At 54.6% G+C, this 66536-nt stretch overlaps 3 protein-coding genes across 10 annotated transcripts in view; all 3 read right to left on the bottom strand.

Annotated features, from left to right (window-relative positions):
- Nucleotides 1–5840: 5840 nt before the first annotated feature.
- Nucleotides 5841–44022, bottom strand: CNTFR (ciliary neurotrophic factor receptor). 4 transcript variants are annotated; one of them, XM_032396815.1, is made up of 10 exons: nucleotides 43482–43638; nucleotides 35508–35617; nucleotides 23667–23754; nucleotides 19214–19447; nucleotides 12392–12509; nucleotides 12052–12218; nucleotides 10507–10670; nucleotides 7065–7245; nucleotides 6483–6648; nucleotides 5841–6392 (listed from the first exon to the last, which is right to left on the bottom strand). In XM_032396815.1, coding segments are annotated over exons 3-10 (1116 nt in total). In that variant the 5' UTR covers nucleotides 23752–23754; nucleotides 35508–35617; nucleotides 43482–43638; the 3' UTR covers nucleotides 5841–6391. The 4 variants fall into 4 exon arrangements, with proteins under 4 accessions (XP_032252706.1, XP_032252708.1, XP_032252707.1 ...); XM_032396817.1 differs by lacking the exon at nucleotides 43482–43638 and adding an exon at nucleotides 44002–44022 and having other exon boundaries at nucleotides 5842–6392; nucleotides 23667–23751; XM_032396816.1 differs by lacking the exon at nucleotides 43482–43638 and adding an exon at nucleotides 43900–43963 and having other exon boundaries at nucleotides 5842–6392; nucleotides 23667–23751.
- A 17978-nt stretch (nucleotides 44023–62000) lies between these two features.
- On the bottom strand, nucleotides 62001–64792 carry RPP25L (ribonuclease P/MRP subunit p25 like). 5 transcript variants are annotated; one of them, XM_032396900.1, is made up of 2 exons: nucleotides 64717–64792; nucleotides 62001–63334 (listed from the first exon to the last, which is right to left on the bottom strand). In XM_032396900.1, exon 2 carries the CDS (start codon nucleotides 63298–63300, stop codon nucleotides 62809–62811), a length of 492 nt encoding a protein of 163 aa, XP_032252791.1. In that variant the 5' UTR covers nucleotides 63301–63334; nucleotides 64717–64792; the 3' UTR covers nucleotides 62001–62808. The 5 variants fall into 5 exon arrangements, with proteins under 5 accessions (XP_032252791.1, XP_032252795.1, XP_032252792.1 ...); XM_032396904.1 differs by having other exon boundaries at nucleotides 62001–63317; nucleotides 64717–64768; XM_032396901.1 differs by having other exon boundaries at nucleotides 64688–64764.
- Nucleotides 64793–66276: 1484 nt separating this feature from the next.
- The window catches only part of DCTN3 (dynactin subunit 3), a 6370-nt gene continuing 6110 nt past the window's right edge, over nucleotides 66277–66536 (bottom strand). Inside the window, exon 7 of the mRNA XM_032396899.1 lies at nucleotides 66277–66536. This exon is cut by the window's right edge and continues 58 nt beyond it. Coding sequence (XP_032252790.1) covers nucleotides 66505–66536 — 32 coding nt within the window. The 3' untranslated portion in view covers nucleotides 66277–66504.

Raw genomic sequence — 66536 nt, 5'->3', positions numbered from 1 at the left:
ATAGGCTGTTCATTTTCTGTCTGGATATTCAGTTCTTCCTTAATTGCAGGGAAAGTTTTTCTGTAGGTCATACCTTAGTATCTTTTTCTGTTCCATCTTTGGAACCTCTACGTTAGGGCAGCCAACAATCAGGCTTATGGTAGCTTGCCTTTGTCCTATTAACTTCACTCTAATTGCTTTAATATCTTCAAATTTCTCATGTTTACTTTCAGGATCTCAAAGCCTTTCCTACAAATTACTTTGATTTTCAGCCATATCTATTCTGTGTTGTTACTGGTAGTCTGTTGTATCTGTAATGGTATTGTTTTGGTCCTTTACTATTTTTCCTTAGTTCTATAATCTCCCTTTTCATTTCATTGTTGTTTTATCATCTTGTCTTTGAGTTCTTGTTCTCTGGATTTCATACTATTGTTAAGGCCTTCTATAACAGGAAGAACTTGCCAGGAATTTTTTATTCCTTTGGTTTTCTTCTAGATTGGGTTCTTCCTTTATTTTTCGCATCCTGTCTTCCTTGTTCCTTTCCTGCCCCTCCCTCCCTTCCCACTTTCCTTCCTTCCTACCTATATTGAGGCTGTGATCCGAACGCCTAAGGGCCATGCCATTATCTTTCCACTTACAACTATCTACCATGGCTCACAGTTAGGATACCTCTCCTTGCTCTGGAGTGTGGGACCTTGAGCCCCTTCCCACCTGGACCAATTTATCCACCCCTGGGAGCTCTGGTTTGAAAGCTGGCTATTGCTTTCAAACTCACCCACCCCATTTCTGTGCCCTGAGGGTGGTTTGGCTGGGGCTACCTATTGACTTTGATGGGGCCAAGGTGCTGTCTCTCCTCTTGATGCCCTTAGAGGTGGGGCATATCCCATCCTATAGACTTAGACTTGTTCCCCCAACCTCACGCCTGTACTCTGGAAGTTGCCAAGCCATGGCAGCTCTTCTTGCCTCTCCTGAGGTCTCACGGAGGAACACAGGGGTTTTACTTACAAAGGCTTTTCCCGAGACCTTTCCTAAGGCTACCTACTCACACAACAATCCATGTTCCTCAGATTAGAGGATGTTAGTGAAAATGGTGGGTATTTTGACTCATCTTTTCTCAATGCTCCTTTTGGGCATGGGGCACCATTATCCTCTGTTACTTTCCTCGGGTACCACATTTTAAGGTTTATAAAAAGAATTTGCGAGTTTGGTTGGACTTGAGTTTGTAGCAGCATTTTTGTTTTGGTTTGGGCGTTTGTTCCTTTTGTTAGTCGGGGGTAGGATGGAGTAGAGTGATTACGTGACGGCTTCACTTTGCCTCCTAACCCAGAGATCCCACCCTTGCCTTGTCCATACTTCTCCCCTCAGACCCCTCCTTTGGGCAAGAACCTAGCAGCCCCTAGCACTTTCAAATCCCTGGAGTGAAATAGGGGCCCACAGGACTAGGCCTTAGTACAAAGTGGGTGTTCAGCCCACGGTAGAGGAGCGAAAAGGGGGCAGCATCAGAGGGACCTCAGTACTTGACAAGAGAGCATCCAGGCAGGGCATGGTGTGTGAACCAAGGCATGGAAGTAGGGCAGACAGGAACAATGACTGGGGAATGGGGGAGGGGGCGGGGGCGGGCAGGGGTGGTATCTAGCTGGAGGAATGCCAGCTGAAGGGGGCAGGAGGAGAGAGGCTGGAGAGTAGGGAAGGCAGGGCCTAGGCATGCAGTCTGGTCTGGGGGCTGCCCCCGTGTGTGACCAAAGCACTTAGCTCTTGGACTCTCAGGGAATATTATAGAAAGCCAGGGTAGGTACAAGTAGCCTAGTTCCTGTCTCTCCTCATCTCAGCCCCTCTCAAGGAAACGTCTCTGCCCCACTTACATTGCCTCCCTGTCCTTGTGTCCCAAGGATGCCTTTGCTCTCTTCCCAAAGCCACAGGTAAGGCCTCAGCCATGGCCACACTAGACACCATCACAAGCTACATGCTAACATACCACAGACGTGCCCCTGGTCACCTAGTCACACGAAACCCTAACTGTGGTTGTATACCACAAACTGGCAGATGATGGCCCAGTGACACATGATACTGAACATACACTTTGCACACAGCTCCGCACTGTCTGGCTCCCCTCTGGGGCCTTTGCCTCTGATTCTCCTGAGAGCTTGCTCTGCCCCCTGGTGGCCACTCCCGTAGCCACTGCCCTTCTGGAAGGACCCTATTATCCACTCCCTTACGGGCCTGGTTCCTGCCCAAAGAAGCTTCCAGCCTTAAACAGCCTCTCCCCTCAGACTGGCACTGTCAAACCAGGCCCCTTCAGATCCACTCGCCCACAGATCGACTTTCCCATCAGACCAGCACTGTTAGGCAAGGCCTTCTCAAATAGGGTTACCAAGAGTCCCAGTTTGCCTGGGACTGAGGGATTGCCCAGGACTTGAGATACTCAGTGCTAAAACTGACAGTCCCAGGCAAACTAGGAGTAGTTGATGATCCTGTTCTCAGACCTGTGTGCCTTCAGAGTGGTCTTTCTTCAGACTGGACCCTTCAGAAGCTCTCTCGATTAATCTACCCCCTCTCAGACTGGCCCTTCCAACTGAGATCTCTATAGTAGCATGTCCCAGACCAGCCTCCCCTCAGACTAACCCTTTCACACTGGCTCACTCACCTTCAGGTTAGCCCTTCCCCATTAGAGTACCCCTGTCAGAAAAGTTCTCCAGCCTCTCCTCATGCTGGCTCCATCAGACTCCCCTCCTCAGACCTCCTTCCTCTCTGCCCTCCTCTGAGGAGAGGGAAGGGTGTGAGGATTACACCCCAATCTTTTCTGCCCCCCAAGCACTCCATTCTTTCCATGTAAGATGAACTTCCCCAGAGTCCAGTCTAGGGAGTTAATGAGCTCACCCAGTGGCTCTGGGGAAGTCACGGGGCCAGAGGCTGCCCCAGGATTCCTGCCTACTGTCTCCCGATCACCTTCCTCTCTCCTGGCTGGCTGCTGGAAGATGTGGGGTGTGTCAGCTATCAGTTGCCTGCCCTGGAGCAGGAATGAAGGGCAGGCAGGTGGCCGAGAGGGGGCAGCAGAAGCCAGGACAGGCCCTAGCTCAGGCCAAAGAGGCACTGTGGCCACAGGCTGGGGTCTGGACCAGGGCAGGAACACAAAGAGGGAGGCAAAGAGAGCGAAGGGCTGACAGAGTCAGGAAAGAGGAACAGAGACACAGAGATGGGGTGGAGATCCATGAAGAGCCAGAGAGACACAGAGAGACTGAGATGGGGGTAGACACACAGAGACAGGGAGGAAGACAGAAAAGGGAAGACTGAGAGACAGGGAGGAGACAGAGAGAGACAAACAGGGATGGAGACAGACAGGAGTTAGAGACATACACGGGAAAGGAGACAGGATAGAGACATAAGAGAAACACAGAACAGGAACCAGGACAAAGACAAGTTCAGGGATAGGAAGGGGACAGAGACTGATGGAAATGGGTTCAGTGAGAAGAGGATGGGGGCAGAGACAAGTCAGCCTTATAAGAATGGGGCATATAAGAAGGTCCCCATCTCCAGTGCCCCTTGGGGGAGCAAAGAGAACTAGTGAGCTGAAAGGCTGAGCCACCATACACATTGGGCCTGGGATCCAAGCCTCCCCTGGCAGCCCCCCTCAGCAGTTTTCATTCTCTGGGATCTGATTTAGCTTTAAGAATTGATGTCTATACTTACCCCAGCTCCCCAGAACCACCATGGGAAATAATGACGCGGAGGGACAATACTTGGAGGCAGCAGCAGACAGCACTCTAAGACCCTCCAAAGCGAGCAGCCTCTGTGAGGTTGAGGGCCAAGACTCCCAAAGAGGAATGACCACCCCCAGGCCCAGGCCCGTCAGAGGCAAGGACACTGGCCCTCCAGCCACCTTGGCACTTAGGACAGGGCTGGGTCTCTCTCTCTTGAGGTTGGGGGCAGGGAGATGCGGCAGGCCTCTCTGTTGGCCTCTGAGGCACCAGCAGGCCCCCTCCCCTCTTTCTCCTCCCCAGACCCCACATAATTGCTTTCCCATGTTGCTAATGGAGGCCAGATTGCTGATGCCCAAGCCCTGGGTGGGCGGTGGGTGGGTCAGGGCTGACCAAGGCTCTCAAGGCAGCAAAGCAGCACAGGCTGGAGACCTCTGAGCTTTAGCCCCACTACCACAAAGACAGGGAAGGGGGAGGCTCAGACCCACCCCAGGAATACAATGTCCTTGGCAAGAGTTGGTGCCACCTGCTCCGTCCACCCCTGCTGAACCTGGAATACAGGTTCAGGCTCAAGCCACATCTCACAGAAACCAGACAAACAGGCAAATCAGGGGTCCAGGGTCCAGAGGTAGGTCCACAGCCACTTCTCCGTATGTCCAATCTTGGGAGCCTCTTCCTGGAATGAGGAGTCATGCATTCCCCTAGCTGGGGCTACTCAGCTTGAAAAGCCACAGGCCCCTCTACCCTGATATCAGGCCTTTTGTTTTCCATGAGATCTCCCACCTGGAACACCCCCTCTCCTCCTGTAATGCCTGGCCTGGAAGAGAGCCAGCCACCTTCCCTCTGAGCCCCTCACCCAGCCCCAAGCCCTGTCCAGGCCTAACTCATCAGTGCTTGAGGCAACATGGATCCCTCCCCCCAGGGGCACAATCCCAGGCAGGCCTGGTGTGACCAGCAAGGAATGTCCATTTTCTGACCCTGGTCTGAAGAAAAGGGTTTGAGTTGGGGTGTGTGTGTGTGTGTGATCACGGGATGAGTGGCTTAGTGTAGGTGTGGCCCTCGGCACCTGCTGTGGGGAGTGTTCGCCAAGTCAGTGTATTCGTGCCTCTGACTTCATCTCTCTCTCATCCCAGCCACTCAGAGCAAGGCCAAGCCTGGCTCCCCAGGTTGGGGTTCTGGTCTAATCCTTTGCTCCCTCCCCCAGGCCAGAGGTACCTGCCCCAACGTGGCATCCTCAGCTAAGGAGCTGCAGTGTCCCCCCACTGTGGTAGAAGGTGCAGTGGCTTCTACAAGGGGGCTGGACCTGAGCAGGCGTGGGGCAGCCACAAGCCCCTCCTCTGAGGAGAAACCAAAGGGACCTTGGAATCCCAGTTTGAGGACTGGAAGGGTGTGGGCAGGGTACAGAACTAGACCAAAGACTGGGTACTCTGGAAAACCAAAGCCTGCTCTTCTCCTGCTCACACTGAGTCTCGACTGTAATCTAACCCTGGGGGTAAATCTTGTTTCACATTTCCAGTCCTGCAACACAGGCCCAATCCCTAGTCATGTACCAAGTGGCCTCCTTCACGCAGCCTCCCGCCCTGCCCAGGCCCAGTACGCTCTGCACTCTGAGCCTTGTAGCCTAGCTGAGCCCCAGGCCTGACCTCCTGGAGCCCCTGAACTGTGTCTGAACTGCATGACGGGGATGACAACCCCCCGTACCCCAAATATGAAGTCTGGCCTCCTCACCTTCTTGCATCTCTGCCCCTATGGGTAAAGCCTAGGCTTTCCTGGAAGGCAGCTCTGGAGATGACTCTTGACAGGCCTACCCCTGTCAGGATTCAACAGCCTCCAGGACTGACTGGACATCCCCATGTGGGACCTGCCTCACTGGGACCCCTCATTCCCCACAGCTCTGCCCCTGGCCTCCAGAGAGCCTTCTCCTCCAAAGAAGCAGACAGCCCCACCCCCAGACACATCTGCCTGAGAGCTATACTGCGTCTCCCCATCTATATGGAGAGAGTTGTCTCTCTCCAACTAGAATTTCTTCCCTCTTCCAGGGATAGAAGGGGAGGGATCCTTGGAAGAAGGATACCCTCCCAAAGTGGGTCTGTTCCAAGGACTCATGAAATGGTGACGTTTAATGAGAACCCCCCACCCTCCCACCCGTGTATATACATCTATAAAAAATTCAAATACAGCAAGTTACCATTGAGTCAGACTAGAAGGGACTGACAGGGCATTAAATACTGTGGGGTGGGAGCAGGGAAAGGGGAGGGTCATACAAAATGGGGACAGGTGGGAGAGTGAAGTGTGGGCGCTGGGGGGAGGGGGATGGCTGGGCCCCCCAGCATCAGGAGCTTATAATCTGATGGTGGCAGCAGAGACCCTGGGACAGACAGGAGGCTGGGGCAGGAGAAATTACGGACGTGAGGGGCTCCCCTCAGACCCCCCAAGGGCTCCTGGGAGTGGCTGGCATTGGAGGGTCCAGCCCGAGGGGCCAGGTGGGGGTGGGGGGTCTTTGGTGGGTGGGTTAGCTGCAGGGTCCTCCTCTCCCGAGGGCAGGAGGAGAGCCAGCATGGTGTGGCAGGGCTGCCGGGGTCTCTACAAATTATGTTTGAAGAGAATGCAGAAGGTCCTCCCGCCCGTGTGCAAAATAGAAACTGGGATCTGCGGGCTCAGCTCCGGCCTCCTGGTCCTCTGCAGGTGCGCTGGCATGTCCTCACGGGGTGCCGGGCTCTAGGGAAACAGGGCAGGGGGCTGTAAGGGACGACGGCGGGTGGGGGTCCCCTTGGGCTCCCGTCGGCCACCCCGCCTCACTTGATTTACCAGATCAGGAGACTGTCGGCAGCGGCGGCAGCAGCCAGGGCCAGGGTTATGGGCACACTGATCAAGAAGGGTGCTGAGGGTCCTCCGCCGCTGCCCAGTTCCCCAGGGTCACAAATCTTCGTGGTGGGTGGAGGTGCCAGTGAGCTGGTGGTGCTGGTCGTGGTCTCTGGGGAACATGGGGGGGATCCCACTCAGGGCAGGGCCAGGGCTGCAGTCAACCCAGATCTGGGGGGTTCATGAGGCACACTGTTCCTGCTCCCTGTGTTAGACCAGTACTGCCTCCCCCATCAGACAGCCCCTGCTTCCTCTCTCAGACGTGTCCTGCCTCCCCCATCAGGCAGACACTGCTTCCCCATGGCTCAAAGATGACCCCTCCACCCCACGGCCCCTACCAAGAATGTCCAGACAGCAAGGACAAGGCACAGCGTCGTCAGGACAGACAGACAGGAGTGTGGCGGCCACAGACTGCCTGCGGCAGAGGCTCTAAGGCTCTGAGTCCTGGGAGGGGTGGGAAGGCGCAAGATAGAGCCAGGTAACAGCGCAGGCCCACTGAGAGAACGGTGGGGGGGGGGGGGGGCTCACCCGGGGCCTGGGCCTCAGTGGTGAGGTGTCGTGGCTCCTCAGTCCAGGGTGTGGCATGAGCGGCCACGCTCCAGTCACTCCACGTGCCAATCTCATTGTCTTTGGCCGCCACCTGGATGATGTACTCCTTCCCGGCATAGGCATCTGTGATGGTGTGCGCTGTGCCGTCTGACAGCTCCACCTGCAGCCAGACCGCGGGATGGGGTGGGGCCCGGGGGTCAGGAGAGTGAGCACCCCCAGAGGAACTGAGAACACTGCCGGGGAGAGAAGAGTGAAGACCCCCCCCCCCCCGGAGGAAAAGAGAGCTTCCTGGGGGGAGAGAGAGGATATTGAGAATATTCCTGAAGGAGGGTAAAGACACCTCGGGGAGGAGACCCCAAGGGAGGGAAGAGGATCCTGAAGGAGAGTAAGAAAATCTTTACGGAGACCGGAAGCACCCCCAGGGGAGCAGGAGGACTGTGCTCAGTGTCTCACTCTGCTGTCATCCCAGCTTCCTCACAGTGCCCAGCCTGAGCCCTGATCTCAGTCCCTCCCTGGAGGTGACAAGAGTAACAGGGTAAGAGAAGAGATGGTGATGTGCTCAGAAGGAAGGTTATAAACACAGACGTGGAGCTAGGCTGCCTCAGTCCAGGTTTTAGCTCCTTCCCCTCTCAGCCGGGTGACCAAGTTCCTTAACCTCCATATGCCTTGCTGTCCTGATCTGGAAAATGGCATTAATGATCTATCTCACAGGAGTATAATGAGGACTCAGGCACATGGGAAGCACCAAACACACTTCAGCCAGCTCTGTCATCATCAGAGCCTGGCTTCCCAGATGCCCAGTGCACCCACCAGCCTAGCCCCTGTTGAGCCTCCCACTCAGGAAGGCCTCAGTGTGGTTATCACCCTGCCTGAGGCAGAAGAGGGCGGGGGCGGGGGCAGCTCCCAAGCAGCAGGACAGCAGGACAGCAGGACAGCTGCTCCATTTCCTCCTGGAGGCATCGCCCCCCCACCCCCGCCCAGGCCAGCCCTATTCTGCTGGTCTCCCCCACCCTTCAGGCTGGCCTGCCTGTCCAGCGCCCCTCCCAGTCCCAGGCTGGGCTCTGGTTCATCTCAGCGGCACCCGCTGCCTCATTAAGCCTCCTCGTAAACAGGGGCAGCCGGCAGGGGCGGAGGAGGGGGCTGCTCTGGGCCACGTCTGGCTTCAGGGCTTTTTTGGTCCCTGTTCCAATCTTCCTTCCGGGAAAACCGGGTCTGAGCTACCTACCCGACAGGCTGTGAGTACATGCACGCATGTGTATGTGTATTCATGTGTGTGAAGATGGGTCTAAGTAGAGCAGGAAGCCCCTCCAATAACCTCCCCCCCTCCCACCCCTATCTGTGGCCCTGAGGCGGAGACAATGGTAAAGGTCAGGGTCAGGGTGAAAGTCATTTAGGGCCCAGACCTGGGCTCACTCAGTCCTACTCCCAGCCCTGGAAGATCAGTGGACCCCACAGACTCTCCTCCCCTGAAGTTGGGGCCTAGTTCCTCCTCTGGTCCCCTATACCCTTTTGTCCTCCAAAGACCCCCCCTGGCTGAGTAGAGAGGGAGAGAGCTATGGAGAGCAGATCAAATTACCACCTCATTGGTGGGCTTATGGTGGGCACCATACACCTCTAGAAAGGTGGCCCAGGAGCCCAGTGCTTTCCTGGCAGCCACATCTAGGCTTAGGCCCTTCTTGCTAGGTTGTCACTGATCCCTTAATCCACACCCTTAAGAGAATGGCTCCTCAATTGGCAGGAATTCTCTAGTAGCTGGCATCTGCCTAGCCTCAGAGTCCTCCATCCAGTCGGCCGTAGCACATCGACACGCCCTCCAGCCTCCCTGCTGAGTTAGGGCCAGAGCAGAAGATGCAGGGAACCCATGCTGGGTCCCAGTACTTGCCTCACCTTGTCCATGCTGAGACAGCCCCTGCCAGACCTCATGGTGCCCATTCTTGTCAATCCTGGCCTGTAGCTCTCATTTCCCCCTGAAAACCCAAGTGATGTTTTCCTCTGCTCTCCCCTCCATACCACCTCCCGATCAGACACCTGCTTCTCTCCAACATAAGATTCTATTCAGAGCAAAATTCAAGTTCAAAAGAGCCATAAGTTGAGCCAACTCCAATGTCAATGAGATATGGAACAGGGCAAGCATGTGCCACGGGTCATACATGTTCTTAGCACAGAGTCCACGTATTTTGCTCTACCCACGTCAGTGTGGGGCTCAGTTCTGCAGTGCGTGGTCTTGGCATGTTAGTCACATGCATGTGTGCAGCACGGTTCCTGCTGGGGACCACGTGTATGTGTGCACGTTCCCGTGTGTGTGGCGGGCCGTATGCCAGGTCCACCGTGAGGCGTGTGCGCCGCGATACGCGGTGCTGCTGCCTGCAGCTCGTTAGCAGGGGAGGGGGGCTTGTGAAACTAGACCCTGGTTATTAGCAATGCATTAGGCGCAGGCAGCTGGCCAGGCAGGAGGGACTCCGGATTCTGTCAGAGAACATGTGAGCAGCCTTTATGGGGGCCAGGCCTACAACCCGGACAGGCACCCTGGAATCAAATTACGCACTTTAAAGGCTAGCTGGAAGGGGGGCATGAGGAGATGGGGCTGGAGCCTGGTGGGTTGAGCCCTGGGTGCCAGTCTGGGCTAGCGTGTGGAGCACCCTCGAAGCCCCAGTCCTAGCCCACAGACCTCATGGGCCAGAAAGAGTGCCTACGACCCTATGGGCCCAGGGCTGTCAAAGGAGAGAGAACATTAAGTCAGCCCCAAATGCCTGGCTGCTCCTCAGAGCAACTGTAGCTTGATCAACATCGCAGACCACACCCTGACCCCATACCAGCCCTTATCCACTGCTTCGTTCCCAGACTAGGCTACCTTTCGACCTGTAACCTTGAGCGGACCCCTAAGCCACACCTGACTTTGGAGCCCTGACACTCATCATGGCCTGAACTCATACCCTGGAACAAGTCTGCCACCACTGCCTGATTCTGACCCCTTGAGCCGTTGAGACTATAAGTTCTTGAGGACCAGGATGTCCTGCCCCTTGGGGCCAGCGCAGGCCCGCAGCCTGGGCCAGAGTCTAAGAGGGAGATGCCTGATCAGGGCTAAGAGCCAGAGTGAAGGAAAGGGAAATCCTACCTGCCCTGCTTGCCATCTCCCTTCCAGGATTTCTCCCCATTACCCCGGGCCACAAAAACAGATGTGTTCCCATCACACTAATGGAGGCCACTGGGAACCCTTTAGGGCTCCGATCAGGATACCTTCCTCAGCCCCATCCATCCTTCCAAGCCCATCTGATCCCCTCTCCCTGAGGAAAGAAAGCCTCTCTGACTGCCCCCAGGCTTCACACTGGAACAGCGACCAGCTGATATGGGTGATATGGATACCTCCCACGCCACGAGGCTGATTCGGGCACTGGGGATCTGGGCAGGGCAGGGCACTCACATGCTGCCACTGGTCCAGGATGAGGGGTCGGTAGCGCAGAAAGAACTTGAGAGGAAAGGATTCAGGGTCGGGCCAGGTCGAAGGGGTCTGCCAAGTCACCTCTAGCCGGCGAGGGTTGCTGGGTACTGGTCGGGCTACCACATTTTCTGGAGGGTCAGGCTTCACTGTTAAGGAGACACAGCTTCATTACCTCACTAATCTCTGGGAACGACCCCACTATGTCAACCCCAGTCACCATGTCCACCATCTCGTATCACCAACCATTGTCCTAGTTGTCACGGTGGCCACCCCTCTTCTCTGCTGTCAATTCTGGCAACTACCATTAACAACCATCTCATTATTTCCACCTCTCACATCCCTGTCACCACCAAGGACTGTCACTAGTCACTGTCACCAGCTCATGATAGCGATATCCCAAATTTCATCCCATCATCCCAACCCCATGCTCGTAATGACCAGCATCCCAATTACCAAGTCTATATGATGGCTCCACCATTACCAGCATTACCTCCACTGTCACCGGGATCACCCCCTCCTGCACCAGCATCATATACTCCCCTCAAGCTTGGCTTTTCACCTCAACTCTTCCAGTTCCAAACTGAGATACGCTCTCCCCTGGAAGAGTCTGGGTTTGAAGCTGCTCTGTGGGTCAAGGTTAAAAGATAGTCCACAGGTGTGGCAGTTCTGGGTTGGAGGTAGGCTGAGGACATGATGGGAGTCTAAGGGCCCAGCTCCTGTAGAAACAGTCTGGGGGTCTCAGCCATGGTATAGAGGGCAAGCAGAGGGTCTGGCTGGGATGGGGTAAGAGCAGGCAAGGGGTCTGGCTGGGGTGGGGTAAGGGCAGACAAGGGGTCTGGCGGGGGGGGGGTAAGAGCAGACAAGGGGTCTGGCTGGGATGGGGTGGGGGAAGGCAAGGGGTCTGGCTTCTGGCTGGGATGGAATAAGAGCAGGCAAGGGGTCTGGCTTCTGGCTGGGATGGAGTAAGAGCAGGCAAGGGGTCTGGCTGGGATGGGGTGGGGGGAGGCAAGAGGTCTGGCTTCTGGCTGGGATGGGGTAAGAGCAGGCAAGGGGTCTGGCTGGGATGGGGCAGGCGAGGGCTCTGGCTGGGATGGGGCAGGGGCAGAGGGTCTGGCTGGGGTGGGGGTGGGGGTGAGGGCGGTATCTGTCCCAGTCCTGTCTCCTGTTCTGACACCTCATTCATCACAAGCCGTAAGGAAGCCATTAGCATAGGGGGGGTGGAGGCTGCAGCTGCACAAGGGTCTGGCCCAGCCTGCCCCCCTCCCCCTCCTGTATACTCTGGAAGCCAGAGAGACGATGGGGAAGAGCTGCTGGAAAGGTCTCTTGGCCCCTGCAGGTAAAGGACATTCACTCAAATGTTCACAGGCATATACATGCCATGAATACGTGTACACACGTGTACGCATGCCGCACGTACCCAGGCACACCCGTGACTGTCCCCACCAATGCTCATATACACCTCTGGCAAACACCCGCTGACACACTCCCCCTGGAGTATGCTGCAGGGACCACCCCCGCCCCACGCACCGATGGTGAACTCGTCGAAGGTGATAGCTGTGGCGTTGTGGCCCAGGGCATTGCTGACACTTATCGAGACTTTGTACTTGATGGTGGAGAACAGGTGCATGTAGCGGATGTGGCAGCGGTTCTTGAGGGCTGGGTCCTTCTCACAGACCATAATTTTGGAGCCGTGCCTGGGGAAGGGTGAGGCCCAGGCACTGTTACCAACATCAAGGGTCAGATGGGGCAGAGGTTGGGGGAAGGTCAAGCCCAAGGCTGGGCTAGGGTCTGGACGAGGGCACGGTGGGTGGCTGGAGGAGAGGTCAGAGGTCAGGGCTGGAACCGGGTCACAGGCAAGTCTACTCACAGCACGGTCACATTGAAGGTGTTGGGGATGTAGGTGGGGGTGGGCAGATGCCAGCTGCAGTAGAAGCCCTTGGGGTAAGTGTTGGAGCGGCAGCTGAGCACGGGCTCCCGCGGCGGCACTGGGGGGTGAGGACAGCACGGTCAGGGTATTCTTGGAGCCCCTAGTCCCCTGCACTAGTGTGGGGACAGGTGGGCCCCAGGACCCCAGCTCTCCCCCTTCAACCCATCAGCTATGCCAGAGGTTGGGGAGGGGTGGCTGTCAGCGAGGCTCTGAGGCTTCCCAGGCCGCAGAGAGCCAGATGTTTAATTAAAGAAAAACAAGGGCTCTATGAAGAGGGACCCCCCCCCACCTGCTCAACGGAGGCGGGAACTGCGGGGAACAGGGGGCTGCGGGCCTCAGCTCATCAATCACAGGATGGAGGTGATGTCTGGGGGAATCGGCCCCAGCCCCACATCTCCTGACACGTTGTGTCCATTCACAGAGAAAAACTGTGCAACAGAGGCTGCGGGGGCGGGGGGCAGGGGGTGTCTTGACTGGGTCCTCTGGTTGCTGGAATAATCAGGGTGCACTCCCTGGAGAAGAGTCATCCCAGGCTTCCCCCAGTAGAGACTAAGAAACATGAGGACGAGCCTGGCGGTCCACAGGAACACAGCACTGTATGCACATGCGTATCCGGGTGTAGGTGTCTGCATGCACGGGTATACGTGTCACACATGTCTCTGCGACATGAACGACCCACGATGGAATGTAGGTACATATACAGGAGTATCTAGCGCATGGCTCAGAACGTGTGTTCACGTATGACTGCATGTGTGTGCACATGCCTGTTGAGAGGAAGCTACTATTCCCTTGCTGTATACGTCACCCAAGCCCTAGCCCCCAGCTCCTCCATCACAGACCCTTTAAGAAGCCCTTTACTTGGTTAGCAGCAGCCTGCAATTCAGAATGCGGAGTCCCAGAGACGGACAGAGACCTGCCTGGGGTCACACAGCAAGCCAGAGCTGGGACGAAACCCCAGGATGGGGATACCACCTACATGACCACATTACACACTTGGGAAGTCCTTTCTGCTATCTAACCACACTTCTTGCTGCTGTGAGCACTTAGCCCAGCTGTCCCACCCTCAGGCATTGGGTAAGGCGTGAGGACAGCCGGCTCAGGTTCCTGGAAGGAGGCAGCTTCTGTGATCTGACCCAGGCAAGGAATGTCCGTCAGTGGCTCCAGGGACACTGACACCTCCCTCCTGTGTCCCCCCCTCCGCCCCACCCCCTGCCTGACAGGTGGACAGGAAATGGGAGGGGGGCAGTTCAATAAGCCAGGGACTGTGAAAGGGGAAGTACATGTCTATGCTTGTCGAGTGGCCATGGTGACACATGGGGAACTGTGGGCTTTCATCCACAGTGTACACGTAGTTGTGACTGACTCTGATTGCATGTACATGTCCAGTGTGTGGGAAGTATATGTGTCTCAGGGCCAAACCCCCAGGGCCCAATCTGGCTTTGCAGCAGGAGAGATGAGAGGGTCAGAGAGGCATCTGGGAAGCTTGGGTGTATGTAGCAGCTAGGGTGGGCTATGCTGTGGGCAAAGGTGGCTCTATGCCCCAGGCCTGCAGGGGAGAGCCAGAGCCCAGCTGAGCCCCCACAAGGGGCAACCTGCATTCTATCCACTGCTGTCTGCCTCCCCTGGGGAGCCTTCCTGGCCCTGTGTCCATCTTGTGTCTGTTCCATGTTCATCCTGTGTGCCTCTCATATCCCTTCCCTATCTGCCCAGGAACACAGAGGCATGGGGGTGGGGTGGGGGATGGCCAAGGACACAGGAAGTGCCTTGTGGGGGCCTGTAGGCCAGGCCAGAGTTGGCAGCCACCCCAGGAGAAAAGGACATTCCGAGGTCGGCTGAGAAGCCTCCACTCCCCCCTCCTGCCACCACCCCTCCCTTAACCCCAGCTTCAAAGGAGAAGGGTGCTGGGGGTGGGGTGGGTACTGAAGTCTGCAGAGTCAGCTCCTTGCTGCCTGGGACTCTTTGGAGGGCAGAGCGGGCCATGGCACTGGACTCACAGGCCCCCTCCACCAGCCAGCCTCCCCACTGACTAGTCCCCTCCATTTCCCCTGACCATCCTCCCCCCTGAGACCAGCCTCCCCCTCAAACCAGTTCCTCTCTCTGACTGGGCAGATCATGGGGGACCGGGGGGCCAGGCAGGGCTTTGTCTGTCATCTGGCTACTCCTGCCTGGCCTTGGGCCCTGAGTAGGGAAGGGCTTGGGTTTCCTGACAGGGACCAGGTTTCTCAGAGGGAAAAGGAGGAAAGAAAAACAAAGAAAGGAAGAAAAGGAGTGACTTGCTGCAGCTGGAGCCCAGCTGAGGGGCCGGGTGGGCGGAGGTGGGGGTGCTATGAGAGACCAAGTGTGAGGTTGTGGGACCGTGTGCGATCAGGCCTGTTGTGAGCATGCTGCAAGATGGGGAAGAAGCGGTTTTTAGGACATGGCAATTGTGAGGCTGTCGTTGTGAACTCTGAGAGGCTTCATGTGTGTGACTGCAACCCTGGGCAGTTGTGTAACCATGCAATTGGCTGTGTGTGACTGCACACTGCATTTGTGTGTGACTCTGGGCAGGCTGTTTGATTTCAAGACTGCCTGTGCGGGTATGGCCGAGGGGCGGTGGTACTCTCAGAACATGTGGAAGTCCGCCGTCGCGTCTGAAACACAGGGACGGCACGACCACACACCTGAAACACCATACAGGAGATGAAGCTTAAGCCTGAATGTATTTTTCAAACTGTGGGTGTGGGAAAGTGCCCAGAATCCCAAGTGTGTCCACACATATGAGCCGAACACCATGTGAGAACATGTTAGAGGCTGTATGTGAGCAAAAACTCATGTGGGTACATGTCAGTCATTCTCTGGGCATACAGACGTATTCCTGGATGCCCAGGCATCCCAAGTTGCCCCTTGTGGGGGGCTCTTGAGATGCCCACGTGACTGTGGCAGCCTGTGGCAGGACGACCTCGGGTCCCATGCGGGACCGTGTATGCGTGTGCATGTGTGCATGTGCCCCCGCTGGCCCAGGGTTTGTTTGTTTTCCTCCTAATTGGCTTGTTTTTCCATGTCCAGCCCACCAAACCGCATGTTTTTCCTCTCATCTCGCCAGCCCGCCTGGGCTGGAGCCCCCGGCACGCATGAGGCCTGCCCGCCGGCCCAGAGAGAAGGAGGGGCAGGCTGCCCACACCCCTGGCCAGGCCAGATCGGGTTGGGCGGGGCAGGGTGACCCTTCCAGCTCCAGCCCTGCCCAGGCCCCACCCATACTCCTCCTGTCTGGCATCAAAGCCCTTGGCCTGTCCCAACCTTATCTCATGTCTCTCAAGGCACCCCAACTTCTGGCTTCCCAGATGCCCCTCTCCTGCCTCCCACCTGTCTTTTTCCCCCCCAGACATCTTCATCCACAAGCTGCTCTTTCCTTCTCAGCCAAACAGAGCTGAGGGGGAAGCAGTGCTGAACCAGGGGTTCCAGAGTTCCTGTCCTGACCAATCAAATACAGATATGTAAAAACTGGACAAGGAACCGTCCATTTAAAATCAGTAAATCACTCTGATTTGTTTTAGCTTAAAATCAGAAAGACACTGAATCAGCAGCATCTAGTAAACAAAAGGGTGCTACTAAAGGTAACCTGGTGATCCTGTTTCCTAATGTGGGCGGTCCTTTCATCATCCTGGGCGCAGGACTCCTCTGAGCTGTTTGTGAGCGGAGGGCAGGAAGGTGGACTGGGAGAAAGCAGTTCAGGGATCAGTCTGGTTAAGGGGACTTTCAACAGCATATTTTTATGATCAGTTTCCCTTGGAAATAGAAACATGAAAATCTTACATGTTTAAGATAAATATTAAATAATTTTTGGCTTGAATGACTCACAAATCAGGGGTATCTTTGTCCTGTCCTCTGAGCACTGGCTAGAAGAATAATTTGATATTGAGTGTTGCCAAATCCAGTCTCTTGTTACTAATATAAAATGACTGAGACAATCATGATTAATGTCCCCTGTTCCTCTGACCAGCTCTTTAGAAGGAAATAAGGCAACGAGAGATAAGTACCTGTTACTAATGCTATAGCCAATTCATGGCCAGTTCTCCTCTGACAGGCAGGGTCTGGGGAGTGGTCAGCACTATAAATGGTCTGGGGTCTGGTCACAACGGGGCAGCTGTGGGCATGTCCCGTGGGTACAGACTACAGACATCATTTCTAGACCCAATTTCCCTCCAATGACCTCTGAAAGATCAAGTCATTAGGAATAGGGCCCAGGGTCACCAAGGCCCAGCCATCATGGCCAGCCTTGTCCTAAGGACTTCAACGACTCAAATTGAGAAGACAGGGGTGTCAAATTGGTCTCATCCTTCTTCCATGGCACTTTTCTGTGTGTAAGGACATGGGGCTAGGTTGAGCATTCCACGTCAACAAACCTTGTGGTGGGCCAGGGAGAACTCAGGTAAGCTGGTCCTGTATTTCTCAAGCTGGCCAACGGGGGTCATTCCACCCTTGGCTTGCACCTAAGACCCTTGGATATGATTGCCATCTTTTCAGTTTAAACACAGGAAGGCTTTTTTGTGTGAAAAGGAATATCCCCACCAAAACATATTTTCACCCCTCCTCTAACCCCACCGGTGGGTCAGTGTTTTGTGGATGACCATGAGCAACCAACAGTCTACAGTCTAACATTTCCCATGGTTGTCCATACCAATCTCCTGACAACAGGGAAAGGGCCTGCTCCCAGGTCGCTCAAGCATCTCCTCCTCTCAGCAGCTCCCAGGGAATAAAGAAACCATCCTCAGAAAGTGGGGTACATCCCCCAAATGGGATGAGGCCAGAGAAAGGTGAATCTTTCGCTCAAGGAGAAAAGAAATGGAACTATTTTCAGAATATTCTGTTGGTGGGTGCCTGCCCAGCTGACCCTCAGCAACACTGATAAGCTCCTCATTGCAACTTCTCCAAACCTGTCTTCTGAATCACATTCCCTTTTCCCTCTACCTTCCTGTTGGCTCCTTCTTATCTCTTTTTGTGGTTCACTTCTCTCCATCAACCCTTTATAAAGTGATGGTCTTCAGGGCCCAGTTTTGGGTCCTCTTCTCTTCTCATCCCAGAGTTCTCTCCCTTGGCCATCTCACCCCCTCCATGGCCTTTCTCATCTCATCCTCAGCCCAGGCCTCTCCTGAGTCCCAGACCCTCAGATCCACTGGCTACAGCCATCAGCTCCCGTTGTCCCCTGAGGACCCCAACCCAACATATCTACAGCAGATGGCAGTGAGGCCCTAACAGATCCCTGGCCCGTACCTACTGCCCTCATCTATAGTTATATGCCTAAGAGCTTTCATTGGTCACTAAAATCTGCATTGCCTGCTGAGGCATCAGGCCAAAAATGCGGGGGGAATTAAAGCATCCCCACCCCCACCCCGGTAGACTCCTTCAACCAAGGATGGGCAAGAGTCAGTATATAAGCTTCTGAACTCCCTCACCGCTCAGGCGGGAGAACTCCCAGGTACATGTTCTGCCTGGGCTCTCAGAGTTCTCACAGGGCGAAGCTGCAGTCGCCCAGAAGATAACTGGATAACTCCGTCTTTGTTGGTCCCCTTAACTTCCTTTTTCTAGCACTTTCTCATTTCCTTACGGCGTTTCTGCCACCTGACAAATAAACTACTTGCATATAAACTCTCATCTTGGGATCTGATTCTAGGGAAATCCAAAATAAGATGACTTGCATACTACTGTCCAAACAGAACACACTATCTTTTTTTTTTTTTTTAAGTAGGCTCCACTTCCAACGGAGCCCAACACAGGGCCTGGACTCAGGACCTTGGAATCAAGACCTGAGTGGAAATCAAAGTCAGACGCTGAACTGACTGAACCACCCAGGTGCCCCCAGAACACACCATCTTCTCCTCCACTGACCCTTCCACCTTGCCTCTGTTGCAGGGATTGGTAGCACTAGCCATCCTGACCCCTCCTGCTCTCTACGCTCCTGTCCTCTCTACCTCCAATCCACCACCAACTCCTGGAGGTCCAACCAGTGAGGGACTCCATGCCCTGGTCCCTCGTCCTCATCATCTCTCCCGCATCCAGCAACAGCCTCCTTCCTGCCCTGGCATTGCCGCCATCCAACCCGTCTCTCTTCACATGATGACCCTGCTCAAGTCACTCCCTAGCTTCTAGGATCATGATTTGCCCCATCCCCTCCTTTAGCTCCCTTCCCCCATTTACACCAGCCCAAGTGGCCCTTTCATACCCTCCCAGCCTCTGAGGCCTATAGTCACACTTAGCTCTCTGCCAGAAGTGACTTTGTCAATGTATCCTCCAAATCTCCCAATCTCCATGTGCCCCCCACTCCAGGAAGTGTTCTTTCTTCCCCGGAGCCTCCCAGAGTACCCGTTCCTCTACCTGCATAACCAGCCCCTGTGAGAGCACACAATGGAGTGGGGTCGCTCCAGCTTGGAGCTGTGACCCTAGGATTCTTCCCTACCAGGCCCCGGAAGGATCATGCCCTGCTAGCCCTCCTCTGCCCATCTTGTCACAGGGAACATGATTTCCGGATCTCACAGACCTCCGCGGGTGAGGTGGGGGTGGGATACATGTGCAAAATGCCCAGGGGTCTGGACTCCGTGGCAAACACTGGGCTCAGAGGTCAGAAGAGAAGGCTTGGATAGGATCAGAGGGCAAGGGTCAGGGTGCTGCAGCCCCCCCTCCCCAAAAGGAAGAGGACTTGATCTGGGCCAAGGGTCTAAGCCTCACTGACAATCCTCTTGAGTGAAGTGGGGGGCGGTCAGATGAGGGGTTGGGAGCAACACTTACAGCCCACATGTAGGAGGACTTGGTGGCGCAGGTGCCAAGAGTCACGGTGGAAGCAGGCGTAGAGGCCACTATGGCCCAGTTCCAAGCCATGGAGCACAAGCTGAGAGCCGTTGAGCAGGTCAGGGGCCAGGTCTGTCCCATTTACCCTCCATGTGACTGCTGCATCCCAGTTTGCTGTCCCACATGGCAGAGTCACATCTGAACCTAGGCGCTCGTACTGCACGTGGGGTGCTTCTGTGGGGGGCAGGGAGAGCACAGGGCAAAAGTGACAGGTCATAGCCCTGCCCAGCACCACCAGGTGAATGTGCATAGATGAGAGCCTCTGAGTGAGAAGTCTAGGCCAAGAGGCTCTGTGTCTGATGGTGTGAGTGTCAGGAGATGAGGAGCTTTTAAAATTTATCTCTGGCTGTGAGTGTCTCAGAATATATGTGTGTGTGTGTGTGTGTGTGTGTGTGTGCGCGCGCGCGCGCGCATGTCTACGGATTTTGTGTGTGAATGGGTGATCTTCAGTGTGTATGTGTGTGGGAGAAAGTTTGTGTAGAGTGCTGGGAGGGGTTAAATCTCAGTGAAGACCCAGTTCACCTCCAGTCACTAGGTCCTGCAAGAGGTTTTCTTGACCCCCGTGACCCTAACCTCTTGCCACCCAGAGGCCCAGCCCCAACCACTGATATCTGCTACCCAGGCAAGCTGGAGCTGAGGGGCCCTACTTCTGGACTCCTTTCTCTGTCTCTCGTCCCCATCTTTGTCTCCTGTCCTGCCTCTCTCCCTCCCACTCTGACCGCCCTGACAAGCTGCCCCTAACCTGCCCCCGCTTCCACCATCCAGGGCTCGGGCAGCAGCAGAAGGGAGATCCAGGATGGGAGCCCTAGAGAACTCCTGGCAGCTATCAACTTTGTGAGACAGGAACTGCTGGGATTGGGGGGCGTGCAGGGGAGTGCTGGGGCCAAGAGAGCTCTCTGACCATTCCTCTCCTGCCCCCAGGAGGGGCCTGTCAGAGCCAAAAGCAAACCCCAGCCCTGGCCTCGGCAACCCAGGCGTGATGGACTGAACCCAGGAGACTGGAGTGGAAGGGTGGGAGGGATCACCTGTCGAGAGGCAGCACTAGGTGGGGGAGGTGAAGAGGACACAGATCTCCAGAGGAGGGGCAGGCATGCAGAGCTGGGTGATGCGAATCGAATCTCCTCATTCCTCATCCTGCCCCCCAAGCCTGGAAGGACAGATGCTTCCCTGGTCTTGGCCAGATCTGTGGAGTGAGGGTGGAAGGGGAAGAGTGCAAAGTGGGGGGGGAAGGGGCAGCGGGGGGGGGGGGGCTGCGGGATCCCTCGTTAACACTCGCTTACATCTCCCCTCCGGAGAGCCACCCTGCTGAGTTGGGGGATTTTCAGAGGCAGTTCCTGTTAACAAGCCAATTAACTTGGGCCAGTGGCCTCTTAATTAGACTTGTTAACACCACCAGGACTGCAGGGAGTAGGGATCCCCCTATGCCACCAGCCACCCCACTCCCTCCGTCGCAGCCCCCCTCCCCAGTACTGCTTTTCTCTGTGCTGGAACATCTGTCCCTGTTTGCTGCCTTGGTCACCCTTCCTGTGCCAGGTTCTCTCCGTGTCTTCAGGTTTCTCCCCCGCTGCCTGCCTCTGTCTTGCCCCTCTCTGAGCCTCTCGATCCCTGTCCCCTGTTGGAGGAGAGGGAAGCAGGAAACCCAGCCAGCCTTGACCACTGGTCTGTGGGGCCTGGGACCAGCCAAACAAAGGATGAACGGCAGAAGGGCGGTGGCTGGGGGCCTTGGAGGCCACAGCTGTGAGGCAGGACCAGAGACTGAATGGGGGCCTCCCCCTGACCAGAGGCCCAGTGTCCAAGGCTCAAGCCATAGAGCTCCCCCAATCCACCAGCCCTAGCCATTGAGCCCCCCTCCAACCTCCCCTGTCAAAACCTGGAGCTTCCAGGAAACATGCCAAGCCCCTCTCTCTGAACCCCCCCCCCCCCCCCCCACTAGCACAGACTCTGCATCCAGCTGCCTGAGGAGGAGGCTGAAAACTGACCGTAGGGGAGGGGGTGTGGCCACCATGGTCCCAGCAGCAACACGGCAACACTGACCAACAGCAGCTCAGAACTAACTTGGACCCAGTGTGGTTCTTTAATACTGTGGGGTAGGTACAGCCACCCAAGAGCACAACAAATATAATGACAATGGGATAACACTCCCAAATCACCCTGTCTGCCTCACAAAGGAAACAGAAATGCAACGTGACAACAATGACAAACCAACAATGTAAGGGCAGGGCAGGAAGGAAGACATGACAACGCAATGACAGAAGACAACTACAGGCCACAATGCGGAGGTAGAGGGGGCAACATGACATGACAATCACGCAAGACACACACTGTCACAAATGCTACAGTAACACAACAACGGCAATATACACACAGCCGTGCAACAGCTCCAAAGATGGCAATGATTTAATCCTTTGTCTCTGGACAGCTCTCCTCCCGCCCCGTGGGTGCCCCTACTGATGTGCTGTCCATTTCGGAAATTAAATCAAGCGGCAGGGGGAGGATGGGGTTCTTGGCCTTGACGCGGTGACAAATGCTCCAAAGGAATCAGCTGTGAAAAGGTTGTTAGAAGCCAGTATGAGAGACAGAGACAGGATGAGGTCATGGACATGGAGAACACAGAAGGACAGAGCTGATGGCTCCCTCACACCTGTGCACACGGGCTCACATGGGGACCACATGCCGGAAACAGTCCCCCCGGGCATCCTAAGCAACTTCACATTGCCACACACACAGGATGAGGACAGTCACCACAAGAAGAACAAACACACACAGAACAACTGTCCACAAGGTCACAGTTACACAGGGAGCCGGTCCCACTTCAGGGACGGTTAACACCTAATACAAGATGATCACACGCATGCACAGGGAGGGAATGTCACCCAAAGGCACACTTACACATAAGGGCCCAGTCTCCCAGCAGGGAGACAACTGAACAGGAACACAGACATGCAAAGAGACAGAAACAGAGAGAAACTATCAAACTATCATGCAGGGTACAGTCTCGACCACAAGGACAAAGCCCCACAAAGAGCACGGTCACACATAAATAGACAATGTCACACCCAGGGCACAGCCCCCAAGGATACAATCACACAGAGAAATGCATTCGAACAGGGACGTGGTCTCATCCACACAAGAACACAGCCTTAATGGACAAGGACAGTTAGACACTCTCAGAGATGCAGACTTAACGCTCAAGCCCTTGGTCACACGTGCTCTGCCTTTACCCATAATACAGGGCAGGGGCCAAGCCGGTGGGAATGGCCACTGGCAGGTCCAAGCAGGTGAAATCAGCACACGAGCCCAAGACAGACTGACTGCAGGCAGGGGTTAATGGGCTGGCCTGGTGGTCCTTTCACTCTCTGCCCACTGGGGAGTAGCCCTGGGATGGGCTAGGCTCTTTCTGGGTCTCAGTGTCGGTCTCTCAAGGAAGAAGGCACAGGAGCCTTGACTCATTGCCCTCCCTGAACCCACAGCCTTGAGGGTGGCAAGGTGTGCTCTGTGCCTGGGCCCCGGAAGTGCCCCCACCCTCTCTGCCTCTAGCCAACCCAGCCAAGGGTGGCGGGGGGCAGGACCCATCCAAGGGGAGAGCTCCCTACACCTCAGAGCGTGTTTGAGGAGTTTCGAGGTCAGACCTTATGCTGATGTAGCCATGTGAGGGGTTGCCTCAAATGCAGTTTGAGCGCTGGTGGTCAAGTTAAGAGGGCACCTGCTTCCCAGCAGGGGGGCAGCTTCTTGCTATGTGGGCTGCAGTAAGAACTCAGCCCTCCCTGGACAAATGGTAGGGGGAAGGCAGGAGGCTGCCAATGGTCCAGCCTGAGCAATCTCTGCCTCGTCCAACCATTCCAGCTGACTGACTTATCCCCTTCCTTAGTGTGTCAGCCCTCTCCCACTGCTCACCCTGCCCGTCCCCACATCTTGTTCTCAGTCCACCATCTCTGTCTCCATCTTCACTCTAGGATACAGGAAAGTAGTCTTGGCCTCTGTCACTCTCAGTGCCTTCCACTGCACCCCCACAAACCCCCATTTCAAATGAGATCCCATTTCAAAGATACTATACAAGGCCCTACCCCTAGCTGCTCCCAACTCCCATCCCACCTGCCTGTACCCTACACCCACTCTAGCGGGAAGAGGAACGGATCATCAAGCCAAAGATACCATCAGCACGGGACCACGTGGAGTGACTGGAGGACTGTGTGTGTAAGACATCAGTGGGTCACCCAGCATATCAGTGTCATAGGACTCATGGGTGTTCGTGTGTGACAATGCCAGGACGTGCCGGTGTGTGGTCTTGGGTGGACACACACAGCTGTGTCAAGGAGGGCTCATGCTCGGCTCTGGGTGGGGGTCAGCAGGGAGCACCACCCGGCCCCCCAGAATCCTCTCCTCCAGCACTCACCTTGAGGACTGTGTCTCTGGGCGTAGACAACAGCGGCGGCGGCAGCGAGCACAGCGCAGCAGGCCCACGGGACAGGGGCAGCCATCTGCTGGGAGAAATGGGGGTGGCGGGGGAAGGGGCAGCATCAGCCCAGGCAGGAACCTCCTGGGGAGCCCCTCCCTGTTCTCCGGCAAGACTGGGAGATCCCAGCCCTAGGGCTAGGGGCACCCTGACCCCAAATGCCCTTCTTAATGGGGCTCAGGATTCTCTTTCGAGCAACAGAAAGCAACATTATTGGCATCTGTAGGCAAAGGCTCGCTAAGATGGTAGAAGGCAACCTACAGTGGTTTGCTGTTCACTAAGGCTGCTGGTTGCAGGATGTAGTCAACCACGGATGAGTTATGGAACACTGGTAATGCTAGGGCCATTTTTCTAAAAAAAAAAAATAATAACTTTACTGGTGAAGTTGGCTAATTAGCTATAAGCACTGCAAACCGAAAGGGTAATGTTTGAACTTAACAGGAGGTCTGTATTTCTCCAAATTGCCTTGAATGGAAGGCCCCCTGCTGTGCTCCTGGGGAGAGAGCCTGAAACCCGGATGCTCTGAAGTCCCTCGAATCTGCACCCCCACCTCTCCGTGAGCCTTGCCCCTGGGCTCTGGGATGTTCACAGCAGCAGGGCACCAAGGTCAGATATGGCTCTTGCTTTAGTGTACAATGACCCAATGACCATGAGAGAAGGAGGGCATTTCACATGTAAGTCCTTGGCAGAGGCCCCAGGCCATCCTCCACCCCAGACACATGCCCCAGGAGCCTGAGACCCTCAGCCCAGATGTGCGTCACGTCTACACACACCTCTGCAGGTACACGCAGCACAGTCGGGATGTCCCCAGAAGCCAGGATGGATCCAGGGGTCCCCTCATCTGTGTCCTGCTTCATGGGGTAGATCCACCTGCCTGCCCCCACTCTCCCCCCAACACATGATCACACCGGAGGGCAGGGAAATAACTATTTCCCACAGGAAAAAAGCCTCAAATATGACTCTCTCCTACCCCAATGTGAAGTGAGAGGGGAACCGTCAACCAGACAGAAACAGAGATCTAGAGAGGAATACTGCCAGACACTCAAGCAGGGTGAGCGGTACTGTCAGAGATACACCCCGACCCACAGCCGAGACGCTGCCCCAAACAACCACACAGAGTCCCAGGGAAAGAGCTCCACGCGCAGCAGGAGATACACTAGAGATACTGTGTGAGGCACCATCAGATAAAGCCAGAGAAACAGGTAGCTATGACCCGATAAACAGGCAGAGGCATGGTCAGAGAAAGACTGACACGGGACCAAAGGGTCCACCAGAAATACTGGAAAAGGCTCGGCCAGATGCGAGCAGACCTACCCACAGAGAAAGAGCAAGAAACACAGGCACAGGAACCATCAGCGACATAGCAAGAGGCCTGGAGACACTGTCAGAAACGCTGCCAGAGAAACTGCCTGACACACAAGCAGAGAAACACCAGAGAAACTGATAGACACAAACAGGCATACACCCAAAAAAACAGCTAGAAAGAGAGCCAGAGACACAGCCAGATGCTCAGTCAGGAAGTATCCACACCACTGAAAACAGTGCCAGGGACACTCAGACACACAGACCCGCTGCCAGACACAGCCTGAGACACTGTCAGAAATACTGCCAGACAAACAGCCAGACACACAGCCAGAGGACTGCCAGAGAAACTGCAAACGGAGCTACAGCAGGGAGGAGACAAATGTGGGGGTCCGCCTGCAGCAGTGAGTGGGAGAACTGGAGAGAATCTGACTTCCGGGGGCTCCTGTATGGGACCGGGCGCCCTCACCAGGCAAGGCCCCCCTTCTGCACCTGGCTTCCTCCAGCCAAGCAGCAGGTGCTCTTCCTGCCCCTCCCTGGCACGGCTTCTCTCTCTAGGCCCCAGGTGGCTTTGGCTGCCCCTCCCACTTCAGGGACTCCCAGGGCCTTAGCTACCACTTGGCCTGGCTCCTCCTGACCCTCAGCCACTCCCCTATCTTCAACTACTCAGGCCTAGAAGGTGAAGGCGATGGCCAACATCACAGTCAGCGAGCAGTGGGGCCAGAAAATGAACCCAGGGACTGTCTGAATTCAGAGGAAGGGAGAGAGGAAGGCAGAGGGAGAGAAAAAGAGAGGCAGGCAAGAGGCTACAGGCCTCCCTGGTTCCCCACCTCAACCCTTGCAGGTAGGCCTCAGACGCTCCCCCACCACCTCTGCCATCTGTCCGTGCCTTTCTCCTCACAGCCGGGAAGATACTCTACCTCAGTGCCAGGCCCCACTGCCCACTACATGGGGGCAGGAACCAGGGCCCGGGGAGGCAGAAGGGAGCAAGGTTAGATCACAGGAGGGAAGAGCGACAGGGTGGCCCTCTGCTCCCAGCTCCTTCCTGGTCCCCGTTGGGGGTGCAGGGGCAAGAAGACAGCCTGGCATGAGTGTGCCTGCATATAAACGCGCACGCACACACGCGCACATGCACACACACACACTCAGGCCCCCTCAGGGGGAGGGGTAGCTTCTTCATCAAAGTCGCCTCCATCAGCCCGATGAGTTACTGTAAGGGCCGGGCCCTTGGCCAACGGGGCTGCAGCCATGGGAGACGGGCGCTGCCGAGAGCGAGTGCTGCAGAGAGTGGGGGATGGGGTACCGAAACAGACACTGCATGGCTGGGGGCACCCAGAAAAGGCAGAGACCCCAGGAGGGGGGAGCAAAGAGGCCAAGAGAGAAGGAAAGCCATGAGCCAAGACCCGGGGGACAAGTAGAGACCAAGTTAGGGAAAAATGGGAGAAGAGACCCAGGAAGAGAGATGAGGACAACAGGGGATGGGCAGAGATTCAAGGACAGAGGAAGGGACAGATCCAGAGAGGGTCTCTGTGCCCATCCTAGAGCATCTCTCTAAGCCCACCTAGCTCCTCCAGTGCTAAGGGAGGACGGTGTCAGTGCAGCCTTCCTGGAGGCTGTAGGGCTTCTCCCTGGCGATCCAGGAGTGCAGCCCCCAGGGAATAAGGGAAGACTAAAACCCCACCCTACCCCACCCCATCTCTGCCCCTGCAGATCCAGAAAACCCCAAGCCAATTTCACTCCTCCCTTCCTTCAGAGTCCCAGCTGGGTCCATTCCCAGGTAGGGAAGCTGAGGCCAGAGGCATCCAGGCTCTATCTCCACCCTGCCCTAGCTCACCTCGGGCCACCCATCCCAGGGCAAAGAGCATCCTCCCCAAGAATTTTCCAAGTCCACACCCCATGGCTCTGGGATAGATCTGGAGGATAAATCCCATAAAGCCTCAGATAGGGGCTATGCAAACTGGCTGAAGCTCTCTGTAGACCCCCTGCACGGGCCAGCCTGGCCTCTAGCCCCAGCCCCACAATGAGGAGGCAACAGGGGGCACTCATCAACAAGACCGGAGGCTAGTACCTAGCAGCCCACACCCCGTTAACACAAGGAGCTCAGCACCTCTCCTGACACAGAACCTCACTATACACACACAGGTGACACATCAAGAGACAAATCCTGGGCCCCCAATTTACTGTCACTGTCCGACTGTGACACAAAGACACCATTACACAGTGAGAACACCACCCAGTGAAAATGACCCACGTGTATAGTTGACAATGGCACACCGGGATACTGACAGTCATTATAGTGACAATGTAGTGAGTGACAGTCACAAATAATGACACCAACAAATGGGGCAATGACACCTGTTGACACAGACAAAATCACAGTGACAATAACCCCAGAATCAAAGATGCAATGAAATGGACAGTCACAGAGAGTAACAATGATGGTGCATCCACAGTAACACAGGGATGCTGACAGTCAGCCTCAGTAACATGGATGGTCACACAGAGTAACAGCGGCCCACAGTAATAGTGGCACCAAGAGGCTGGCAATCACTAGCAGGGACGCTGACAGTGACAGGCTCCAGATTAGGGACCTCAATTACTCAGTTTCTGAGTCTGGCTTAAGATCCAGGGCCCAAGACCCCTCTTGCCAGCCCCAGCAAGGTCCCAGGTGCCTTGTGCCCCCAACCCTCAACCCTTGACCAGCTGAAGGCACGACCTGAGGATGGGGAGGTGTGAGTCTGGAGAGCTCCTATTAATCCCTGCAGAAGGTTACAGAGGCCCAGCCCTCAGGAATCCCTGCCACATCCAGAGTAGGAGTGGGAAATTCTGAGCACCACTGGCTGGGGCCCAGCTCTAACTGTGTGTGAGTGTTGATGTGCAACAGTATGTTCTGACTTCAGGGCGTTAGTTGGGGTGGGTGTGCTGAGGGTCAGGTAGGCTCAATTTGGTCTGAAGAATGAATGAACAGGGAGGCCCATGTGGTATGCCCCAAAATTGAAATCCAACCAAAGTCACCGGACTACACTACCCACCCCAACAGGGATGGGTGAGGTCAGGAACATTCATATCTGTGGGAGGGCATCTAACCCATAGCATGGCCAAGGTGACATCTCCACAGCTTCTAGTCCGCCTCGGTAACCCCCGACTCCAGAATCCCTCAGTGTGAGGGAAAAGACACTTTGTCCTAGGGCCTCGCCCCCTCCCCTCTCCCCACAACAGCTGTAGAGAACCCATCCTGAGAAAAGGCAAGAACACAGGACAGGACACAGCATGGACTAACTGACTCAAAAGCCTGGGAAACTCTAGAGGCCTCAGACCTGCAGAGGAATTAGGGCAGAGCAAGGAAAAGAGACACCTTCACTTGGAGGTAGAGAGAGAAAATGAGAGAGCAAGGGCAGAGACAGAGACAATGATGTGGTGGGCAAGGAGGAGCAGCACTGGCCGAGGGAGAGCCTGGGAGGGACAGTCAGGGCTGGCTGGAAGCTCCGGGAGGGGGAGGAGGGGCTGAGACCAAGAGGCCCCCAGATCCCACCAGGCCTAGGCAGCCTGGACAGCGTGGGCGGTGGGGGCGGGCGCAGAGGCCTGAGCAGTCCAGAGGGTGTGTGAGTGTTGGGGGGGGCGGTATAGACTGAGGAGGGAGGTCTGGCCCCTGGCAGCTGGCCCAGCAGACCCCCCACTGGGGAGGGGGCGGGCCTGGGTCAGGGGCCAGCTCCTGGGGCTGGGGCTGGCTGGCCACTGGGCAGGCTCCCATTCCCTGTGGTGTCTCTACCTCCTATCTCTGAGTTTCTTGTCTCTGGCTCATTCTCTCTGAATCTACACCTGGCCCTCCTCCCAGCTATTGATGCCCCCACACTGAGGGGCATAGGAGCCGTGCCTGGGTTCAGGATTCAAGCCTTATCTCCTCCTGGGTTACCACATGTCCACCCACTCCAGGGTCAAGCCCCAATGTTCAGGGGAAAGGACCCCACCCAAATGTAGGCCCCCGTCTCCCCCCATAGAAGGGGGCAGGAGAAGCTCAGCACCAGTGGGAGGGGGGCCAGGAGGGAGGCAGGGGGAGCAGTCCCCCAGCTCCAGCCGCTGGCTGAGGTTGTGGAAAAGGAGGCGGCCCAATGTGAATGAGTTGGGGGGGGAGTGGGTATCCGCACCTGCTATTGTGACCTCCACAGCCGGAGATGGGGGCCTGGGGGGGACAAGATTCCAATGGATTTTGGCAGCAGCCCGGACTCTGAGTGCTCAAACCCCCCACCTCCAGCCTCTTGCACCGTGGGGACCCTGAGATCAGCATGTGCATGCCCTGCTGCACGTGTGTGCAGGCGTGTTGTGGGGGGAGCCTGGGGCGTTCCCATGATGGGCCTGGCTGGGCAGCGGGGAGGTGCCTGGGGGAGGTGGGAATCTGAATCCCACCAGCCCATGCCCACAATGTGGAGCCCTACTCAGGGCCCTGCATGCTGCCTGCGGACCTGGCATGGGCTTATATACGCACATATATGCAGGCCTGGGCAGCAACCCTCTAGGTGCAAAAGTTCTGGGCTTTCGCCCTCGAAAGTCATCTGGACCAGTCCCCTGCCCTTCAAATGGGGAAGAGGAAAGAGCAGATAAGTGCCTATCTTCCCTATGGGTACACGGGCTCTAGACAACTTCAAAGAACCTGGCTCACAAGCACCAAATCCCGTAGCCCCTAGCCCCAGTCCAGGGTCTTTTCTGGCTTCTAGAAGAATTGGGAGGACCCCTCTACCTAGAAAAGGGCCATGCACCAGTCAGGTTAAGTATGCAGGGAGTGGGGGCTGCTCCTCTTGGATGGACAGACCACTACAGCAGGAGGTTAGACAGCTGGAAGAACTCCCATTCATTGCTAGGGGATGGGCAGAGTAAAGGGTTGAATGAGACTTCCCAGGCGAGGGTGGGGGAGCCTCCCAGCTGATGAGGCAGGGCAAGAAGGAGGCTGCAGGCCCTCCATGAAGAGAGAAAGATGGACAGAATAGCTTTGCAGACTCGGGGGCTGGGACAAAGACCTATTTGCCTCAGCATCTCTCACCACATCCCACCCCTGGCCCCATCACTTCTATGGTGCCGACACACCCTCAAAGGCCTATGCTTGCAAGCGTGCGCGTGTGCACACACACACACACACACACACACACACAGGGGTGGGGTGGGGGGGCGGCACTGCATATGAAGCATTGGTTTCTAACAAAAAGAACTGAAGATGGTCTTTCTGACAGAGCTAGAGTTGGGTGGGGGGAACAGAAACTTCGCCTGTCTTCATGTAACAGTGTCCCGTTGTCCCTGCCCCCCTAGCAGACATGCACACTGCACACACTACTTCTGAGGAAGCTTCTGGGCTGCTGGGCAAAAGCAAGCCATCCTCCCCCGCCCCCCCCCGCAGTGGGGAAGCCAGAGCAATCTGTTCCTGATGGGCAAACACAGGCCTGAGTACGTGCGCACACATGCTCACACACACACCAGCAATTCAGGGTCACACGGCACCTGGGGCTCACTTCTCCCCGAGATGTAGCCCACACTTGGACTCGCCACTGCTGGCAGAGCTCCCCAAAGCCCTCCCTACCTCCCCATACACACGGCCAGAGCTTCGCAGACACACCCAGGCGGCCTCACAGACACTGGCACTCAGAGTTCACCACCGTGACCGCACATCTCGGCCTCCCACGTGGATACCCACTGCCACAGCTTCGCACACGCTGTGCACGCACACACGTATTACAGTCACACACGCAGACTCTCACACGCGCTCACTCAAAACGGTCACAGTCTCACATATGGATGCCATCCCACACTTGGAGCAGTCTATCTTCCACATAGATACCATCGCACCTTCAGAAACCCAGAGTCCCCCAGCCACCCTCAGCCTCTCATGCTCCCACATCCAGCAGTGGGAAATACAAAGATACACACTCACAACAGTCATTCCATGCTGGGACCTCGGATTGCCCAGGCTGCACTCGGAGGGATGGAGGCTAAAGCTCAGGGTGGCCTAAGGAAGGAAGGAAAAGGGAAGGAGGAAATTTGTTGGTCCTTAAAAAGCAAGGAAATATGATAATTTCCTAGATGGCTCCTTCCTCCCCTGGCCCTGCTTTCCCAGCATTTGGGAGTAAGCACAGACCCAGCCAGACAGGGTGGGTGGGGTGAGGAAGCCCCTGGGTGAAGGGGCGGCACTGGTAGTAGCGGGAGCCAGAGAAGCCCAGAAACCAGCCCACTCCCCAGGGCCCCTCCTGCCTCCCCTCAGGAACCCCTCTTCTCCAGGATGAGAATCAGCAACAGCTCTCAACCTAGCCACCTGCTGTGTGATCCCGAACCTCTTCAAATCCTCTCTGTGCCCACAACTATCTAGAGTGCACCTGCCTGTCAGGCTTGGCTGCAAGAGGCAAGGTAAGGAGAAGGAGATGTGGCCCAGACCTCAACCCCCAGCCCCTGCCAAGGCCCTGTCATCACTGTCAGGCCCAAAGAGAGATGGGGACAGCACTGGCCAAGCCAGTGCTCCTCTAACCAACCACTGAGGACAAGAATCCTAAAGTGTCCTTGGACCCTGTAGCCCTGCCCCCCATCACAAGAAAGGAAGCTGTGTCGCTGTCCAGGCAGAATGGAATCCAAGCTGTGCTGGCCAGGCCCCAACCCGGGAACAACTGGCAATGCTGTTGACATCCTTGCCACTTACCGCTCCAGGTGTCGTTTGGGCCCTGATGCTCTATCCTAAAGGGAGTATGTCAGGCTCCAAGGAGGCCATGCAGGGGAGCAAACACCAGACGGAAGACCGGGCAGGCCGGAGAGGCCAGACAGGATGTAAGGAAACCAGGTAGGGCAATCCCATAAAGCCAGGTGATAGGGACTTAAGGAGAGCGGACAGTGCCAACAAAAGAAATCAGGCAGCAGTGTCTAGGGAAACCAGGTGACAGGCCCAAAAGAACACAGGCTGTGGGGACCAAATGAAACTAGGCAGTGGGGACTAAAGTTTGCTAGGAGGTGGGGACAAATGAAGCCAGGCAAGAGGCCCACAGGATGTGAGAAAAGAAAGATATCAAGAGCTCATCCCCCTCTGTGTAGATGTCACCCCCACACCCTGGGCCTCTCTCTCGGTAGCCCCCTTCCCACCCAGGTGGTGGTCCCCTCCCCCAGGCCAATGGACACTGCCAGAGCCCCCTCCTCTCTCAGAGGCCTGGGCCGATTGCAGCCAATGGGCCCCGGCCCCATCCCTGGGACCTCAGGAAGTCCCAGTCCCTCCCACCGGCTGCAGAGGCAGGGGGGCTGGGTGGGGGGGGGGAGAAAGAGAAGAGAGACAGCTTGGCAGGGGGAGTGCGCCGAGCAGCCGCGGGGGGCGGGGGCCGAGAAAGGAGCGGGAAGCTCCGAGGCGGGCTGGAGGGCGGGCGCGGGCGGGGGCCTCTCAGCGGCGGCAGTGGGGGTGACAAGTTCTCCGGCCCCGCGGCCGCGCCGCCACTGACCTGGGTCCCCGCGCAGGCGCCCCGTCGGTGCCTCCGGCGCTCCGTGGGTCCGCCAGGCAGCCCGCGGGCATCGGGCCCCCGGGGCTGGGGCTGGGGCCCAGGAGGCCCGGGGCGGCCCGGGGGGTAGGAAACCCCCGGAACAACACCGGGAGTCTGGGCGGGCGGGCGGGCGGCCGGGCTAGGGGCCGGGCTGAGCTGTGAGCAAGCGAGCGAGGCGGCGAGCGGGCCGGGAGGAGGGGAGGAAGGAGCGCGCCTCGAGCGAGCGAGCGAGCAAGGCGAGCTAGCAGAGGGAGCGAGTGAGGGACGGCAGGCAGTGAGGTCATCCTTTGAATCTAATTGTCTGAGTCAGGAGGAGATGTGGCACTTGATGCTGGGGGAGGAGAGGGGGAAGGGACCCTCGGCTCAGAGCCGGGCCCCTCCTCATGCCCAGGGCGGCCAGGGCCTCCCTTCCCCCAGCCCAGGGCGAAGTTGCCTCAGGCCAACTCCGACGGACCCCTCCCCGTCTCAGGGTTGACACCTCTGCAGCCAGGGGGGATCAATAAGCCATGAGATGTGGGACCTAGTCCCACATCACCCCAGAGAGTGGCCATCTTCCTACTCTCTGGGGGTGATGACGACCCCCACCCAGGCCCAGGTCAAGTCCCTAAATTTCTGAGTTTAAGGGGAGGCCCCCAAACCCACCTCCAGGTCTTATTCCTACCCTTTGAGGATGAAGGGAGAACTTCAGCCAGGCTTCCAAGTTACCTCTGTGCACTTCAGGAGCATGGAGTCCCCAGTTCTATTCCCCAAGTTACTTCTTGCTCTGGGAATCTGGGGGAATCTGGACATTGGACCCCAGCTCACCTTCTTGCCCTCTGAGAATGATAGTGCAGTGCCACCCAGTCTTCCAGTTACTGCGCTTTGGGGGGGTCTGAGGACCCCCAAATGACCCCAGAGTTCTCCCTATTCTGCTTGCCCAACTCTTCAGGAAGGGCAAGAACCAGGTCAGATTCCAGGGCTACTCTATGGTGGGGGTGAAGGAGACAAGATGGGCCCTGGGCCTGTTAGGTACGCACACCCATGCGTGCACATATAAGCACATGTGCACATGTGTAAACACACTGGGGGGAGCACCAAACAGCTGGGGATGCTCACACCAAGGACCACACACCCCTCCCCTCACCCCATGGGGGAGGGGTGATAAATATTTAAGGGGCTTTTAGTTCAGAAGGGGCTGAAGCTGGAGGAGGGAAGGGGATCCACGATGCCTGATTAATGGGGTTACAGGCTTGGATCAATCCATCTGCCCGCTGCTCCCTCCTCCCTTCTCCTCCCTCTCCCTCCCTCCCTCGGCCTAATGCGCTTTATCAGGAGACGCTTTTCTGACTTGGCAGCGTCGGGTGTTTTAAATAGACCCATTTAGAGCAGGGGTTGGGGGAGAAGGGGGCGGGGAAGGGAGACAGAGATTGAGACAGGCTGGGAGACAGAGACGATTCAGGAGAGAGACAAGCCCCGGAAGAGAGACTGGGAAAGGAGAGACAAAAGGAGATGCAGAGAGACTGAGGATGAGACTCCCAGGGAGGCTGATATGGGAGGTGGTAATGGGAGGCCAAGGGGAAGCTGGGGGGCCACGGAGCAGAAACAAAAAAAGAGAGAGAGAGAGAGAGAGAGAGAGAGAGAGGAAAGGAGCCACCAGCAGCGGGGAGAAACCGGGAGAGAGGCTCTCTGCAAGGGCTGAGTGCTAGCCTGGGAGACAGCAGATATCTTTTATTTCCAAAAACAGGTTTTCATCCACTTTGTTAAATTAAAAAGCTGTTTTTAAAGTGGTGCTGGAGGTGCTGCGGAGGGAGGGTGGACAGAACTGCCAAGTCCTCCCTCCCAGCCTCCTCTTGGTGGGGGGCGGCCCACAGAAGCTGCCTAACCCTTAACCCCCAGGGGTGTTCTCTACCTCCCCTGCTCTCTGTGATCCTCTGGGATCTCCAGAGATATGGTCAGGGCATCAGAGCTACCGTTCATTGGCAGGAAGACCTTCCTGCTGTCTGGCCTCAGTCCCTCCTGCTGCAGGGAGCCCAGTCTCTTGCCTGACCACTACTAGCTTTCTCTTCTCCAGCCCCCTTCTTGGGAGATAAGGTGTTCCCAATTGTGGGGGAGGATTGTGTGCCCTCACAGCAGTAACTCACTTTACTAACAAGCCATGAGACTCCTCCCAGGTGTGCCCCCTATAAATATTTATTATCTATTGTTGTGTAAATCGGAACTTCTATCAGATACCCTACCCTTGTCCTTGGGTCCCCTGGGAACAGTGAGATTGGAAGCTTAACTCTCTATAGCCCTCTGGGGCCTCCCTTCCTCTTCAGAACCCCAGCTCCATTTTAAGTCCCTTTTATGGCCATGTGTCAGCCTGGGATACCCCACCCCACCCAACAACACCCCAGTCCTAGTTCTGAAGGGTCAGTCAGTCCCCCATTCCTGGGCCGGGAAAATGGCCAGTCTGTTTGGGAGCTGAGATGAAAAGCCTGCTGGCCTTTGTGGGCCTCTGGCGGGTTTTGGACAATAGGCTCTTCCGTTCCGCTCCAGCGCCTCGATTCCTTGGATGCCCCCACCCGGGGCTGCCAATCGGGGGCCTTGGCTGGCCTTAATGAAAGGCAGAGAGAGTCAAGCCCAGCCCCATAGCTGGCCCCAGAAGATTTTGGAATTTCCGACCCCCATCCCATCTATTCTAAGCCCAGCTGCTCCCCCAATCAAGCCAGAGAGATGCTTTGGGGGCAGAAAGGGAGCCAGACAATGAGACAGAACACACTCCCACATCCAGGATGCAGCCCTCTCTGGGTAGACCTGCCTTTGCCCTTGCCTGTATGACTGCAGGTAAGCCCCTTCCCCTTTATGAACCTATCAGAGGGGCATGAAAAGCCTCAAGAGAAAGAACAGAGGCAGAGGAGGAAGGGATCTGAGCCCCTCCTTCACTCACATCCCCAAACCTGTAGCCCCACCGCACCAGCCTGATGCCCGGAGACCGGCCTGCCTCATTTGGGTCCCCAGCACATACCTCTTCACCACTGGCCCTACACCGAGCACATCAATGTCCTCCTCCTCCAGACCAACTTTTTCCAAGACTTCCAAAACCAAGGGGGCAGGATGATGCGACAAGGCTGGATTCTGGAAGGGCAAAGGGCACAAATCAGAGGTCACAGAGGAGCCAAAGGCCTAAGTCCAACAACTCATTCCATACAACCTCACCGAGAAGGGGAGACGGAGGCAGCAGCATTTAAGTGTCTACAAGAGGGAAAGTTGGAAATAGTCCAGACTCCCTCCGGCACCCCTTGCTGACTTCAGGTTCTAAACCACAGGGACAAAGGGAGGCCAGAAGTGGCCTAACACCACACATGCATACACACTCATACACACCCACAGACAATCCAAAGTTCCCACACAACCAACTCACAGGCACAAGTACCTGAACATCACATACTTTCTCATGTGGCCACTGGCAGGGCAAAAACACCCACCATCATACTATCCTCTTCCTCTGCTTCGTCACCACTATGATTTATTGAGCATCTGTTATGTACCAGGAACTGTGTCAAGCACTTTATATGCATTATCTCATTTAATCCTCGTGATTTCTCCATGAGGTAGGTTCTATTATTATTCCCCATTTGACAGTTGAAAAAACTGAGATTCAGGGAGGTTAAGTCACTTGCCTAAGACCATATAGCTGATCAGTTCCAGAGCATAGATTTGAGTCCAAGTCTAGCTCCAAAGCCTTTGTGCTATACTAATTTACTTCTGCAGTTCGCTCTCTTGCCTGCACAGTGCCTTTCCCAGTAAGAGTAGTAACAGCTAACACTTGTTCAGGGTTCTTAATGAGTCAGGTATCATGATAAGTACTTAACATACATTTTGTACTGAATCATCAAAACAACTTGCAGGTAATCCTGCTTCCATTTTACAGATGAGGAAACTGAGGCTCAGAAAACAAAAGCACCTTGTCCAAAGTCACACAACTGGCAGGTGATAAAGGAGCTAGCACTGTACTCAGGGCTGTCTTGAAAGCCACTATTGTTTCTCTGGGCTCCAGTCATTTAACAGAGCCCTCACCTTCTGCAAGACCCCAAGAGATCCTTAGTGTCCAACTTCCTCTCCCCCCCCTAAAAAAAACAGGTCCTAGATGTGTCTGCCAAAGGCATGATCAGGTGCCTAAACACATACCCATGAGAAAGGGTCTCCATGTCATCCAACTCTGCCCAAAGACGCAACCAGAGAGAGATGGCCACAAACTAAAATAAGGTGTTAGAGACAGGCTGGCTGGTGGTAATAGATACAGACACACCAAGAGATAGGCCCCAAGAGAAGGAGACAGAGAGGACGTTAGAGACAGAGAGACACACATCAGGCCAAAGAATAGTCGGGAAAGGAGACAATCGAGGGAGAGGAGGGTACAGGCTGATATGAAAAAACACAGATACACACTAACAGAAACAGACACAGACACACATGAAGAGCCCTCCAGGGGCTCCTGGCTGGCTCAGTCAGTACAGCATGTGTCTCTTGATCCTGGGGTCATGAGTTCGAGCCCCATGTTGGGTATAGAAATTACTTAAAAAAAAAAAAAGAGCCCTCCAACCTTCACAAGAAAAAAACTGTAAGCAAACAAGGCTCAGGCTGTGTGTGGCTTGTGTGTGTGTCTGCGTGCACACGTTGGGGGGGCATGCAGAGTGTATCGCTACGCACATTACACCAGCTGCTTCCAGCAATTTCATCTGATTAATAATAAATGCCCCATAATTACAGCTGCTCCCCCAGCCCTTCTTCCTGTTTTTTGTCAGCTGCCGCCAGGCCAGCCCCCTATGGACCCCATGGCCCTCTCCATCCTCACCTGCTGCCTTTTGGGAGGCTGAGGGGACATAGGCTGATGGAGGAGGCCTGACTCCCAACTGAGAGGGAATACCCATCTCTCTAATTGGGATTAATGCCCTCTGCCTCCAAGCAAGAGATCATCTCCCTCAGGTCTCACTCAGCACTCTCCCCTACCCTGAGTATAACCTGTGACCCCTAACATGGCCTAGGAGCCCAAGTCTGGGAAGCAGAGACATGAACTCTGAACTCCCCTTGCCCACTCTTTATCATTCACTGGCTGAAAAAAGTCTTCATTCACAAACTTCCCCTAGCCTTGGAACCCCACAGGCTCAAAGGAGAAAGGGACTAGTTCAGCGGCCCCCACCCCATCATTCCAACCCAGGCAGCCCCAGAATCTCTGCCTACTTGTGCACCCTCATGTTTTGGACACTCCGTGGCTCCACCTCCATTCCTGAGCCCCCCACCGGGTCCACCTCCTTCCAGGCCTCCCACCCTAGCTCTCCAAGGCAGCTCTATCAGAATCAGCTGCGGGTTTGTGCTGATCTGTTTCTAATCGCTGGGGCCTGGTTCACGCTTGCCCCCCCCAATATTGATTCCATTATTTGGAGAGTCATTGACGTCAGGGACCTGGACGAGTGCCAAAACCGCCTTCTCTCCGGGCCTGGGCCAAGGCCCAGCCCCCCCATCCCGCGATTTCACAGAGGGGCCCAGAAAGGTCAGCTTACAAGCCAAGGTCACACGGCATCTGCCCTCAAAGGCTGGGATCTTCTTACCTTTTTGGGACCACTGTGTAGCATCCATCTCCTGGGAAGAGGGGATACACAGAGGCCTAAGGGTCAGAAGTGAGGTGGGGGCCTATAAAAGGGGGTGTGCAAGAACCCCACTGGGACTCAGGCTATGGGGAAGGGCTCCACAAGGTAAGGCTGGGGGCAGTGGCTCAGAAAAGTCTACTTAGGGAAGATGTTTTTCTTTGCCACACACTTATTTTGGAATGTCCTGAAGCTGGACTTGAAATGGTTACTACTGACTACTTAATTTTTATGTAGTCTGATATCAGATATATCTTCAAACTCTCCAAGAAGGAAATTCTCTGCAGCATAAAATAACAGATTACCCTAAGTGTTGCCATAATTTGAAGAACGGGCACCACTAATTTTATAAATGTCTGTTCCGCATAAAACAGAGACTCTGTCTCCAGTCCGTGCTGCCTCAGTTTCCCCATACTCTCCAGGGTCTCCCAGCTCTGTGTCTGTCTTATCAAGACGCAGCTGCTGCCACACCAGCCCACCCAGCGACTCCACGACTCTGGCTCAATAGGAGATTTTTAGGATCCGAACCCCCTGTTCTCAGACAGACATTAATAACCAATACAATTTGTGGTGCCCACAGCAGCTAGACAACCTCAGAGCCTAGCCTCACTGGCTCAGAGGTGGGGTCCATGGCCTTGGCTAGAGTCCAAGAAACTCTGACCTAGAGAGACCAAGGGACACGCTCACAATCACCTGAGGAGAAAAGGACTTTTCCACCTTCTGAAAAATCCTGAAGCTGGGGAGAGGACAGAAGTAACCTCCGACCTCTGCCACAGAATCAGGGTCATCACCCTGCCCCAGGCTCCCTTAGTCCTGACCTTTCCAAGGAAGAAACCCCCTATCCTCTGCACTCCTTCCCTGACTGCAGGCAAGTCCTTCCTTTAGTCTAGACTGCAAATCCTTCAGGGGTTCTTTGAGCCAAATAGGGGTAATACAACAGAGGGTGTTGGATCCAAAGCCACAAACTCCAGAAAGTCCCCTCTCCCCGTGGTCTGTCCCACTCAAGGATTCATTCCTCAACATTTTTTTTTTTAAGATTTTATTTATTTGTTTGAGATAGAGAGCACAAGCATGAGCGGGGGTGGTGGGGGGTGGGGAGGGGAGAGGGGGGAGGGGCAGGAGGAGAGGGAGAAGCAGGACCCTGGGATCATGACCTGAGCTGAAGGCAGATGCTTAACCGACTGAGCCACCCAGGTGCCCCCCCTTTTTTAAAGATTTTATTTATTTATCATTCCTCAACATTTATTGAGCACCCAATCCCTGTCAGGTACTGTGCTGGGAGTTGAGAATATGGTCCTGCCCACATGGAGCACTCAGTCTGATGGGAGAGAAAAAGATGCATTGTTTACTCAACACCATCCTCCTACTGTGTACCAGGTCTGTGCTGGGACAGGGTACAGTAGTGAGCAAAGCAGACCCAGTCCCCAGGTCCCACAGAGCTCACAGGCAATTACTATGTAACCTTGCTGAGTTTTGTGAAGGGTAAGTATAGGTAGTGTACTGTGGGGCATACCGATCATCCCAGGTCTGGAAAAACTCCTGCAGGATTGAGGACTCTTCAGTCCCTTCCTAAACTCCAGGAGCCCTTGCACTGACCAGAAGTCACCATCATAGTCTAGCTTCAGTTCCTTCCACTATAGCTGTAGCCCCAGCTTCTGGGAGCTGGTTCTGCAAGTAGCAGGGTCTAACTTCCCCACATCTGCCCCAGCTCCCCCTTCCACTCCTTGGCCCCCAGAGCTCCTGGCTCTGGTGACCCCCAACCCAGCATGGCTCTGTGCTTTGGGGGCTCTCTGCCTCTACAGACAGGGTAAAGGGCGGTGATGACCTCAGCACTCTCAGCCCACAGGGACCACTTGCTTCCCCAGCCCCTCCCCACAGGAAGCTGGAGCCTGGGTGGATGTGGTCACCCAGGGCCACAGTTTACACAGCTGAGGTCTCCCCAACTCCCTTCACCCCATGGTGCGTCTGGAGGAGGGGTCAGCTCTCTTCTCAGCCTCCTTGCTCTCTGGGACCCCTCTCCCACCAAACCAGGCACACATGGTCCCCCCCAACCCATCTGCATTTCAAAGAAAATCTGCTCCATATGTTTTGATTCATTTACACTTCAACTCACCATGGGGGGGCAGAGAGCAGGACGCCTTGGCTTTAAGCCCCCCACCCCCATAGGGGGGCTGGGGAGCATGTGTCCCCTTCAGGGACAGGGAGCTGACACAGCCCAGCCATCTGAGGCTGAGGGCCAGATCCCTACTGCCCTCGGGGTGCCCATGGGGTGACTGTGCACCTCAGGGAGCCCCGACGTGCTGGCCTCCATAATGGGAGGGCACGGAAGCCCAGCAGCGTCTCTAAGGCAGGTGGAGTCCTGGGATAGGTTACAACCTAGCCCAACTCTCCCCCACAGGGCTACTGCTCCTCTAGGGAGCAGAGAACACTGGTCACACATAGACAGGGTAAGCGCTCAACAGACCTTCCAGAAGACAGTGTCAGATATAACATAACTTGGCCCCTACCCCTCCTCTCCAGCCAGGGCAGAGGAGGGGAGGGTGGGTTTCAGTCCAGTCTCCTCCTTCAGCTACCTTCTCACCACAGATCTGGGCTACCATCTCCCTTCGAATCTGAGATCCAACACTGTGGAATGTTCAAAGGAGCCAGAGGTCTACCCTCTTACCAAGTCAACCTTCACACTCCTCCCATACTAAGGATGACTGTGGTGAGAGAAATGTCTTGGGAGGACATGAGTCTTTTTTCCCCTACACCTGATTCTCTTACCACAGAAGGGGTACCCAAAACTATTAAGGGGGGATGTACATGGCACATGGGAGACTCTAAGAGTACCTATCACTCCTGTACCAAAAAGCCACTCAGACCTTCCTGCCAATATAGCCTAGTCTCCTTGTGGAAAGGAAGGGAGAAAGGTTTAACCCTAACTGGGTCAGGGTTTCCCTCCACCCTCTCCATCAGCCCACAGCCCAAGTGAATGACATGCCCAAACATGTATCCCCTCTCCTCCCCACCTTTGGAGGAGACATGTCTTGTCGCAGTCTCTGTTCCTTACCCAACTGCCCTGATACACACCATAAACCAAAGAAAATACGGGTGTATTTGACTATGAGTTCCAAGTTTCACTGGGAGGGGAAACACCACAATCCTAGTTTAGGTTTGAATGTGAGCCCCGGGATGGAACCATAACTGGGTGTGATTCCAAGTGTGAACCCCAGGGCCCCCACAGGAAATATAAAAGTCTTAAGATGGAAGCATAAGTCTGAGTGTGAGCACTAGAGCCTTAGTGTGAGTCTAAGCCCCAGGATGGAAGTGAGATTAATGTAATCACCAGGGATACCAGTCTTAGTGTGAACACTGGGTCCCTAAGTGATCCCAGGATGGAAGTGAGAATCTTGCTAGTGTGAATCTGAGAGTGAGCTCTAAGATGGAAGCATGAGTTCATGAACTCCAGTGTCCTATGTGAGTCCTTGAGTTCAAATGTGAGCCCCAGGTTCCCCATGGGAGTCTGTGTGAGCCCTTAGTCTTAATGTGACTCTGAGTATGAGCCCCAGAATGTAAGTGTGAATCTGAAATGAGGACCAAGTGTGAACTCTAGGACCCCTGTGAGATTCTGAGCATGGGCTCTAGGTCTCTATGTAAATCTATGAGCCTCAGGACAGAAATGTGAATCTAAGTGTAAGCCTGGAGTCCCAATGTGAGTCTGAGTGTAAACCCTAGGGCTGAAGCATAGAGCTGGATATGAGCCCCAGAATTTAAGTGTGAATCTGAGCGTGAGTCCCATTGTTCTGGTAATTCGGAGTGTGAATCCATATGAATTTAAGTGTCCCAGTGTGAACCTGGGTATAAATTCTGAACTCCCAAGAAGTCTTGAATGTGAACTTTAAACTCCTAGTCTTCGTATAAGGTCAGGATCTGTTGGAGTATTAGTCCTGATGGAGTGTGAACCTTAGCTCCATGTCACAATCCTGACCAGGAACCCCAAGAACCAATTCAGAGGATTTGTGTGGGTTTTGACAGTGGAGACAGAGAGGCATAGTTTACTGAGACACATAGGCCCCTCAAGCCCTGGTACCCCTGCAGCCATAGGAATATTCAACTGTTCCAAGTCCCATCCCCACATAGGCAATGATACACCATCACACCCAGAGTTAGACACACAAAAATACAGTTTCAGACCCCCTGGACATACAGCAACTGTAAATGCACAAACACATTCTGCATTTCAAAGTCCCACCTCCATGATTACAGCCACATGAACACCCCCAGTGACACAAACACAAATGTACCAAGTGTTATAAGCAAAACAACTAGTGTTAAGACACACTCCCACAGTGGCATGCAGATACACACCTAGTGTTGCAGACAAGCTGCCAGCCACACAGACACACATAGACGCTTCTCAAAGAGAGAGACTAGACGGAAAGGGAAAGAAAATCCTGAATTTTCAACAAGGCGTGAAATAGTCCTGCCCGCCTGAAGCTACTGAAGGCGGGTGGGGGCCAAGGGAGCGAGCGAGTGCGAGAGCTAGCCGCAGGAGGAGAGGCTCAGGAGAGGAGAGAAACCGAGGAGAGCTGTCCGTCTGGTGACCTCCCCGCGGCCCAGCCCCCACGCACCGGGAGATACACTACTCGGAGCAACACAGGGGCACCCAAGCCGGCTCACACAGAGCTCACCCAGCCGCACTGGGGGGAGACACACACGGGCAGGCTCACAAAGAAATGGGGATACACCTCAAGCGGACTCACACAAACACACAACACAGGAGGTCTTACAAAGAGACCCTGAAGGAAACCCACTACATGGAGATACATACAGGCGGACTCACGAGGAAACCACACACAGGCAGGATCACACCAACACACACACACACGCGCGCGCGGATTCACACGGACACACATACGCTGGCAAACGCGCAACCGTCCGTTCACACCCCTGGGCGCTTTGAAGTCTAGATTTCTGCGGGAGAAGGAAGCCGCCTCCGGGCGCGCGGGGGTCACCACGACCCCCCAGTTCCGGAATTTTCCCAGACCCCGCGCGCGCTGCGGCGGGGTGAGAGAGAATAGGGAGGCTAGGACAATCCGCCCTGGCCACCTCCCCCCAGCCGATTGTCCGCCCCCACCATCACCACGCCCAACCCCCCGACGCGCCCGGACGCGGGGGGCGGCTTCTCACGCGCCCCCGCCCCAGAGTTTGCGGGCAAAGTTTCCCTCGAACTTTCCCGTTTCCCTCTCCCCCCGGGTCGCGGGCCCACGCGTGTCCTCTCCCTCTTCCCGCGCGCACGAGGGCCGCGGGTCTGTCGGTCAGCCGGAGGGTCTGAGGGTCCGGCCGCGCGCGGTCCGCCGCGGGGTACTCACCGCGCCCTCGGGCCACCAGGACTCCGCGCCTCGCCCTTCGACCACCCCGGGCAGGGAGCGAGGCACGGAGCGCGGAGCTAGCACCGCTGCCGGATCCCGCTGCCGAGCCCCGCGCCGCGCCGGCTGGAGCCACCGCCTCCGCTGCCGCCGCCGCCGCCGCCCGCTCTGCACCGGCTCCTCGGCGCTCGGCGGCTTTAACCCCCCCATCCTCCTCCCTCCCTCGCGCGCTCCCTCCCTCCTTCCCTCGCCCATGTGACCGCGGGCGCCCGCTCGGCCGCGCGCGCCCTCGCTCCCCTCCCCCTCCCGCCTTGTCTCCCCGCGCCTCCGCGGCCGCGCGCCACGACCCCCTCCCGGCCACTGCCCCCGCGCGCCCCCGCCTTGGCACGCTCCCGCGCCTGGCACGCGCGGACACACTCACTCTGCTCAGGCTTCTGAGCCCGCACTCCCACTCGACTCGCGCTCGCACGCACCCTCCCCCCGCTGGCACACTCGCCCGCACTGGCACGCGTGGCCCGCTCACATTCGCCCTTTCCCGGGAACGCCCTCCAGACGGCTGTGGCCCCTGTGCTTCACGCGCAGGCCTGACCGCGGGTCTCAAAAACGTGCGTGCACACGTACCCGCACCCACTCTGCCGGATCCCCTAGGGACGCTGGGCGCGCCCCCCCCTCCCCCTCCAGGTCGCTAATTCACACTCCCTCTCTCCCTCAGCCTTGGCCAGGTCTCTGCTGCCGAAAGCTCCCGCTTGTTCAGGCCCTGACTGCCTCGTACCGACACCCTGGCACACCCTGGGCCAATTCTGAGGGTCCTGCCGCCGGCATCTCTGTGGGAGGAGCACGAACCAGAGCCCCCGGGCCCCATTTTGGTTCCTGGAGGCCAGTCGTCTCCGCCCCTCCCCTATTCCTGCTGCTCCCAGCAATGACTACCCTCCCAGTCACAAACACATACGCTCCCCGGACCAGGATAACCAGGCTGGGAGCCCAGGCCCTCGTCTCCCACCAAGTCTCCGGTGACACCACCACAACTACCCTCGCCTTCCTCGCCCCGCGGGACCCATGGTCTGGGGAGAAACCTCCGCTGGGAAGAACAGGGTAGGGAGGGTACACCCTCTATGCCTGGATGGGCAGTTCCAGAATGCGGGGCACGCGCCACTTTGGCGCTGGAGGTTCACCCCTCGAGTTTTCCTTTCGCAGCCTGGGCCTCTGAGGGGCCAGTGTGCTCACTTCACTTGCCCCCGGGCCTCCAGTCTGGCTACAGCATGGGGGATTAAGGTTAGACAACCCGACCAATTTCTGAAGCCACGCGAGAGCGCAACAGAAAGGTTGAATGCCAGAAGCGGAGAACGAGTGGCCCACCCCCATCTCCACCCCATGGATTTTTCACCTGACCTTTGGCCCATAATCCCCGCGCCTTGCCCCTCCTGGGAGCTGGTCCAGGGCGGGGGGCGGGGAGAGGGGTAGGAACTATCTTGCAGTTTCCTCACACCCTTCCCCAGTAGGCTGCCCAGAGCGCCCGGGCCCTTTCCCAAGAAGTGCCTCAGGGACTCCCGTTGCAGAGGAAAAACCTTCTTCCCGCCACTGCCGGGGCTTTTCACTTTCACTTCCGTGGCCTCAGAATCCCCTCAGTGCAACCGGTAGGGGTCAGCCGGGGCTGAGGCTCAGAGAGGGCCGGCTGGGGCTTAAAGACACACAGCGAAATAGTGGCGCCCAGCTGAGATCCCGTCCATCCCCACCCACAGTAAGCGTCCCCTGTCTGGCCTCTCGGGCCCGCAGCCTCCAGACTCCCGAGCCACGGACGAGGACGAGATGGTGGGCACGGGGAACGAGTGGGGACGGTGCGACGAAACTGGGGGAGGGAGGGTGGGGTCAGGAATTACCCCTCACCCGGCGCAGAAACTAGGCCTGGATGAGGTTGGGTGCTCAGGAGGCCCCGCTCCTCCTCGAGGGCCGACGGGCGTCGAGATCGGCAGGTCATTGGTGGACCGACTTGACCTCCGGATCCTCCAGTGTCCCGGACACTGCCTCCTTCTGCCAGGTTGAGAGCAGTGGGGAGTTCCGCCCCGCACAACGTCCCCTCTCCACCTGGGAACTCGGGGGCTGCAGTCAGCAGTGCCGAAGTCGGCGGGTGCCGGGGCAGGGTCTGCGCGGGGCAACCGGGATCCGGGAGCCGGACATGTCCGTGTGTCAGAGGATTAGCGAGGACAAGAGGCGCACGTCGGACCGGATCCCGGCATCCGTTGATCCTCAGCAACTTCCAGGCGCAGCACCCAGCGGCCGCTCCCGCTTCCCCGGTGCCGCAGCGACATCTGGCGGGCAGTGCGGGAGGCGCGTACCCCCTAAGGCTGTGGATCTGTCTCAGAGGCAGCGCCCACCTACGGAACAACCTCTGAGTGCGGCCCCTTCCCTTCTGCCGCCCTCCGAACCGATTCTGCCCCCACCCGGGCTGGGGCAACAGATTACTCGTGGGTTTCCGCTCCTGCCGCTGTCGATGCCCTTTCCGCCCAAGAGCTTATGAGCTTCCTAAACCTCCGCTGTTGAACCCTCCCATAGCCCAGGGCCGTGGGGGCAAAGCCAGGCTTCTTACTGGGGTTTAAAAGCCCTTGCAGGATCTGGTCGTGTCTCCTCTCAAGCTTTTTTAAATTTAATTTTGTTAATTTAATTTAATTTTAATTTTGTTATTATTTTAAAGATTTAATTTTTTTTTTTTAAGTAATCTCTACACCCAGGGTGGGGCTGGAACTCACAAGCCTGAGATCAAGAGCTGCATGCTCTAGGGACCAGGTGCCCCCCCCCAAGCTTTATTAGGCACTGCGATCCTCAGCCGCCCTAGCTCTGCACCAGCCCCCTTCTCCGTCATGGTGCACTTATCCTTAAGATAACCCCACTTCACTGACACCCTCCCCCCCAGTCCTACCCCATCTTCACCCCTCTTCAAGATCTGCCTCTCCCTTGAGGGGCAGCAGGATATAACTCCCTTGTTCGGAGCCCTCCTGCCCTGCAAGTAATGTAGATTCCAGATTTGATAATCCTGGAAGGCCTTGGGAAATTGAGGGAAGTTCTCCTTACTTTGAGTCCTTGGAGTTTTACACGGGCCATGAAAGAGGGCTCTATAGCAGGAATTTTGGCTCCACCCTCCTCCATCATAGCACATGACCTAACCTTGGACCACGCTGTGCCCCTTACTCCCAGGAATCAACTTTGCCATCCCAAGACTGGGTAGCAAGGACCCTTCCCCCGCAATTCCTACTGATGTGCCCTCAGGGAAGGAGAGTTTCCATTCCCACCTCCTGTGGTCTACCTTTTCTAGTGCTCCTTTGGGAAATGATGCTCTTCTAACCTGCCATACCATCAGGAAGCTCCACTGTGGGTCACATACCTGGCTACCCAAAGTTACAAATACGAAGAGGATCTCTGTCTTGCCTACAAATGCCAAACGCACCATCATGTCAAGTCGCATACTCAGTCTCAAAGAGTCAAATGTTTCTGTTCAACCTCACTATAGTCCACTGGGAGTCAGGGTCCTCTGCTTGGCAACTGGCAGCTAGAAGCGCTAGAAGGGCAGGACTCTCCAAATCACACACTTGTACGCCATTCCTGCACACAGATCCAGCCACACACACAGCCATGCACTCAGTCACACCGAGTGTCACAGAGGCACACGCACATAGGCATGCACACTCTCAATCACACAAAGTCCCACACTGGGGTTTGGCGGTAGGGGCGGGCTCTGGGAGGCAGTTACGTAAAAGCCCTCATAGCTCCCCCCTCTCGCTCCCCCTCACCGCGCCCCCCCTGCTTCCTCTCGCAGTGCCAGCGCCCGGGGCGGCTTGGCCAGGGACCGGGAACAGCTCGGCCTCGCGGAGGCTCCAGGCGCCGAGAAACCCGATCCCTACACAGCCCCAGGCTGAGCCAGGGAGGGGGGCCCCTTGAGCACCCACACACACACACTCAGGGTCCAGCCAGGCCCCCCAGGGAGGACTCACCCCTATTCTGGGACAGCACATAGGGCCCACTTACAACACTCCCGTGCTACAGAGCCCTTTCTGGAATCCTGTTATTTGGACCCCTGCCTAAGTGTGCCCTGACCCTTCCAACCTTGGCACCAGAAAAGGGCAAAGATTCCCTAAAGGTAGAGACTAGGAGAGAGCTGCAACTCTAATGGGGAAACCTAAGTATTCAGCTACCTCCACTTCCCTCCTCACTGGGGCCCGCCAAAACCACTCTGATAGAAAGGGTGCTTTCAGTCCTGCTCCAGTTCCCCCTCAGAGTTGCTGCCTACTGATCCCAACGTATTCTAAATTATTTGGATAGGTCCAAAGCCTCCCCTCCCTCTCTTTGATATCCTTCCTTCCTCCTTAGTTGGAAGTTCTAACGGCAATCTAACCCCAGTTCCTCCTGTTTGGCTAAGAAGGAAGTTTGAAGGCAACCTGAGACATTGAGAATGAAATCCCTGAAAGAAGGAAGGATTAAGGCTCAGGAAACCCCTGAAAAGTCCAGAGTCTAAGAGGAGGGAAGAAAACGTCTGTATCTCCCCCCCCCCCAATATAACCTCCACCCTACTCTGCGGCCCAGACTCTATTTTTCAAAAATAGCTTTTGAGTATTCGCCTGGGCTGCCCAGGCCCAGGCAGAAAGGGAATTTCCCCCTATGTTCTCTGCTAATGAACAAAACATTTCATGTTGAAATTCCTCCTCTGCCCCCAACCCAGTGTCTCTAGGGCCCCCAGGCTGACCAAGGAGAGGGACCACTAGCAGTGGAGTAACAGTAGGGGGAAGCCTCCAGGGGGAGCATAATTTACATGGGGGAGCATCTTTTTTCATAAATAATTAGAATGGCTTTTTTTTTTTTTCACTTTTGGCTAAAATTACCCACTCCTGTGGCAGCTTCCCAGAAAGGGCGGCGGGAGGGCAGCCGGAGCTGTCCCAAGGCCCAGGACATGGCCCCCCTCCCCTGGGCGAGGAGCTTTCCCCAAGTTGTTTTCCTGGTCTCTTCCTCTTGGATGTTTTTTTGATTATTAATCACATTTTCCATCCACAGGCTCAGTTCAGACCCCCTCCCCCTGGGGTCAGGGCTGGACAGAGGGAGGAGAAACAGGCTCCAGAAGGATGAGTTGGGGACAAGATGGGCAGTGACCCCTGGTCTTGGCTGACCTGAAAGAAGCTGTCAGTGGTATGTCACAGATCACACCCTCACCATCCTGGTACATAGTAGGACCTTAATCGATGCAAGTGGAGTGAATGAATGACCAGGTGTCCAGCTCTCACAGTGCCTAGCTGACACTGGAAGGCAAAGCCTCTACTATCAGTCCCCTTATGCTACAGACAGGGAAACAACTCAGAGAGGGGGAGTCACCTGACCAGAGTCACACAGCAAGTTAGTGCCGGAGCCAGAACAGGACCCCAGGAATGTTGATGGCCTCCCCTTCATAAGGCAGCCAATAAGTATATATTGAGCATCTACTATACGCCAGGCATTGATCTAAGTGATAGAACAGAGCAGTGAGCCAAACAAAAATCCCTGCCCTCTCAAGGATGTGGAGCAACTAGAAGTCCACACACTGCTGATTTGTGTATGAGTTAGTACAACCACTTTGAAACATTGTTTGGCAGCATCTACTAAGCTGAACATAGATATACCCTACCACCTCACAAAGAATGCTCATAGCAGTTTTATTCTTAATAGTTTCAAACTGGAAACAACCCAAATGGATGAATAGATTACGATGTAGTTACGGCAATAAAAAAGAACCAACTGTAGCTACTCGCAACAAAAAATGGATAAAGCTCACAGACAAAATGTCGAGCAAAGAAAAAAAAAAAAAGAACCAGACACAAAAGGGTACATATTAAATGATTTCATTTATATGTAAAGCTCAAGAACAGGCAAACTCATTTATGGTGATACAAGTTGGAATTGCACTTACTTTTGTTGGGGGTGGGGTGGGGTGGGGGCGGTTCCAAGAGTTTAGACACATATGTCAAAATTTGAGCTGTACCCTTAAGGTTTGTGAACTTTACTGCTTACTTTTTGTCTAAGAAAAAAGTTTAAACACCCCCTGCCCTCATGGAACTCCCATTCTAGTCAAGGAAGATGGACACTAAACAAAATAGGTAGGTATACAATTTGTCCATGTGAGAGTGCTGTGTTTGACTCCACGGTGCCCTTAGGCAAGAGGTGACAGCCTAAATGTCACCTAAAAGAAGTCTAGGTTAAGCCCCTTTGTCTTCTCCCTTAGTGCCATAGTCTTTTTCCTTACGGTAATTTGTGTGATGTTGAACTACCTAGTTACTTGTGAGCTCCATGAAGGCAGCCCTGTGGCAGCTAGAGCTGGGTCTGGCATAGAACAGGTGCTCCTAACATTTGAACTAGATTTAAGGAAATATTGAATGAATGAATCAACGATGTAAGCAAGCAGGACAGCATTGACCTGGAGCAGTCAAGTCCCAGGGCACAGGGAAGGGAAACTACATGAATGGGTTACAGCCTCAAGGGGTGGGAAAGAGGGTTTGGTATCCAGTAAGGGATTAAGCAGAGACCCAGAAGACAGACTGAGACAGCCTGAGTGGCTCAGAGACCACATCCTGAAGTGCCTTTGGTGCCAAGGCCACACAGGCCTGGAAAGGCAGAAAGCAGGTGAGGAACATCACCAGATCCCTGAGGCTGCTGCTGTATGGGTTGGTGGGCAAGGCTAAGGCTGAAGGTGGGGCAGCCAGGGAAGAGGTGTTTGCCGTTACCTTAGGAGGGAGACCTCCAGCCCGACCTGGGGCAGGGCCATGAGGCTGAAGAGAGAACAGAGCTTTGAGGGAGGGAGAGTGGGCACTCAGATTCATCTCCATCTGCTCCCATGACAGAGGAATCCCTGTGTCACCCTATACACAGAGAACAGACCCTGGACACTTAGTCCAGTGTCTGCTCTTCTAAGGACCCTCCCCCCAGTGATCCTGGGGTCTGGGATAAGTTTGGAAAGAGCAGCAGATGGTCAGGGAGAGAGAAGAGGATCCAGAGGGGATCAGGGGGAGTGGGGAGAGGGACAAGAGAGGACAGAGAAACTAGGAATTAGGACACTAAGTGTGTTTGAAGGCTGCAGCAGGGGCACAGACTTGCAAAATCACAGATGCAATTTTTCATTTTGTGTTGTAAAAATTTGCATGAAACTAACTCCCTGCTCAAAAGCACAAAGTCCCTCCTACCCTTCCACTCCAGTGGGTCTTGATCCCTTTCTCCCCCAGTTCTTCAGGGAGGAGGCGTATGTCTTCAGAGGATTGTCTCCTTCCAGCGACAGCCCAGGGTCTGACTGTGATCCATGCCTGCTGTCGAGCTGCCTCCCTGATAACGGGGCTGGGATTTCCAAATAGGACTGAGGGCCACATGGCCCCAAGATTGGCTTCCTCCCTTCATCTCCCATAGCTCCATTTCCAGCCAGCCTGTGATTCCCTGGGGCAGGGGCAGAGGAAAGAAAAGAGGCCCCAACTTCTTCCTCAGAAACTCAATTGTAGTGATTCAGAAGACAGAGAAAAATTAGAGATTTGAAGACTGAATGCCAGAAACACCAAGTCCCAGGGAAACAGACAGAAGCAGATGGGAGTCCAAGAGAGAAAATTGAATTAGGTTCAGTTCAACAGACACTTATTAGCACCTACTGTGCGCCAGACCCAGGGGGAACATCGTGTACAAAAGCATAGGTGACTCCCAGGTTTTGGCATAAGTGACTTGGGGGATGATGGTGCCATTCACTGAGCTGGAGACAGCTGGGGCTTGCGGTGTCTAGTTGAAGGGTCTGTGGGTTGATGGCCAGCAGGGACAGCAATGGGGAGGACACAGAAGGTGAGAGGGGGCCGCCTGGCTGGCAGTGTGCCGTCCCTGTTCAGCAGCTCCCAGTGCCCCCTGTAACTGGCTCTTGCAGGTTGTGTGGGTATTCATCAAAGTCTCAGACTGATCCGGGCACTCTGAGCAAGCTGGGAGATAACAGGATAGATCACAGAGCAGGGAGAGAAAAGGATGAAGGGGTGGAGGGAGGGGAGGAGCAGATTGAGGTGAAGCCCTAGGAACCATGATTGAGAACCAGAGAGGCTGGGGCACCTGGGCGGCTCAGTCGGTTGAGCCTCTGACTCTTGAATTCAGCTCCGGTCATGATGTCAGGTCCTGAGATCGAGCCCCACAGTCTCCCTCTGCCCCTCCCTCTGCATGGTGTGTGTGCACGCACGCGCACTCGCTCTCTTAAATAAACAAACAAACGAATAAAATCTTTAAAAAACAAAACGAACAAACAAAAAACAGAGAGGGCAGGGAAGGTGTGGTTGCCCCAGAGACAGAAGGAAAGCCAGAGTCAGGGTTGTCACAAGACCAAAAAGGAGCTTGGTGAGGCCAAGAAAGAGCTCTGGGCTTTAGCAGCCAGGATTGGGCTGAGGTCACTGGGACCAAGCTGGTGTTAAGGAGCTGGCTGATGTAGACCCTCCACAGAAGCCTGTGAGCAGAGTGTAGGCCCCTCCTTCCCCAGCCTCCCTGCTGTCCCCAGAGCCCTGCTAGGTCTAGGGGCCTCTCTCAGCCAGACACCAGGAAGAAGAGGATGGAAAACTCCCTTGCCCCCAGACTCCTATCCCTGAGCCTCTAGTTTCTGGCATTCCCGGGAGGGTCCTCAGCATTCCTCAAGCTTGGGAGCCCTCAACAGCCAGGGAACCCCGGGGACCCTGGGGGTAATTGAAACCAGGGTTAAGACATTAGAAACCATAACGCCAACTCCCTGGCTCCCTCAGGATAGTTCCTGGTTTTCTTCTCAACCCTATCCTCCCTGCTGCTGACAGCTCAGCTCTCTGGGCCCCACCAGCTGGGCCATGACCCTCTTCACCAAACCAACTAGAAGGGGCCTCCAACCAGAAGGCACCCAAAGCCAGCCCTAGGGACCTCTTCTCTGTGCTTGGCTAGGCTAAGCCTCCATATTGAAGTGTCCCCAAATTCTAATCTTGATCCTTTATTGCAGAACCTATCTTAGGGGATTGAAATTAGACAGTGGGAAGGGTTTCTCAACAGTGAAAGAGAAAGAGGTGGGAAATGTGGGGCAGGAGTGCCTCTCTACTAGTAGGCGCTCGGTAAATCTGTGGGGAAGAAAGAATGAATCTCAAAGCCTGGGCCCCACCAAAGCAAGGCGTTGGCTGGGCCAGATCTGAATCAGGGGCAGGACAGGCTGCACACCTGGCAGGAAGGAGGAAGGTCTGACAAGGAATTCTGTGGCCTGGAGTTCTCCTTCCATCTCTCTCCCTGCTCTGAGATCTCTGTTTCTCTCTCCCTCTATGTCTCTCTCTGTCACAGTCCTTGTCTCTGATAGAAAGAATGAGAAGCTGCATGCTTGTTGGCCTGTGGGAAGGCCCTCCCCTGCACAGCTGCCTGATGACTCCAGGATTCCCAGATTTCCCATGAGTGCTGGTGTGAGAATCTGTCCCCACCTCTGCCTTTATATCTGTCTCTTTTCTTGGCTCTTCAGTGAGACTGAAGGGTTTGAATACCTACTCCACTATTTACTGGCTTTGTGACCTCGGGGAAATGACTTCATGTCTCTGTGCTTCAATTACCTCAGGAGTAAAATGGGATCATAATAGTGCCTATTTCCTAGGACTGTTGTGAAGATTCAAATGTCAAGTGTTCAGCACTAGCCTGGTGGGCACCAGACCCCCCTTCATCTGCTGGCTTTGGCTTTCTCCCCATCAATGTCTTTATGTCTCTTCTATCTTCCTCCACCTCCCCGTATATACATCATCCTCTGTCTCTCCATCTTTCTCACTCTCCATATTTCCCCGATCCCTTTTTCTCTCCCCATGTGTGGCTTTGCCAGAAGCCCCTCAGACAGCCCTGTTTGACCCTGCTCCAACCCTGTTGGCACAACTGGCCTAGGTGGGGTGGGGTGGGGTGTCCAGGGAGGTTTTTAATTCAAACATGGAATTCCTGACAGCAGGATCACGCCTGGGCCTGAACATGGGTGAATCACAGTCGGTGGGAAGAGTGATTATGTCTGTGTCCTTTCTGGTGAGACAAGAGAACTGGGGGCTCAGCTTGGCAGTCTCTTGGAGCAAGGTGGACTTGCCCTGACTTCTCTGACTGCCCCCACACCTGGGCCCAAGCCAGATCCCCCATGTCTAGTGCCTGCCTGGAGGTAAGGCAACCTGCCCAGAGCCCAGGACTGAAGGGGGAAGCCTTCCACCTCTACATAGGGTGGCTTACCTGCCCTGCAAACATTCTGGGCCACCCTCACCCTGAGTCCTGCCTCTTTTCCCTACCCCATCCCAAACCCTGTATGGAGACATACTGTCTCTAACTCTGTTTGTCTTTATCTCTGTGTCTCTGTTTCTCCTAACCTTGATCCATGACTTTTGCAGCTGCATATGCTTTACACCCCCAAATGAGCCCACCAGGGATAGGAAGCTATGGGGGTTGAAGAGTCTGTGTTCTTCCACCTGGACCAAAGAGCAACTTCTGGGGGCGGGGGGATGCAAAAAGTCCAGATGTTATTTCTCTATCACTGTGGATCTGTGAAGACAGAGGCACGGTGTAGAACAGATGCTCTGTAAATATAAACCCAATGACAGAGGGGCAAACAAAGGACCCTGAACAGGTAATTGGATGGTTAAGGCTGCAACAGACAGGAGCATGGATAGAGACTGTGGATAGGTTGCTGCTTGATTTTGTGGCTCAGCAAGGAGTCTTCTCTGGGGCCAGGACTGGTCTCAACTAGCCCTAGACACCCCCGTACCTGGACCCCAGCCAGACCCCTCACGTCAGCCCTTAGGCAGAGGGCCAGATGGGTGAACCACTAAGACTTACCTTTCAATTCCCTATTCTCTACACATCATTGCCTCAGGATGCCCACCAGATTCACAGAGAGAGGGATGAGACTACAGATCCAGAGAGAGAAACACTAGGCAGGGTCACACAGTAGGCAGAGGCTGGAACAGAAGCCCTGGTGTACTGGCAGCCAGCGTGGGCCTGTCACGGGGATCCTATGCCCACGCTCCCAGGGGCCGGACCTGAAACATGCAGGCAGCTGGGCCGTCAGGCAAGGACAGATGTGCAGCTTTCTTTCCTTCCCATCAGACAGAGACAAGCATTGGAATAAGAAGTTCAGAGAGAGAGAAAATCAGAGTGAAAGAGAGGGGGGAGAACCTGGAAGAGAGACCAAGAAATAGACACAATTAGACGGAGTCAGACACGAAAATAGAGATGCAGAGAAAAAAAGATGTGAGTCAGAGACATGGAGACAGGGAGATGCAGAAGGAGGGAGAGCCATGCAATTTAAGACACAAAGATAGGGGAAGACATGAAGTCACAGAGAAACACTGTCTCAGAGTCATAGAGCAACAGTGACATGGAGTCAAAGATATGCAGACAGGGACAGACAGGAACTCAGAGACTGAGAGAAAAAAAAAGGAGGGAGAAAGAGAGATGGAGACAGAAAGATCAAGAGGGGCAGAGAGATGGAGAGAGAGCAAGGAGACAAAGAGTAAGGCAAAGAAAATGATCAAAACTGCAGCAAAGAGAAAAGCAGGCGACAGAGGAGAGCCTCCTGGTCTCCAGTCTCTCCAGCCTGGCCTCCCCAGGGTTTGGGCCCCCCTTTGCTATTCTTTGGTTTCCATAGCAACAGGGAGGGCAGCACCAAATTTGCATATACATTTACATCCTTTCGGTCTGCATAATTCAACAGGTTTCTGTGCATATTCATGAGACTGTGAATGAAGGTGACTCTCCCAATCCCTGCTCAAAACCTGGCTGTGGTGCCCCCTGCTTGCAGTACACAGTCATGGCTCCAGGCCCAACTTCGAAGGTTAGCCAGACCCTGCTAACGTTCCCCCTTGTTCCCCAAACACTCCCTTGTACTTTCCTACCTCCAGACCTTTCTTCAGGTGATGCCCCTCTGCCTGCCAGAGATGCATCAGTCCTGTCAATGGTACACATGCATATGTATATACACATACATGCACACTCACGCATGGGGGTGGGGGCATGGCAGGGAGTGACAGCCCTGGTGGAGGAGGCCCCTCAGTCACGCTTCTAGCTGTTGTTTCTGTCAAAGAAGGAGGTGCATGAAAGGATCACACTGAAGGAAGCTGGGATGTAGTGTGAGCTGAAGGCTGACAGATCTACCAAAAGAACGGGACGTAGGACACCATGGGCCTCACATGGAAACTGACAGAGACCCTCGTTCCAACCAGAATAACCAGGGGAGCTAAGATCGAGCCAAAAGGAGCCTCCGAAACAGAAGGGCTGAGGTGGCTTAAATGGTGGTAAAGAGAGTGCATAGGGCCGAGAACTCTTTCAAAGTGCCAGGCTTTGAAAGCTCTTGTGGGCTGGGAGGGGCTTCTCTAAGGCTCCAGCCATCATTCTGGCTTCACCGTCTCTCCCTGGATCCCTATAGAAACCTCCTCACTGCCCTTCCTGCCTTGTGCCCCCAGTCCACTTTCCGCACCGTGGCAGCCGGAGCGCTAGGACATCAGTCTGATATGCCACAGCATTTCCTCCTTAAAGCCTTCAGTGACTCTTGCATCACCCTCAAGAAAAAGTCCAGGCTCCTTGGCCCGGCACTCAGGCCCCTCCAGTCTGGCCCCCACCCACCCCAGAGCTTCACTCCTCACACTCCCTGCCTCGAACTTCATGCTCCAGTGATGATCTCTGTGCTCTCCTCACCTCTATACCTTAGCTCATGCCCGTCCTTTACCCAGAATGTCCTTTTCACTTTTTACTTCTGGCGCTTTTTCGAGATTCTACACAGGCATATCTCCTCTTCTTTGAAGCTTTGTCCCTAAAAACTGGATGAGGGGCTCTGAACTCTTGAAGTCTAATGAACTTCCCTAATCTCTCTACATATCATACCAAATATGAAAAACTATCTGTATATGTGGCTATAGCCCTCTTGGGGTGGGAGGTTCTGAAGCCAGTGGCTGCATTTGTCACATTATGGGTAATCATTAGCTGTTTGTTGAACAAACGAGAGATCTTTGTGCCCACTGAAGGCCAAATTTCAAGCCTAGGCTATCCTCTCTGTCTTGAAGCTCCTGGGAACCTCTGCACAAACCCTTCAACTGGACGGGCTATCCCTTTGTAAATGCTGCCACCTTGTGGCCATATTCAGAAGTGCTGCCAAACATCACCTTCCCAGTGCAAGGACCAAAGTGGGAGTTGGAGGTTCCCCACAGAATCAGGCCAGATCCCAAATTTTGTGGGGGGAGGGGGGGAAGGGGGAATGGGGGAGTGGTGAGGAGGGAAGGTCCTCAGGAGGGAGTGCCCAGAGCTCACTGCTAGTGTCCTTTGAACAGTCTTGATGAGTTCCAAGCAGACAAAATGGCTCAGAAGCAGAAAATCTCATGGCACGTGGGAAGAGTAAGGCATTAGTGTGGCCAGAGCCCAGATCCAAGAGCATTGGGCCAAAGATGGGCTGAGGCATGGCAGTGACCAAACAAGGGGGTCCCTTAACACCATCCAGTGAATGAATTTGGATTTTGTCCTCTAATCTGGACATGGGGCGGTTGAGGGAGAATGACAGATCTGGGTGTGGCCACATGCTTGGAGGCTCAATATTCATTCATTCTTACATTAAATATTTATCAAGCACCTACTATGTACCAAGCAATGTTCAAGATCCTTTGGTTACATTAATCAACAAAACAAAGATTCCTGCCCTTTCCAAGCTTACATTCTCATCTGGAGGAGAGAGACAATAAACAAAAACACTATTTTAAAGATATATTTAGAAGCGGGGTAAAAAGGCAGGGGAAGGGAAATCAAGTGTTTGACTGATGGGACACCTGGGTGGCTTAGTCTGTTAAGCATCTTGGTTTTGGCTCAGGTCACGATCTCCCGGTCATGGGATTGAGCCCTGTGTTGAGCTCCGTGCTCAGTGTGGAGTCTGCTTCAGATTCTTGTTCCCTCCGCCTGCTCACTCATGCTTGCACATGCTCTCGATTTCTTTTTAAACAAATAAAATCCTTAAAAAAAAAAAAGCGCAGAAGTGCTTGACTGCAATCTTAAACGGATTGGTCAGAAAAGGCCTTGCTGAGGTGACATTTGAGCAAAGGCTTAAAGGAGGAAGGGAGACAGCCATGCAGGAATCTAGCAGAAGATCATTCTAAACAAAGGGAACTTGGTTTGGAGGAGAGCTCAGAAGGGAGTGAAGCAGGGAAACCAGTAAGGAGAATGTTGTAAGATAAGGAGGGGCACAAAACAACAGAGGCTATGGGAATGGAGAGACACCTAGGAAGCAAAATTGGCAGGACTTGGTGCCTTCTTGCACGGGGAAGGTATATAAACCCTCCAGTCATATTGTGTTCTTTTTTTTTTTTTTAAGATTTTATTTATTTATTTGACAGAGAGAGACAGCGAGAAAGGGAACACAGCAGGGGGAGTGGGAGAGGGAGAGACAGGCTTCCCGCCGAGCAGAGAGCCCGATGTGGGTGGGGCTCGATCCCAGGACCCTGGGATCATGACCTGAGCCAAAGGCAGAGGTTTAACGACTGAGCCACCCAGGTGCCCCCATATTGTGTTCTTAAGTTCCCATTTCAAGGCTAACAAAATCACCCTACATGCCACCTCTAAAGCAGGCAGTAAGAATGCTCAGCACATTCCATCCTGGATGACTCCATTACCCACCTTGATGCCCAACTCCTGCCCCCAACACACACACTGTCACCCTCCCCAGCCTCTTAATTCTTCAACCTCGTCTTCAGTGACTTTCCCTCCAGGCCACCCAGCTATCCACTCTCATGCCCATAACCAAGTCCAGTCAGCTCCTAAAACTCTCAAATCCACCCTCCTCCATTTCATCCTTTAGCTACTGTTGAATTATGTCCCTCCATAAAGGATATCTTTAAGTCCTAACCCCAGTCCTGGAAAAAGTGACTTTATTTGTAAATAAGATCTTTATAGAGGTAATCAAGATTAAAATGAGGCTATTAGGGTGGGCCTTAATCCAATATGACTGGTTTCCTTATAAAAAGGAGAAAATTGGACATAGAAACAGACACAAGGGAAGAAAATGTGAAGATGAATGACTGGAGTGATACATCTAAAAGCCAAGAAGGCCAGAGACTGATGGCAAAACAGCCATTAGGACGAGTCTGGGGCGCCTGGGTGGCTCAGTTGGTTAAGCATCTGTCTTCAGCTCAGGTCGTGATCCCAGGGTCCTAGGATTGAGCCCCGAGTCATCGGGCTCCTTACTCAGGGAGCCTGCTTCTCCCTTTGCCTGCTGCTCCCCCTGCCTGTGCTCTCTGTCAAATAAAATCTTAAAAAAAAAATTAGGACGAGTCAAGGGCGCCTGGGTGGCTCAGTTGGTTAAGCGACTGCCTTCGGCTCAGGTCATGATCCTGGAGTCCCGGGATCGAGTCCCGCATCGGGCTCCCTGCTCGGCGGGGAGTCTGCTTCTCCCTCTCCCACTCCCCGCTCTTGTGCTCTCTCTCTCTCACTCTCTCTCTCAAATAAAAAAAAAAAAAAAAAAAAAATTAGGACGAGTCAAGGAAGGACTCTCCTATAGGTTTCAGAGGGAAAATGGCCCTGCTGACACCTTGACTTCAGACTTCTAGTCTCCAACACTGTCAGGCAGCAAATTTCTGTTGTTCTAGGCCACTCAGTCTGTGATACTTTGGTATGACAGCCCTAGATATTGGTATAGTGACAGTGCCCTGTTCTAGTTCTCTCAACTACTCCATTTCATCCCACCCCACCCCAGACATCTTCATGTGGATCTCCAGGACATTGACCTCTACGCCTTTCTATCTTCACTTGTCTCCTGGCCCACTTTGGATTCCTTGACCCTTCACTACATCTTGCTAGTCTCCTCACTATTCTTCCATCATTTCTACCTGTCTAGAAGAATGCAACAGTGATTTCTCTGAGTCCTCACCTATCCTATGGATGCTGCTGGAGCTCACACTCTCTGACTGATAACATTACAAGTTCATGGTCACCAGCCTTAGCTGGGCTTTTAGCCCTGCCTGGTCATCCTCCTGTACTTCTCGGGTTCTCTCTCCTGCAACTATCTCATACTTCCTTCCCGCCAGCCTCCTCATTCCACTCTCAGCAGCAGAGCTGGATTCCAGCTTCAAGAGGAGATAGAAACCTTCTGAACTCCCTCATGTCCCACCTTCACCTCCACACCCATCCTCATGAACACCCATCTACAACTCCTTCCCTGGAAACTTACAGGGAGTCCTCTCTCCTGTCCCCTTTGGGAGGCCCATACCTCCATGCCTCTGGATCCCATTCCCTTTTACCCCTTACAGAGTCTCATTCTGAGTTATCCACAGTCTCTTGCATCTTTAATCTCTTTCTCTACTAGCTTCTTCCATTAACCTATAAATATGCTCAAATTTCTAAATCATTAAAATAAAAATTGAAAAACTCTCTGTATCCCACATTCCTCTACATTTATCACCTCTCTCCTCCCATTCACAATCCCACTTCTTTTTTTTTTTTTAAGATTTTATTTATTTATTTGACAGAGAGAGACACAGCGAGAGAGGGAACACAAGCAGGGGGAGTGGGAGAGAGAGAAGGAGGCTTCCCACCGAGCAGGGAGCCCGATGTGGGGCTCGATCCCAGGTCCCTGAGATCATGACCTGAGCCGAAGGCAGATGCCCAACGACTGAGCCACCCAGGCGCCCCAACACAATCCCACTTCTTGAAAGAGCTGTCTCCACTTCCTTACCTTTCATACCAAGGCATAACCTTTTCTAAGAAATTACAGAGGCAGAAGCCACACTGGAGTGGATTAAGAAAAAAGTGGGAAGAAACTGAATCAACAATTATACACAACTCTTATGCTCCCTCCTAAATTGGGTCAAGCTTTCTGGCTCTAAAGGCCTATCTTCTGTCTCCCTCCCTAAAATTCTTCCTCTAGGGGCACCTGGGTGGCTCAGTTGTTAAGCATCTGCCTTCAGCTCAGGTCATGATCCCAGGGTCCTGGAATGGAGCCAGCATCGGGCTCCCTGCTCCTCGGGAAGCCTGCTTGTGTTCCCTCTCTCACTGTGTCTCTCTCTGTCAAATAAATAAATAAAATCTTAAAAAAAAAAAAAAAATTCTTCCTCTAGGTTCCAACTAGGCCCTGTAGAGACCCAGGAGGGCAAAGGCCCCAGAATCACTAGTCATCCCTCTCTTAGCTTCTGGCCTATTTCCTGATTCTCTGAACTGCAGATCTTGTTCCTCCCAAAAGATTTTGACCCCAGCTCAGTTTCCCTCACCCAAACCCCTGCCATCATCCTGGAGTTCCCAGGTGGTGCCTCAATGAGCTGCCCAAATGGGAGCCCCTCCTAGACTCCCAGAGCTTATGGTACCACCTTACTGAATCATTCGTTCAGTACCGGTCACCATGCTTATTCCATGTGATCATTCCACCATGGCTAGAGCAGGCTGGATCAGGATAGGATGCTGAGCCACATACCAATAGTCTGCAAGGAGCCTGGCCCCAAAGCTCTGGGGACTAGTGACACTCGGAGAGCTGTTCATGGTAGAAGACACACAAGTGGAGATGCTTAGAGAAAAGGCAATATGCAGAAACTGGGAGGGAGCAAAAACCTGAGTGAGCCACAAAGAGAATGGGGAGAAGTCAGGCAGTTGCTACTAACAAGACACCAGAGTGCCTGCCACAGCCTCTAAGAGTGTGTTAGATGCTCCTTGACCCTATATTTAAGAGGCCTGGCTGGGCAGCTGCTCAGAGGGTTTCCTGTCTCTAATATTCCCCGAATCTGCATCACTTGCCCCTCCCTCAGAGTCTTCCCTATCACTCTGGGCAACCTACCTTGGAAAGTACAGAATGCAGCAAAGCTTGACCACAGCCTTCTGGCCTTATGGTCAATCTCCTAATCCCTGCCCTAAGCCCTTATTGAGGCCTCCAGTCCCCCATTTCTCCCAACACCCTAACCCCTCCCATCTAGACTCAGCCAAACATCATTTCACAACTCTCAAATTGCTGGGCTCCCTGCCACAATGTGAGCCCAGAAGAGCCCCAAGTTTGTGCTTTCCTGGTGACTGGACACTCAGTCTACTGTATACATTGGAGAAGACCTCAAAATCCAGTGGGAGATCCAACTGACTCAACTCTTCATTGAATCTACCACCGCCCACAATCCTGCTCTGGTCCCTGCAGACTCCTGGCTATCACTGCAATCTTCACCTCTCTCCTCATGCCCCTGGCCTTACCATGGTGAATCTGAGGGTCTATGGCCAATTTGAAACAGAAAAGGAGCAGCAAGGGGTAAAAAGGAAGGATGAGACCTGGAGAGGAGATACGAGATTGAGCTACTTTTTTTTTTTTTTTAAGATTTTATTTATTTGACAGAGAGATAGTGAGAGCAGGAACACAAGCAGGGGGAGTGGGAGAGAGAGAAGCAGGCTTCCCGCCGAGCAGGGAGCCCGATGTGGGGCTCGATCCCAGGACCCTGGGATCATGACCTGAGACAAAGGCAGACGCTTAACGACTGAGCCACCCAGGAGCCTGTTTTTTGTTTTTTTTTTTTAAGTTTATTTATTTAAGTAATCTGTACACCCAACATGGGCCCCGAACTCATGATCCTGAGATCAAGAGCCACATGATATTCCAACTGAGCCAGCCAGATGCCCCATGAGCTGTGTTTTTAAGATAGGAAAAAGTGTTTGTAAATGGAGTCATTAATAATGATAGCAATTAACATTTATATAGCACTATATGCCCAGGTGGTATCTAAGAGTCATATGTGTATATTTCTACATTTACTCCTCATAACAACCCTATGAGGTAAGCACCGCATATATCCTGTTTTATGGATGGAAACACTAAGGCTCAGAGCACTACTTGCCCAAGGTCACAAAGCAGTAACTTACTAGCACATGGCAGAACCAGGATTCAAATCCAGGCAGTAGGTACCTGAGACCATGACCTTAATCACTATACTATAATAAATGCTGCAGAGAAAGAAAAATGTCCCTAAACCAGGGGTGGGGTGGAGGGGTACAGGGACTCCCCCTCCTTTAATCCCACCTCCACATAGCAGGTCAAGCAGAGGCTCATCAGACAAATGGGCAGAACCTTTATTTCCTAACCCACTCCCTGGATCTGTCAGAAGAAAGGACAGAGGCACAGTAGGTAGAATGCCAAATAAACCCTTCTTAAGCAATCCAGAACCCAGCTGAGACCGCACACCTGTAACTCTTCGTAGCTGTCCCTTTTCACACACCAGAGAGAAGAGGAAGCAGGACAGGGAGGCCCACTTCTGTGGATTCAAGTCTTGTTGGGGATGTTGAACAGTTACAAGAGGCTTTTCAGAGAAGGCAAAGCCATCCCAGACATTCATGCCTGGAAAATAGCTTGCTTGGCAGATCTTCAGGACCAGGTGTCTCGAACCCTTCTTCGGGGTCGTGGGCCACAGCTGGAGCTTGATGTGGGGCCCAGGCCAGGGGGTGCTCCTGGAGGCTGGTAGCCACACTCATTGGGGTCTAGGGGGTCCCGGCTGAGCAGTACCCACACTGCAGGTACATGGCGGCGCACTGTGAGGGGATCCAGGCCAGTGTCAGGTGAGACTGGCACCCAGCTGTCCTCGGTCTGCAGGAAGCGCAGCTTGGTAAGCTGGTGCAGGCCTGGAACACGCCGCTTGACAATCTCAGCACAGCTGACCGCCTTCCCTGCAGCCCGGCCAGAACCTGAGAACACCACATGCCGTGCACTACCACCCTCCAGTCGACCCAGTGCCAGCCCCAGTAGGTTGCGGATTTTGCTGCCATCTCGGACCCGCATCTCCAGGGTATCAGGAGGTAGCTGGGGCATCGGAGAAGGTGCTGGGAGTTCCACAGAGCCAGCTTTCTGGTAGTGCTCCATTCCACTTGCTGTTGTGTCTGAATTTCACGGTCCACTGCAGGGAAGTGTCAGATGAATGCTGGGCAATACGCCCCAAGCCATCCCCCAACCCCAGCTCTCCAGGAAATGGCCCTGCTCTTCATCCCAGACTTCCCAGGAACAGGACTGTATCCCCTCACCCTTGGCTTCTCAGCACAGGTGCCATGCCTACTTTACCCTGGGAAAGGGCAGTATCCCAAACACCCCATTCTTCTGGACATGGCCATAACCCTCCCTCCACCCTGGAGTCCCTGACACAGGACCAAATTCATCAAACACTGGGCTCTTTAGAATAGGCCAAGCCCCCTCATCTTGAGCTCCTTGGGACAGGGCCGTGCCCTTGAACGAGGACTTCAAGTACCTCCATTTTTACCTCAACTGTACTTTTTAATAAAGTTCTTTTCAGTTTATCTTTTTTCCAGCCTATCTTTTTTTTTTTTTTAAAGTAAGCTTTACGCCCAACATGGGGCTTGAACTCACAAGCCCTAAGATCAAGAGTTGCATGCTCTACTGACTGAACCAGCTAGGCACCCCTTTAGCTTATCTTTTAATTCAGGCAAAAGACCCTGCAGGCAAAGCATCCCTTGATGGGAACCAAAACTACCCCTCAAGCAATAACGACTGCCCTAAGGCCAGCAAGACCCCCTCTGATTGGCCCCAAGACAATGATGGACCTGCCCTTTACTACCCATTGCACCTACAGACCGACCTTTGCCACATTCTCCTTATATAAACCTAGAAGCACTGTCAACACTTTGAAGACAGTCTTTGAGCCTAGTGTGCTGTCTTAGTGTTGGCCCCACTGAAATAAATTCCTTTCTTGTTTCACCACCAGTCGTCTCTGCCTTTGGATTTTGTCAGCTGGGAGTGGCTGGTCTGAGAACCTGGTCTGTTTGGGACCCCCAAAGCCAGGTGCTTCTGCATCCCTGTACCCTGGTTACACCCTTGCCCCAGACTTTTGAAAACAAGACTGAGCGCCCCTCACCCACAGCTCTCTAAGACAGGGACAAGGCCCCCTCACTCCGCTCGCAGAGGTTCCTACACTCCAAGCTCCCTGGCAAGAGCCAAGAGCCCTCCTCCAAATGCTCCTCAAACAGAACTGAACCCCTCCCCTACTCCGGGATCCTAAGAATAGGGCCGAGCACCCCTCACCCTGAGATTCCCAGTGTCGATGCCCCCAACCCAGGTCACTCAGAAACACGGAAGCAGAGGCTTGACGCGGAGGGCTGCGTGGGCTACTCCTGGTGTGGAGTCCACAGCCCGGCCCCCTTCACCGCCACAGGCGGACTCCAAAGCCCAGCAGGCCGCAGAGGTCAAGAAGCCAGCCTCCCCTCTCCTCCCTCTACCTCCAAACAACCGCACCACCGACCCCCAACGCCGCTGCGCTCTAGCTCTCACCGCCCCGGCCGCTCACGCCTGTAGTTCGATCTGGAGCCAAGATGGCGGGCACGCCGGGAGCGCGCCGAAGCCGCGGGGCCGCGCACGCCGGCTAGGGGCGGGGCCTGCGGGGCCTGCGGGGCCTCCGCGGGAAAACTGAGTACAGCCTGGTCGTCTAGGAGTGAGCTGAGCCAGGACACCCTGAGACATGAACATACAGGCAGTCTCCGCTGTTACGCCCTGGGGCACCCCTACCGGGGCGCAGAAGAGCACTGCGGAGAGGAGCCACTATCAGAGACTCGCGTCCCAAAGATGGGGAGGATCCGGTCCTGAGACGATGGCAGGGCTGGAGTCACCAGTAGACCGCACTGCAATAGCAAAGGCGACGCAGTGGGTTTCACTTGACAGGGGCAAGAGGTTCCGTTTGAAGTGGTTGCTGCTGCGCGGGGGAGAGCCTTGGTCACCGAGTTCTGCGCTTCGACCTCATTCTGTGGGCATGGTGAGCCACGGAGGCTTTTCATTAGGGGCCAGTCAAACCAGTTTGTGTGCACAGCTCACTCTGGCTGCCGACAAAGGGGGTGGGAGTGGGGAAACTGGGCAGCAACCGCCGGTGAACAGGCCGCGGGGTGCTGGGGGCGTGTCCACGGAGACTTGTACGGTGCCTAGCGTATAATAGGCGCTCAAATATTTGTTAAATGATTTGAGAATGAAACAAATAGCAGTCGGAATAGAGAAAAGTAGATTAAGTTGGGAGATATTAGGAGGTAGGTTTGGTGAGTTGGTGACTGTCTGGACTGAGAAGAAGTAAAGAGTCTAGGATGAGTCCCAGGTTTCAGTCTTAGGACGTGCTGAATTTGAGACGCTAGTGAAACCGTGCAGGTTGAGTGGCGGGCGGGCAGGCCATTGTAAAGGGGTTTGGGGCAACAGCACTCCCTGAGACCACAAGGGGGCAGCAAACACTTGGTGGAATGAGGCACCAATCTCTGTCTCAGCTCCATCACCAGGCTCCCTCCTTCTCCAGCGCAGCAACCCCCACCCCCCCACACACAGCCCATCCCCACCAGAGAGCCCAAAGCCCTGCAACCAAACCTCTTCTGGGCTCCTCTTCCCGCTTAATAGCACCAAGTAAACTCCCAAGAGAGAAACCTCAAGGATCCTGCCTTTGCACATGCTGCTCTCCTGGCTCCCAAATATCCTGGATATCACCTTCCAGGGCTGCCTCCCTCAACCCTTCCTCTTCTGTGCTCCAAAGGACCCAGTTGGTGGGTGGGCTCTTTTCTTTGACCATCTCCCTAGCTAGTCTGTGCAAGGCAGGGATCACATCCTCCCCACCTAGCATGGTATCTGAAATATAGAGGATACTTGATAAATGTGGGATAAATGGGTGCACAAACAAATGTTCCACTCATATCGATCAAATGAGAGCATTTGTCCTGAGAGCTCTACATCCCCCAGAAAGCCAGACCAGGATGAGTATAGCTCCTGGTCCAACCACTAGAAAGGCTGACAATTCTGCCCTCTACCACCCCCATCCTCACCATCATTCCCATCATAGACCAGGAAGTTGGCACATTCCTCCAATGATTTCTATAGTTTATTGTCACTGGAATAGGACACTGATGTGGGGAGGGGGTGCAAATAGCAAACCTCAAGTAGCCAGACCTCTGACCTCAGAGCCCCACCTGAACACAGAGAGGTAGGCTGCGAATCCAATAAATACAAAGCTGCCTCTGCCCTGTTACAAAGGCAGTTTAGCACAGGGCCCTGGAGCCTGGCTGTCCTGGGCCACCCAGGAATGGGAAGCAGCCATCACTCCTCTGCTGGCTTCACTTGCTTGGCGG

This window comes from Phoca vitulina, unplaced genomic scaffold (genome assembly GCF_004348235.1).
Source record: "Phoca vitulina isolate PV1807 unplaced genomic scaffold, GSC_HSeal_1.0 scaffold94, whole genome shotgun sequence".
Classification (NCBI taxonomy): Eukaryota; Metazoa; Chordata; class Mammalia; order Carnivora; family Phocidae; genus Phoca; species Phoca vitulina.
The sequence above is the reverse complement of the archived record's forward strand: the minus strand, read 5'-3'. Positions and strand labels throughout refer to the sequence as shown.

Coding starts and splice junctions, on each gene's coding strand:
- RPP25L (XM_032396900.1), bottom strand. CDS start 63,300: ATGGAGCACTACCAGAAAGCTGGCTCTGTGGAACTCCCAGCACCTTCT.
- CNTFR (XM_032396817.1), bottom strand. CDS start 23,751: ATGGCTGCCCCTGTCCCGTGGGCCTGCTGCGCTGTGCTCGCTGCCGCC. Junction 19,448..23,666: donor CCAGAGACACAGTCCTCAAG/GTGAGTGCTGGA, acceptor TGCCCCCCACAG/AAGCACCCCACGTGCAGTAC. Junction 12,510..19,213: donor AGTCCTCCTACATGTGGGCT/GTAAGTGTTGCT, acceptor CTCACCCCCCAG/TGCCGCCGCGGGAGCCCGTG.